Raw genomic sequence first — 67,226 nt, forward strand, 5'->3', positions numbered from 1 at the left:
GAAGCATTGATCGTGTACACGACTTGGCAAGTGGGAGATGGCGAAAACCTATCATATAGATCGATGCCCAATCTTTTAGATAAAGCTAAGTGATCATCTAGCAAAAGCTATGTGATCGTTTAGCTCGGTCTATCGCCTACAGACTCTACACGATCGTTTACTTTGGACAAGCGATCTTCTAGTAAAACTATGCGATCGTTTACCTCACCCAGGCGTTGTTTAGTAAATCTGTATTTACTTGACGACTCCGTGAGTTTCTTTTACACGAGAGAGAAAACTAAAAATACGAAAAACTTTTCACCAGTTTGTAAATCATTTTTTTTAAAATAGGAAAACCACTTTCCTTTTAAACTTATGGTTACCATGAATCCAATAACCACCCACTCATTTGGTTATTAAAGAAAAAGAATTAATTATCCAATAATTAATATTATTATAAATATAAATGATAACCAACTTATCATACTATATTTATAACCTATAGTTTAATATTTCATATCATGAAACATATAAACCATAGTTCTTTTTCTATTCCATTGTGCTTAATGTAAATCTCATTTACATCAATCCTCCACTAGATGTATCTCATACATCATACCAATTATATCATATATAACCAAAATACCTCTTGTCAATTTGAACATTTCAAATCAACACCAAGAACTGATCCTCAACTGAATCCATTCAGCTACCAAGGGGACCTTATGGACCTATAGCTCGAAGCTCCAACGATACGTGAATAACTGACTAAAACTCTCTAGTCACGGGATCCACCATCTGTTAACTGCCAGGCACTCTACTAAAGACCGACAGCTGAACTCTCCTACAGATATATTATGTGTCCATCTTAACCAATCAGTAGTGCAATAACCCTTCACAGATCGCTCGTAAGTACAGCTAAACTAATAACCGTTATGCCCTTGTAGTTACATCTGTCTTCTTAAGTACCACTGATAACTCTAATGAACATAAGTCATAGTCCTACTTTGACTGAGTCTTCTCTTCCAAAGAGAAGTTGTGGCCACTATGTTCAAGCCCCGAAATCAGCCCTTAAGGGAGCAATCTCTCTACTTTTCCCTACTTCGGAAAAGAAGTGAATTCCATCTTGTAAATTGAGTTCCCAGCTCCCAGATCAGACAAGTCCCCAAAAAGGTAGGCATGTTGATTGGCAATCTGACCACTCTCACCCATATAATCAAAGGACCGCCCTCAAAGGCAGGAGTTCCCAAAACACTCAAGATTGAGGTCATGTCACCTATGGTCGTTTAGGTGAGATGTAAGTCTCTAGTATCAATGGCGTGATATAGAAAGTCTAGTCATCTCGTGGTCCAGGTCTTTGTATAGGACACTTCCGCTCGCACGCCTCCACATGAGTGGTCAGGATTTACTATCTGTAGGAGTTTACAACACTTGTAAATCTCTACAAAGCGGACCATATCCATAGTGTCACCAGGATCAGGTATCCCACCTTAATCCTTATACTACAGACCTATTTAGGTTATCACTTAAGTCTTGATCCACTTGTATATCACATATACATACTTAATTTCACATAAGATAACCAAGGAGTTTTGTTTATTGGATATAAGTAAATGCCATAATTAAATAACACTTATTTTATTCATTAAACAATGTGTATCTTTACAGAACAACGAGACTCCAGGAGAATTAGGACACTAATCCCAACATAAATAACATGTTGGAAAATAAACTCAAGCAACTTGCATAGTGTTACACATTAACCATAGCGTTATAACAATCATGCTACCAAACCTTAGTTGAGAACGAGCATTCATAGCTCAAGCTTCCAAAGTCCATTCATGGCCATGAGACCCATACTTCGGTCCCATAAAGAACTACCTACGTGTACGTGGAGTATACTAAGTACCGTCGACACCTTAAGTACTTCCTCAGATACCTTCTATACCTTCGATACCCGGTATATTAGAAACATACATTCATGAAAGATTCGAGCATCATAAGTTTTAGGCTTAGCACTTACTTAGCTTTCACCCTAAGAACATCATTACCATTCAACATGTATACTTCACAATCAATAGCATGTAGTTGCATTGCTTTTTCATACATTCTTAATATACGCTAGGATTAGTAAAACTCATTTAAAACATAAATATAAACTTTAGTTGCTTGGAAAACCCATGACATTAGTATGAAATTCATTTGGAACGCGTCCCTTTTGTGAACATATGTGAAAAAATTTAGTCACTCACGGATCCTTGGGCTTGGTTCTTTCTAAGCTTTGTAGGCCTCCTCAATGGATGTAGCTAATACACATAAATTAATAAGAGTTTAGTTGCTACTTGGTCTCCCTTTTGAGACTACATTTTTAACTAAGCTCATACTTAGCAAGGGGTTGTCTAATCGTCCAACATTTTCCAGATTCAAATTCTAACGTAAATAACTTGAAAGCTAGAGCCATTTTAAGAGAGTTCCTTCTCCAAACATGATCAAAATTTCATTATCAATGTTACCTCAAAGTTTCAGCATTAAACTTCTTGTGGTTTAACCTGGGTCTTCAAATCTTTCCGGACAGCCCTAACTGCAACGCTCTGCTTGAATAAAGATTCGAGGTTTAAATTCCCAAAATATGTAACATGAACCCTATACCTTTTCTTACCAAGGTTCCTTCTACAAACTTACTTGAAATGGTGTTTACCAGAATACCTTAAAGTCTCAGCTTGAAAATCCAAGTGGTTCAGTCTAGATCTACGTTTCTTCATCGAGTGCTCGAAAATGCTCAAAAATGAACCTTTGACACTTCCTTCCTTCTCCAGCCCTCTTTTCGATAAGAACTCCCTTCCAAATGCTTGATTTCATAAACTAGACTCGAAGAGCTTTCCAGTGGTACCCAGTTCATCTAGTTTGCTCGAGCAAATCATCCAAAACGAGCCCTTGAAGTTCTCTTCCTTTTTATACTACTGTCCAGCCCTTTACATGAAATCTCCTTAAGCCACCTCACCCACTAGTTAAGATGAAGGGTCGAGATTAAGCCTTTGTCCAAGTAACTAAAAGAGAAGTTTAAAACTGAGCACTTCGAGCAACTCGATACTCGCTAGGAAAACTCGATGGAGAGATGTCCTTACTCGACGGAAATTTTTTAGACTCTCTGTTAAATACTCAATGGAAGGACTCGCTACTCGATGGTGAAACTCGGCGCTAGGAGCTCTCTCGACGCATGCTCCTCACTTGGGATCGTATTCGACATGTGACCCTTCCTCGTTTACCCTCGACACTCGACTTTTTCCTCGATCACTTATACTCGACACTCGGCAGCCTTTACTCCATGCTCGACCCTTCCTCGATTACTTATGCTCGACGCTCGACAACAATTACTCGATGCTTGCCTGGCGTTCATTCTATGCTTAAGCACCCTTCAGCACGATCAACACTTAGCCAGAATTTCTCTTATAAAGCCAGATTAGCAAATGCTGAGAGTTAAGCTTCCTTACTTAACCATTTTCCTTCTTCAAACTCATCCTTTACCTCGAAATGCACAAATCCAACCGAACTTAGGTATTTAATAGAACATTTTGCTTAACTTAACCAATAAACATAATTAAAAAGGAGAAAGTAAGGTGCGAGTTTTACAGTCAATGTTTGCTTCAACCGAAATGGGATTTGGACCATCTGCTTCCGCTCATAGGTTCTCTGTAAAAAGAGTTCCTTCAGTTACAATTCCCTCCCAAAAACATTTTTAAACAATAAATTAAAATAATTTATTTTAATAAACCATTTAATATATATTTATATGATAACCACCTTATCATATAATATATATTAAACTATATGTTATATCAAATATAACATTTAACCTATAGCTTAATATTGTATCAAATACAATATAAGCTATAGTTTTAATTCTTTCATTAATGGTATTTAATATAAATCCTATTTATATTAAATTCAATTATATGAATCCAACTCACATAATTAATATTTGAATCATATTCAAATATTTATTTCCCCTCAAATAAACTTTATATTATAATGTATCAAATATATTATATTAATTATATCATATATAGTTAAATAAATTAAATATATCACATATAATTAATTCCCTCATTTAATGAACAATTCAAATTATTCAAAAATTGATTCTGATTAGACCCTACTGAGCTACAGAGGGGACCTTATGGACTTGTAAATTGAAGCTCCAATGGTACTTGAGTAATTAATCAAACTTCTTTAATTAAATTATTCAACATCCATGAACTGTCGTGCACTCCAATAAAGACCAACAATTGCATTCTTCGTACTATAGATATATTTCTGTGTCCATTGGATATAACCAGTCAATAATGCGACAACCCTTCACAAATTGCTCGTAAGTACAGCTAGGCCAAAATTACTGCTTTGCCCCTATAATTACATCTAACTCCTTAAGTACCACTGATTCTTCTAATGAACAATAAGTCATAGTCCAACTATGATCAAACCTCTCTCGTGCCAGGAGATGGTGTGGCACCACATTGTTTAAACCCTAGAATTAGCCTTTAAGAGAGAAATTTATCTACTTTTCCCGACCTCGGGGAAGAAGTAAATTTTGTCTTGTGTAGTTGTGTTACCAACTCCACAATCAGACGAATCCTCAAAATGGTAGGCTTATTGAGTCGACAATTTGGCCACTCTCACCCATATAAATCAAAGGATCGCCTTTATAGGCAGACATTCACAACTCACACAAGATTCAGGTCATGTCACCTATAGTCATCTTTGTGAAATGTAAGTCTCAATTATGAACGGCGTTATATAATGAGACTATTCATTTCGCGGTTCGATGTTATACAAACTCTTTTGTATAGAACACCTCCACTCATATGTCTCCACATGAATGATCAGGATCATATCATTTGTAGCACTTTATAACAATTGTAACATCTACAAAGCGGGTCATACTAATAGTGTCACTAGGATAAGGTATCCAGCCTTATCCATCTAGTACAGACCATTAGATTATCACTTAAACATGATACACCTGTATGTCTCTACATACATGTTTAAATTACATATGATAACATTTTATGTTAGTTTATTGGTTTGTGGGTTTAATGCTACTAAATGTCAAATAAAACATCTCATATTTTATTAAATAAATAAAATGTTTGTATAATACAATTACAAATTACAGGACTCTACGAGATTTAGGGCATCAACCCCAACACAAATAAAATTTTAAAAACCAAAATAAAATCAACTTAAAGTTTAAGAACATTTGTTTCATAAATATTCATGATTTTTATAAAATGGACATTTAGATTACTACATTTGTTTCAAGATAATATAAAATGTACAGGCATTGGAGATGCTATTACGTGGGGACATCTCAATAGTTTTAGATGCCTATATTGGGGTCTATATAAATAAAATGTTAGTTGTCTTTAATAAATAATTTTTATTTATTGAATCGTATAACTCAAATCCAAGTATGTGACTTTAACAGTATGTGACTGACATACAAGTGAATCATGTTCAAGCAATAACCTAAAAGGTTTATAGTATATGGATAAGATTTGGTGCCTTATCCTGGTAATACTATGGATACGACCATTTTGTAATTATTACAAAGAATTTGATTCAAGTCGTTGATGTGGAGACATGTGAATGGAGGTATCCTATGCAATGAGATTGTATAAGACCGGACCTCGAAATATATAGTCTCTTGTTATAACACCGTTATCTAAAGAGATTAATATTTCAAATGATTACCGTGGAACTCATCTGAATCCTGAGTAAGTTATGAACTTCTGCTCATGAGAGTCATCCTTTGAATTGTATGGTGAGAGTGACCCTAGTTGCCAACTCGATAAACCTACCATCTTGGGGATGATACCAAGTAGGTAGCTGGGAACATAGTGTCACAAGATGGAGTTCACTCATTTCCTCCTTTAGGGTAAGTAGATCAGTTGTTAACTTAAGTGCTGACTCCATAACTTAAACAATGAGGCCTCATACTCTCACTGGCCCAAGAGAGATTTTATTTATGGTTGAACCATAAATAGATTATTCATTAAAGGATCAATGGTACTTAAAGAGCAAGAAGTAACTACAAAGATAAAATGGTAATTTGACCTAGTTGTAGTTACAAACATGTGGGGGATTGATTTACAGGAAATAATTAAAAATCGACGGACACATAAATATTCTATCGTTCTTAAGAGTGCAAGCATGGTTTATTGTGGAGTACCACATAGTTAATGAATGTTGATTAATTTGATTAAAGAGTTTGATTAATTAATCTCATATCATTGGAGCTTATAATTGTAGGTCCATAAGGTCCCTCTACTAGCTCATAACAGAATTAAACAAGGATTTAGGTGTTATAAATTTGAAGTGTTCAAATTTTTGTTTAAGAGAATTTTTTGTATATGATACAATTTGATATACACATTATAATATATAGTTTATTTAAATAAGATTCGAATTTAAAACTATATAATATGAGAGAATAATATTTGAATTGGTTCATATTAAATAATATAGTAAATTGATTCATATTAAATTTAATGTGAATTGATTCAAATAATAAATAATATAGTAAATTTAATGTGAATGAGATTCATATTAAACAATAGGTTATGAGAGAATATATGATTCAAATATTAAATTAAATAAACATTTGATATTTAATTAAAGATTAGATAAATTTTTGCTTCAAAAAATCAAATAAATTTTAATTAGTTATTTAATTTATTTAAATGAAATAAGATTTAATTTAAATCCAAATTAAATTAATCAGTCAACTCCCCTGTAATGTAGGGGAATGGTTAATAGGGCGATGGGATTTAACTTCCCTCAAGGGTATAAAGCATGTTTAGCCTAATTTTTTATGTTTTTATTATGTAATTTTTCTGTAACAAAATTGGACAAAGCAATAAATCGCTTCCGCATTAGAATTCAATCCCTTCATCCTAAACATTCGTTTTCAAGATTTCCATATGGAGGCATTCTCTTTTTACTTATTTTATCCTTTTTTCCTTATGTGTATTAGAAAGGTATTCAAATTCAAATTAATATCTATTTTATAAAAAAATCTTAAATTTATATAGATTATTTTATTGAAAAATAACATATAAAAATAATATAATCTATATTAACTTAAAAAGAAACTCAAGTTAATAAAAACAAATATATTATATAAATTCCAATTATGTTAAATTAATTGTAAAATAATGAATTATTTTAAAAGATAAATTAATTAATGAATACCTTTAATGATATTCTTGGAACAATACATATATTTAAAAAACTTTTAACTAGAAATCTTATGAAATAAACATAGTTATCCAAGTACTTTCAGTTTTTTGAAAAAATATTCTTGCAACTGTGATTTCGAGCATATATCATTACAAACGTCTAAAAACTTCAGTTATCTAACATTTTCAAAAACAAATGCTCCCTTATAAGAGTGGATGTTAAAACCTGGAAAATTGCAATGAGTGACAAAGTAGATAAGGGAAATTGGAAGTGTCTTTGAGGTTTTTCATTTTATAGATATAACAAAGTATTCAATTCCTAATTTTCGTTTTTTCTATATTCTAATTCTGCATTCTAACAATTGTGGAGTGGCACCTTTCTTTCTGATTTTGCTCCTGTATTTTCTCCTTCGAATCACTACGATTGTGAGCTTCTTCGATGAGATTACTTCCCATGCCACCTCACAAATTCAAATTTGCATTCTTTTCTTTCTCACCCCTTTTACACTTTTCTTTTTTTAAAAAAAAAAAAATAGTTTTGGTCGAGAATTAAGTTGAGATAATAACAAATAAAATAAATGAACAAAACTAAAAGAGAGAATAAAACATGTGGGTGGGAGAGGAAATTGTTTTTTTTTTAATCTAAACTTCATATATATTTTATATATATCAATGTATCATTATAAAAGTATATCGAAATATAAACCAATGTATCATTATCAAGTATGTTGTTGTGGTGGTGGTCTTCTTCTTCTTCTTCTTCTTCTTCATCATCATCATCATCTTCATCATCATCATCATCATCATTCAATTCCATTCATTGCCAATTTCAATTCATTTTCTTCTCCAATTTCACTTCAATTAATCATTTCATTGTCACCACACAGCTCAGTTTTCTTCTCCAATTTCAGTTCAATTGATCGTTTCATTGTCACCACACAACTCAGAGGTTTTATTCTTCTTTGTCAATTCGATTGATTACATAGGTACATCTTCTTCTCCTTCTTCCATTGCCTTGTAATGTCTCACATTTTTTTCAAGTGAAGAACAGTTCTTCTTCTTCGAATTTCATAGTATTCTCTTCACTCTAATGCTTTATTCTGAAAAAAAAAATAAAAAATAAAATAAAATAAAATAACTCAGAGGACAACAACTGTTCTTGAACAAATTCATAACCAAGGTATTGAACTTTTACTCCACAATTCCAACAAGTTGTTGCATACAATATTGCGAAGCTATTTTGGAAGCCAGTTAGTCGAAATTCCAAATTAGTACAAGATCAGATCGAAAGGGGTCGATATAGACAGAGATAATGCTCTAGCTCTATCTATTCAGATAGACAGGTATAGACACTTGTCTTTGTCTATCAGGGATAGACAAAGATAGAAATCTTTGTCTATCACAGATATATAGAGATAGACATCTATTTTTGTCTATCAGGGATAGACAAAGATAGAACTCTATCTTTGATGGATCTTTCACTTCATTTGTAATAGCTTATATGATTGAAACATTGAATTCTTAAAATTTTGGACACGACCAACATCTTATTATCGAAAGTGCATAAATGATTGATGATGTATTGTATTATTATTTGTCTATCTTAGATAGATAGAGATAGTTAGATATAGACACATATCTTTATCTATTAGGGATAGACAAAGATAGAACTCTTTCTTTGTCTATCACAGATAGACAGGGATAGACGTTTATCTTTGTCTATCAGATAGACAAAGATAGAACTCTATCTTTGATTGATCTTCACTCTATTTATAATAGCTTATATGGTTGGAACATCGAATTCTTGATCAACATCTTATTCAACTGAAAGTGCATAAATGATTGATGATTATTGTATTATTATTTGTCTATCTCAGATGAATAAAGATAGTGTTCTATCTTTGTCTATCTCAGATAAATAGAGATAAAACTTTATCTCTATCTATCTCATATAGACAGTGATAGACGCCTATCTTTTTCTAGGGATAAACAAAGATAGAACTCTATCTTTGATTGATCTTTACTCGATTTATAATAGCTTATATGATTGGATCATCAGATTCTTAAAATTTCGAACGTGATCAACATCTTATTCAACTGAAAGTGCATAACTGATTTATGATGTATTATATTATTACTTGTCTCTCTCAGATGGATAGAGATAGTGCTATACCTCTGTCTATCTCAGATAGATAGATATAGATGTCTATCTTTGTCTATCTGTGATAAACATGAAGGAACTCATTTTAAAGAGATCCTTGAGCGGAAGCAGATCGTCCATATTCCATTTTGATTGAAAAACAAATTTACACTGAATATACAAGATATGCATTCTTAAATAAATTACAGCATACTTAAACTCTACACGATCGCGTAGCAAAAGTTATACGATCATTTAGTAGATGTTACACGATCATGTAGAAAATTCTACACGAACGCATAATAAAATCTAAACGATTGTTTAGCTCTAGCTACATGATGCGGCCACCATTTCCTCTTCTCCATCGAAACGCACTGCAACCTTTCTTCTAAAGCTTCACAAACGACTCAAAACTTAAACAAATATATACTTGATTGCAAGTTTAATGCCCAAAAACGTAGGGCCCTTACAAAATAACTTTGTAATTTAAACAGAAAGCCATAAACATAGACATTTATCCCGTAGGCATCCATCAACAACCATCCACAAACATTTAACATTTAAACACAATGCAGAACTTAAAACCCACCTCTACTGTAAATGATTTCAATACAGAAATGGAAATGGAGAAATAAATGTACTCCAAAAATCTTCAGCAAATCCAAAGAAGGTTTTCCTATACGTTCATCACAAAATATTTCTAGATCCCAATACACCCAATGCCAGATAACTGTTAAGAAGCACAATCCAGAAAACACAATATGTGCTCCGGCCACACCTTCGTAACTCCAAATACCCAGATTCGTTATAGTCCCTTCTGTGATACTCCAACCCCCCTATGAATTGGTTATTCCTAAACGATTCATGAAGGGTATAACAAACATACCTTGTCTCCACATTGGATCAAGAACAGAATCAGAGGGATCAAAAACTGCTAATTCGTATAGGGCCATTGAACCAGCCAACACAGTAACTAGTTTTATATGCATTATATGAATAGAAAGCAAACGATCAGGATCATTCAATACAACGGTGTGAACACGATACTAAGGCAAACCCATGAAAATACCCCTTTATCAACGAAAAATAAACACTATGTAACTTTATTGTACTGAAAAAGAAACTATGCTATGGACCTCCCACTTTGAGGGATTATCTTGGCGAAAAGATTAATATTCGGTCTATTCTTTTAGTAATAATGGAACAATTCTATCCTATTTGTAGGAACAACAGAACGATAACCTGGGTTTGATACTAATTGAAGGAACCCGTTTTAAAGGAGTGGAAGCGGATCGTCCAAAGTTCATTTTGATTGATAAACAAATTTACAGTGAACATACAAGATATGAATTCTTAAATAAATTACAACATACTTTTGTAAAGAAAAATAGTTCAAGAGATTATACCTTTGAAGAACGTTTTTTCGTGTAAATCCTTCGAACTGTCACAAATCAAAAACAGCAACTAGCTTTAAGACCTTCTTTAAGAAATCTCGAGCCAAAATAGAAGATACAACTACCAGAAACCTTCGGTATACTCTAGGTGAGAGTCCAGAAGTTATGGGCTCTAGCTATTTTGATAAGGAAGGCGTTTTAACTTTTTGAGAAGGAAGCAGATTGAAGAAGACAGAACTCTTCTACTGTATAGAAAACTTCAATTGTGTAGTTCTCAAATGTCTGTTTGTCACGAAGAAAAGAAAATAATTCTTTTATTCCATTTGCCATAAAGCTACTTAACCACTCACTAAGGTGGTTGGAGAGAAATTAGGAATTAATTATCCAAAATAATAAATTTAATATAAATAAATATAATAACCAACTTATCATATATTATTTATATTAAACTATGTGTTATATCGAATATAACACATAATCTATTGTTTTAATATTGTATCATATACAATATAAACTATAGTTCCCTTCCTCTATTTTATGGCATTAATATAAATCATATTTATATTAAATTTAACAACTATGAATCACATTCATAGAATATATTTGAATCTTATTGAAATATTTACTTCCTCCAAATAAACTATAATGTATCAAACACATTATAACAATTATATCATATATAATTAAATTCCCTCTTATTAGTTTGAACAATTCAAATTAACCCAAAAACTGATTCTCAACTAAATCCTTTTGAGCTACCAAGGAGACCTTATGTACCTGTAGCTTGAAGCTCCAACAATACGTGAATAATTAATTAAACATTTTACTTACATTATCCACCATTCGTTAATTGTCGGGCACTCCACTAAAGATCGACAGTTGCACTCTTGGCACTACAAATATATTTCTATGTCTATTAGATATAACCAATCAACACTATGATGACCCTTTACAAATTACTCGTAAGTACAGCTGGGCTAGTTACCGTTTTTCCCCTGTAGTTACCTCTAACTTCTTAAGTACCACTGATCCCTCTAATGAACAATAGATCATAGTCTTACTATGACTAAACCCCTCTCGGGCCAGAAGAGGGTTTGGTGTCACATTGTTCAAGATCCAAAATCAACCCTTAAGGGAGTAATTTATTTACTTATCCCTTCTTCGGGAAAGGAATGAATTCCTTCTTGTGTAGCTGTGTTCCCAGCTCCCCAATCAGACGAATCCCCAAAATGGTAGACTTGTTGAGTTGGTGATCTGGCCACTCGTACCCATGCAAATCAAAGGACCGCTCTCATAAGCGGGAGTTCATAACTCACTTAGGATTAAGGTCATGTTACCTATAGTCATTCTGGTGAAATAAAAGTCTTTATTATAAACGGTGTTATATAATGAGACTAAACATTTCGTGCTTTGGTCTTATACAAAGTCCTTTGTATAGAATATTCCTACTCGCATATCTATACATGAATGATCAAGATCAGATCATTTGTAGCACTCTACAACATTTATAACACCTACAAAGCGAGTCATACTTGTAGTGTCACCAGGATAAGGTACCCAGTCTTATCCATCTACTATAGACCATTTAGGTTATTTTTTAAACATGATCCACCTATATGTCTCCATATACATGTTTACGTTACAAAGATAATCTTGGATATTAGTTTATTGGTTTGTGGTTAATGAAACTAAAATATCAAATATTTTATAGACAAAGTGAATAAAATGTCATATATTATTAATTCAGATAAGAGTTTGTTCATACAAGGTTTACAAACTAAAGAACCCTACGAGATTTAGAGCATCAATCCAAACAAGACAAAGATAGAACTCTATCTTTTTCTATTACAAGTAAACAGAGATAGACACCTATCTTTGTGTATCAGGGATAGACAAAGATGAAACTCTACCTTTGATTGATCTTCACTCCATTTATAATAGCTTATATGGTTGAACATCGGATAGACAGAGATAAACATAGATAGTGTCTATCAAACACTGATAGAGTTCTATCTTTGTCAATCACTTATAGACAAAGATATAACTCTATTTCTATCTATCATTATTGGATATTTTAATTATGAGTTTCTTACAAAATTTTAGTGATAGAGTTTCATTATGAGTTGGTCATATAATCTTAATTTTTCATTTTGTGGAATACTATGACTATTCCTATAGTTGTTTTTATGGAGGATAGTGGAATGATTATCACTGCTATGAGAATTATGATGTTCGTGGAATTTCGGTAGATGACTATATAGACTTTAATGGTTTAGTTCATTTAATATATGAAAAGATTCAATTGAATGGGTTGGTAGATTTGTCAATTTTATTGGATTTTGGAAAAATAGTATTGAAATCGTGGTTCTAATAAAAAAAAGGACAAAGATTTTTTTGGTATCTAACTTTGGCTAAAGATGCAATCAGTAGACATCCATTAGTTGATCATGTAAGTGTTTGTTCTTTGGAAGGTTCTTCTACTGCTATTAGTAGTGTAGGTGACGACGGTGATAGAATGTTATATTTAGGTTTCTTTTGTTCTTCAAATGATGAAGTTATAAGAGATATTTTTTTATGGTGATTTGAAAGTAAAGGAGTACTTTCAAAGTGTTTTTACATAAATGCAATGAAGAATAATTTTCAATTTAGGACTACAAGGTCAAATTCAAAGTCTGTTGAATTTAAATGTTTGTAAGAAGGTTGTAATTGGTATGTTAGGGCATCTTGGTATAAGAATGGAGATTAATCTGGTCTAATAAATTTAGCCAATTAATTTCGGATCATTGGAATACATGATTTGTAGGTCCATGAGATCCCCTACTAGCTCGTAACGAATTAGCTCTAGAATAGCATGATGAGTTAATTTGAAACGTTCAAATTAGAATTAAGAAAATTAGTAATTATATGAGATATAATTACATATTTAATTTGAGAATTAAATGAAACAGGAGAATTTATATATATATATATTTAAATATGATTTAAATAAATAAAGATTGATATGTGTTAAAATTAATTTAATATGTCATATTAAATTAATTAAGTTTTATTTAATAACTAATTTTTTAAATTAATTAAAATTTTCATTTTCAAAATCAAAATAGATTTTATAAAATCAAATTCTAATTTTTGAAATAAAATTAGAAAATTAGAAAACAAAACATTTAAATGGAAAATGAAGATTTTCCATCATCCATCTTTGAAGTAGCTCACACATAATGCATCTTCTTGGCCTTGTCTTCTCCAAGCATGAGCTGCAACTCTGCAAGTCTCTCCTTTGCATGTTGACCTACAAAAAAATGAAGAGATTGGAGTGAAAATCGATGATGCAATCTACAGAGATTTTTAGAGAAAATTCGGGTTGAAGAAAGAGTTCTTCAACAAGATTACTATAGTGAGCATTTCTCCTTCATCCTTTGATTTAAGCTTGTTTTGAGTCCCACAACTCAATCTAGAGCACCAAGAGAATAGTGGAGAAGATCTTGAGGTGGTCTACAACAAGATTTGGAGAAGATAGCAGCTGGAGAAGGGGCTTTGAAGAAGTTCTACAAGAGGTATGTCTTGAAACTCACTTGTTTTTCCGCAAGAGCATGCTTAATATTTTGCTAAAATTAATGAATTTGAATGCTTAGATGATCCTAGTGCTTCTACTGTTGCTGATACAATCCTACAATTTGTATCAGAGCTCGAATAAGCATTCAATTCAGTTTAATTTTGGTTTGGTGGATGTTTTATATGAGAAATATGAAACTGATGCATTGATATGGTTTTTTGAGATTTGGCATTTTAATTCTCTTTAATTTCTCATTTAAATTTGTAATTGGTTCTTGTTTGATGAGCTTTTATGTGTTAGCAAAAGTCTGTAATTTATTTAGAGTCATTAGAGTCGAAATTAAGATGTAATTGAAGAAATAAGTGAAGAAGGCCGAGTTGCTGTTCTAGTTTTTTAGCTTCTGCTCAAATTTGTTGTTAAGGTTCCAGTTGCTCAGCGATCGTCTAGTTCCAGACGCTACACGATGTGAAGAAAAGCTAGATGATCGTATAGCAATGGGTGTTGGTCGTTGTGATGTTGAACGCTAAACGATCGTGTACCTGCGGGAGCTAAACGATGCGTTCAATTTGTTATACGATAGCATTAAGCGATTGTTTAGTTTTGGCGTGGGAACTAAATGATACGTTGAATTTACTATACGAAGGTACTACGCGATCATTTAGCAACGACGTGTGCTAAGCGATGCGATAAAGTGCTACGCGATAATACTGAGTGATCATTTAGATGCGAAGCTAAGCGATCGTGTAGACGAAGTGCTAAGCGATGTGTTGAAGTTTCTATGATCGCTTACCTATGATGCTAAATAGCGTGATGATGTTCTATACGATGGAACTAAGCGATCGTTTAGCTACGGCGGATATTAAAATATAACATGAAGCGCTAGACGATGGTGTTAAGCGATCGTTTAATTCTATACGATAAAACTAAGCGATAGTTATGCGATAGCTAAAAGATGGAGTTGAACGACCATGTAGTTCTATACAATAGAGCTAAGCGATCATTTAGCTTTGGCTGACACTAAGCAATCGTCTAGTTTTATGCGATAAAGCTAAACGATCATTTAGTTGAGGCAAACACTAAGCGATCGTGTAGTTCTTTCACAACACAAGGCGATGGAGCTAGACGATAGCTTTCAAAGTTACATGATCAACCTTTGCAAGATTTTGAGGTTGGACCAAGAGCAGCCAGTTCGACCGGTTTTCTCAAGGTCCAATCCGGTTCAGCCTTAAAGTGTTTTTGGCTGGTCCGGTTCAGACTCATCTAGTCTGGTGCAAGATGTTTGGGTTCGGTTTGGAGTGGTTCGAGCGGTTCAAAAACGGTTTTTAAGTTGATTTGTAATAATTAGGCTTCTGTTTGCTTGTTTTCGTCAAAACTAAAACCATAGAAGTCTATGTTTAATTATTTATGTATTTGACATATGTTATAATTAAATAAATCTTGTATGTGCATATAGTATGCCATTTAGATTTAAAATTCCACCATAGGAAACATGCTACATGCATTAAAAGTATGTTATAATTGTTATAATATATAGTATGCATGTTAGGGTTTCTTGTATTTAATATAAATGTTATATAAAAGTGTTGAATACCTCATGTATGTTATGGATGTTTAGCATGTCTAAAGTTTTATAAGTTGTTATAAAATTGGGTTAAACATTTAAAATCCATAAACAACAATTGCATGCTCACGTAGGTTGACCACCTATTTTAATTGTTAAAACTTATAAAACATGGTTACAAACTCAACTAGTATATAATCCTATCTAAGGCTAGGGGTACTTAAGTTGACGGTTTATGGAACACCTCCTACCTGGGGATTATGGCCGAATTATTAAGCGTTGGTAACCGATTTTATGAGAATACGTGAGTGATGTGAGGTAATAAAATGGTTTATCACCTAGACATCGTAGATAAAAACCAATTATAAGAGTTATACTTGGATAAACTACATAGACTTAGGGTTGTTTTATTAGCTGAAAAGAAACTAAGTATAAATCTACCCAATAGAACACTTCAGTGGCCGTTTAATAATTTCTATATGATAGAGTTATTAGAAAACTTCAGTGGAGATTTATAACATATACGATACGTTACTTTTAGCTCTCACATCTCTAAGAGTTCATAATCTAGATTTAAGCGGTACTTCGTGTCACCCTAGGAGTGACCTCTATTCGAAAAGTATTTTTTAGCTTAAATCTAGATTTCGGTGAATAAGAGGAAGTTGTTCAAATATAAGTCTTTTATACGATATATAGATTTCAACTGCCATGTCTCCACATAATTTACACCGTGAGATTCATACGATACTTTGTGTCAACCTGGGAGTGACCTTCATTCGAAAAGTGTTTTGTATGAGTCAATATCAAGGTAAACGGAGGAAGTAGTTCATAGTAAGTGGGTGAAGGATATGTGTCAATATATCCTACGGTCTCCTCCATTAGTATGAACCTTGAGATTCCTATGTTGCACCTGCTGGTTAGCTTTAAGCAGCCCTTTGCTAGTTGTTTAATGACGGTTATCCCTAAGGAGGGTTGTAACATAGGATTCATGCTGAAGAAAGGGTTCTTCAACCAGATTGCTGCTGTGAGCAATTCTCCTTCATCCCTTGATTCAAACTTGTTTTGAGTCCCACAACTCAACCTATAGCACCAAGAGAATAGTGGGGAAGATCTTGAGATGGTATGCAACAAGAGTTGGAAAAGATTACAGCTGGAGATCGAGCTTTGAAGAGGTTCTACACAGGTATTTCATGAAACTCACTTGTTTTTTGCAAGAGCATGCTTTATATTTTGCCAAAATTAATGAATTAGAGTGCTTAAATGATCCTTGTTGCTTCCGTTGTTGCTGATACATTCCTACATGTCTATCTCAGATAGTGCTCTATCTCTGTCTATTTCAATTTAAAGTTATCAATAATAGATCTACTCAGATAAACAAGTATGTATTGATGTTAAATTATCATTGTTTATCATAAACAAGTATGTATGATAAATAAGTGTCTACCAAAAAAAAAAAGGATATGATAGACAAAGATAGTCCTTTATCATTGTCTATCTGAGATAAACAGTGATAACCATCTATCACTATCTATCTGAGATAGACAGAGATAGTGCTCTATCTCTCTAAGATCCACTCAACTAAACAAATATAGAGTGCAAACAATATAAAAACTATAGAAACAAATATTAGTGTTTAGGGATAGTCCTCTATCATTATCTATCTGAGATAGACAGAGATAGCCCCCTATCATTGTCTATCTAAGATAGACAAAGATAGTCCTCTATCAATGCCTATATGAGATTGACAGTGATAACCATCTATCAATGCCTATCTAACAATATAAAAACTATAGAAACAAATATTACCATTCAAGTCTATCAATTCTATCTGAGATAGACAGAGATAGTCCTCTATCATTGTCTATCTGAGATAGGCAGTGATAACTATGTATCACTGTCTATATGAGATAGACCGAGATAGTGCTCTATCTCTATCTATCTTAATTCAAATTTATCAATAATAGCCCTCTATCACTGTCTATCTAAGATAAAGATAGCCTTTTATCACTATCTATTTAAGATAGCTATCTTAGATAGACAAAGATAATGCTCTATCTCAATTCAAAGTTATCAATAATAGATTCACTCAACTAAACAAATATAGAAATATAGAGTGCAAACAATATAGGAACTATAGAAACAGATATTGGTGTTTACCTATCATTGGCTATCTGAGATAGACAAAGATAATAATCTATCTCTATCTATCTTAATGAAAATGTATCAATAATAGATGTATTGATGTTAAAGTTTTTGATAAAGTTAATGTATGCCCCAATTAATAAATCAAGTTATTGAACTTTTCCTCCACAATCCCAACAAGTTGTTTTATACAACACTGCGAAGCTATTTTGGAAGCCAGTTAGTCAAAAATTCAAAATTAGTATGTATTGTTGATCTTTGGGAGGATTAGATAAAAAAGGGTCGATATAGATAGAGATAGTGGTTTATCTCTATCTATCTCAGCTAGACAAAGATAGATGCCTAAGATAGATGCCTAATCTTTGTCTATCAAGGATGGAAAAAGATAGAACTCTATCTTTGATTGATCTTCACTCGATTTATGATAGCTTATATGGTTGGAACATCGAATTCTTAACATTTTTAATGCGATCAATATCCTATTCAACTGAAAGTGCATAAATGATTGATGATGTATAGTATTATTACTTGTCTATCTCAGATGGACAAAGATAGTACTCTATCTTTGTCTATCTCAGATGGACAAATATAGATGCATATCTTTGTCTATTTGTGATAGACAAAGAAAAAACTCTATGTGATAGACAGAGATAAACATCTATCTTTGTCTATTAAGGACAGACAAAGATAGAACTCTATCTTTGATTGATCTTCACTTGAGAGTTCCAAAAAGGCAAGTATGTCGAAAAGTAGTCTTTTATTTTTTATTTTTTTATGTTGAAAAGTAGTTGCTTGTCTTAAAAAGTTGAGTTCGTAAGTAAGTCTTTTGTCTCATGAAGTAACTTCACGAGACAAGCTTATAACATTAAGAGACAAACAACAACTTGTCATTGTCTTGTAAACTTATAAGTTTGTCTTGCGAAGTTACTTCACAAGACAAAAGATAGAAATGAACTCAACTTTATGAGACAAAAGACTGACTCTTGTCTCTCGTAAAGTTGAGTTCATTTCTATATTTTATCTCGTGAAGTAACTTCACAAGACAATCTATTCATCTTTACGAGACATATTTATTTTTTTATAATGTTGTAAGTTTGTCTCATGAAGTTACTTCACAAGACGTCTCGTGAAATTGTGAAGATGAATAGATTGTCCCGTGAAGTTACTTCACAAGACGTCTCGTGAAGTAACTTCATGGGGAAAAAGAAAGAAATGAAAGAAAAATTGTAAAAACCACCCATGAACTATGGAATTGGTTACAATCACACCCCCTGAACTTTTAATTTGATTAATTACCTCTTGTAGTTTCAAAATGGTTGCAATTAGGTCCTTTTATTAAATTCAATAAAATGACCTAATTGCAACCATTTTGTCTTCAATTCAAAGTAATCAATAATAAATTCATTCAACTAAACAAATATGGAAATATAGAGTAGATATTAGTGTTTACCATTGAAGTCTACCACTGTCTATGTAGACAGAGATAGAATACTATTTCTGTCTATTTGAGATAAACAATGATAGCCATCTATCATTGTCTATCTGAGATAACTACCTTATCATATAATATATATATTAATCTATATATTATATCAAATATAACATATAACTTATAGTTTTAATATTATATCATATACAATATAACCTATAATTTCCTTTCTCTCACAAATGTTTTTTTTAATATACATCACATTTATATTAAATTTAACCATATGAATCCAATTCATACAATTAATATTTGAATCATATTCAAATATTTATTTACTTTCAAATAGACTTTATATTATAATGTATCAAATACATTATAGTAACTATATTAATTAGAATTAATTCCCGTTGAGCTACCAAGGGGACCTCAAGAAATTGTAGCTTGAAACTTCAACGGTACATGAATAATTACTTAAACTATTTAATACAATCATTCACCATCCGTTAACTAATGGGCACTCTACTAAAGACCGCCAGCTACACTCTTCGCACTACATATATATTTCTGTGTCCATTGGATATAACCAATCAACAGTACAATAAACCTTCACAAATTGCTCGTAAATACAACTGGGCCAAAATTACCATTTTTCCTTGTAGTTACCGTTGTAATTGGTGTTCTAATTCTCTTAGAGTCTCGTTGTTTGTAATTATACACATTGTTTTATGAATAAAATAACTGTTATTTCATTCTAGAATTTACTCATATCCAATAAACAAAGCTCCATGGTTATCTTATGTAACCTTAAGCATGTATATGTGATATACAAGTGGATCATGCCTTAAGTGATAACCTAAATAGGTCTGTAGTATAAGGATTAAGGTGGGATACCTGATCCTAGTGACACTATGGATACAGCCCGCTTTGTAGAGGTTTGCAAGTGTTGTAAACTACTACAAATGGTAGATCCTGACCACTCATGTGGAGATATGCAAGCGGAGGTATCCTATACAAAGAGTTTGTATAAGACCAGACCACGAGATGACTAGACTTTGTACGTCATTGATATTGGAGACTTGCATCTCACCTAAACGACCATAGGTGACACAACCTCAATCCTGAGTGTTTTGGAAACTCCTGCCTTTGAGGGCAGTCTTTTGACTTAGTATAGGTGAGAGTGGCCAGATTGCCAACTCAACATGCCTACCTTTTTGGGGACTTGCCTGATCTGGGAGCTGGGAACTTACTTGCACAAGATGGAATTCACTCCTTCCCGAAGTAGGGGTAAGTAGAGAGATTGTTCCCTTAAGGGCTGATTCCAAGGCTTAAACATAGTGGCCACGACTTCTCTTTAGAAGAGAGACTTCATCATAGTAGGACTATGACTTATGTTCATTAGAGAATTTAGTGGTACTTAAGGAGTTAGATGTAACTATAGAGGCATAACGGTTATTGGCCGAGTTGTACTACAAGCGATCTATGAAGGATTATCGCATTGTTGATTGGTTAAGATGGACACATAATATATTTGTGGTAAGAAGAGTTCAGCTGTCGGCTTTTAGTAAAGTTTCTGGTAGTTAACGGATGGTGGATCCTATAACTAAAGAGTTTAGTAAGTTATCACGTACTGTTGGAGATTCGAGCTATAGGTCCATAAGGTTCCCTTGGTAGCTCAATGATTCAAGTCGAGGATCAGTTCTTGGTGTTGATTTGAAATGTAAAAATTGACAAGAGGTAATACGATTATATATGATATGATCGGTATGACGTATGAGATACATCAAGTGGATATTAAAATAAATGAGATTTACATTAAGTGCCATGGAATAGAAAGAGTTATGGTTTATATGTTTCATGAGATGAAATATTAAAACTATAGATTATAAATATTATTATTGGTAAGTTAGTTATCATTTATATTTATAATAATATTAATTATTTGGATAATTATTTCTTTTTCTCTAATAACCAATTGAGTGGGAGGTTATTGGTGGTTTAATGGTAACCATAAGATAAAAGGAAAAATATTTTCCTAATTTTAATAAGGAAAAGAAAAGGAAGAAAATTGTGTTTTGAGATTTTTCCAATCTCGGAAAATACTCACGGATAGTTATCAAGTAAATAAGATTTACTAAGTGATAGCTTGGAGTTAGCTAAACGATCATGGAGTGTTCTTAGGTGATAGACACTCAGCTAAGCGATGAGCTAAACGATTGCATAGCGTTTGCTAGATGATCGCCTAGCTTTTCCTAAACGGTTTGGCATCAACCTATACGATAGATTGTTCCATCTCCCACTTGCTCAATCGTTTACACGATTGTGTTTCCTCTAGTTTTTTGTCTCAATCCAAGTCCACACAGAGCCCACCCTCTAGATTCTCATACCAAAAATACCAAGGTAACCTTCTTGTTGGTGTCATACTCAACTCGACACTGTCGAGGTTCTGTGGAGGTCGTTCGTGGTGTTTAGGGTGTTTGTGACCTTGGCAATCACTTAGTTTAAGTGCCTGATGATCGTGCAGTGTAGCGGTCGTGTTGGACGAGCGTTCATGTGTTGTTATGTTGCTGTGATCAAGCGTTCGTGATCAAGGAACTTGAAGATGAATCTACAAAAGTGTGTTGATTCTTGTCCTTAATCTTTTGTATAGCATGCTGTAATTTCTGTATTTTAGCATAACCATATGTTTCCGTTTGTGATTGTAATTGAAAAGTTCATATACGATTGTAATTTAGAATGGTCCTTCCATTGCTCATAGAAATCCTCATATTCGATTTCCTTTAGTTACATCAAACTTCTTAAGTACTACTGATCTCTCTAATGAACAATAAATCATAGTCCAACTATGACCAAACCCCTCTTAGACTAAGAAATGGTGTGGCACCACATTGTTCAAGCCCCAAATTAGTCCTTAAGGGAGCAATTTATCTACTTGTCTCGATATTGGGGATGGAGTGAATTTCCTCTTGTGTAGCTGTGTTCCCAGATCCTCAATCAGACGAATCCCCAAAATGGTAGGCTTGTTGAGTTGAAAATCTGGTCACATTCACCCATACAAATCAAAGGACCGCCTTCATAGGCAGGAATTCACAACTCACTCAGGATTCAGGTCATGTTACTTATGGTCATCCTGATGAAATGTAAGTCTCTATTATAAACGGCGTTATATAATGAGACTAAACATTTTATGGTTCGATCTTATACAAATTTCTTTGTATAGAATATCCTCGATCACATGTCTCCACATGAATGATCAGGATCAAATCATTTGTAGCACTTTACAATAATTGTAATATCTACAAACGGGTCATACTCGTAGTGTTATTGGGATAAGGTGTCCAGTCTTATTCATCTACTACAAACCATTTAGGTTATCACTTAAACATGATCCACTCATATGTCTCTACATACATGTTTAAGCTACAAAATAACCTTGGATGTTAGTTTATTGGTTTGTGGTTAATGCAACTAATTTTGAAATAAAACATCATATATTTTATTGCATAAATAAAATGTTTATACAATACAATTACAAACTATAGGACCCTACAAGATTTAGGGCATCAATCCCAACAAATAAGACCATCTCAATTCAAATTTATCAATAATTGATTCACTTAGATAAACAAGTATACATTGATGTTAAAGTTTTTCAATAGTTACTAAAGTTCCTAATATAGATACTGATAGCACAGCAAGACAATGAACAAAACATGTTAATTTTATAAATTCTAGAAGTAGTTGATTATCAATGAGTAGAAAGAAACTTACAAATTGTATAAAGTAAAAAACTAAGCACAAAGAAATGTTCAATTTGAATTTACAAACTGTATAAAGTAATTCAACAATCAAGATTGATATTGAGATTGAGATTGAGATTGAGATTGAGGTTGAGATTGAGGTTGAGAAATATTCAAGCTAAAGCTTGGAGCAGTTTCCATCGTCAATTTTGCATATTCTTGAGTTGAAGTTTGAGGTTGTACTTCATTCTTCTTCTTAGGTTTTTTCTTGATATTCTTTGCATATGTTTTTCTTTTTTGTTGGTTTTTGTTGTCTCTTTGGTTTATCTTTTTGAAAGTGTGTGTTTTCTAGCACTTTTGGTCTAAACTTTTTACTCTTGCCCCACTCTTGCTGCTTTCCCTTATGTTTTTTCTTTTTTCCTTTTGTTTGAATCTCTTCATCTGTATACTCTTCACTATCAGTTTCTTCTTTTATTTCATCTTTCTCATTAACAATTTTCTTTCACTTCTGGTTTCTCTTTGGTCTCTCGTTCTGAAAGCTAATCTATTCACTCTCTTCCTTATCAGTTTCTTCCTTGTGCTCTTCTTCAACTTTTTCCTCCTCATTTTGCTCATCTTCTACTTGATTTACATTTACTTTCTCTTGGTTTTCTTCTAGTTTCTCTTTATCTACTTTCTTTTACTCTTCATCTTCTTTCTCTTTCTCAACTTGCTCTTATTCATTGATTTGCTGCAAGAAGATATGGAGTTAATAAGAGGAACACTGAATAATGGACTTCCATCATTCAGTGTTCCTCTTATTAACTCCATATCTTCTTGCAGCAAATCAATGAATAAGAGCAAGTTGAGAAAGAGAAAAAAGATGAAGAGTAAAAGAAAGTAGATAAAGAGCAACTAGAAGATAGTCTAATATCATTGTTCATCATCACGTATATAAACAACCATATTTACCTTTTTCTCATTTCTATGTTTAGATCTTATTTCTCTTTTTTTTTATCTTCTTTTGGTTTAACTTCTTCTATTTCAGTTTCTTGTTTTTCTTTATTTGTTTTAGCATCTTCTTCAACCTCATCTTTTTCCTTTTATGTTTCACTTTCAGTTTCAATTTCATTGTCTTCTTTATCTTCATCTTCCTGTAAGCATATGATAGAAAGTAAGAATTACTGTGTATACTAGATAGACAGTGATAGAGGACTATCACTGTCTATCTTAGATAGATAGAGGTAGTATTCTATCTCGGTCTATCTCAAATAGACAATGATAAAATTCTATTCGTGTTTATCCTGGATAGACACTGATAGCGCTCTATCTCTGTCTATCTCAGATAGACACTAATAATGCTCTATCTCTGTTTATTTCAGATAGACACTGATAGAGGATTATCGCTGTCTATCTCAGATAGACACTAATAAAGAACTATCGTTGTCTATCTTAGATAGACAATGATAGACCTGTATCAGAGTCTATGTGAGATTATCTATCTAAAATACAAATTTATAGAGGACTATCACTGTCATATCTCTTGTGTTTGAACAAAAAGTAGATTAAGAAAAGAATCAAACCTCAGGCAACAGTTGTGTTTTGGGTGTTTCCAAATCCGTAGTTGGAATCAGATCTAAATCATCTTCTATTTCAAGTTGTTGTGTTTGCATCTCAGTTTCCTACAAGAAAAAAATTTGTTATCATTTTCTATCTAAGAATCTATTGTTTTCTATCTAAGAAAGTAAGAAACTTGAAAAATATAATATTAAGATAGACAATGATAAAGGACTATCACTGTTTATCATACATACCAACCTCTCTTTCCCTTTCCCTTTGACTCTCATTTTCAACTTGGATCTACAAGGAAAAGCAATTTTAGTCAATAAATATGCAAAAAAAAAAAAAAAAAAAAAAAAAAAAAAAGTATATGAAAAACCAAATACTTATCCCAGATAAATATGTTGTTGCATAGTCAAACATTGTATCAAGATCATGACTTTCTTCCAATATTCGAAGGCTAAGAGAAGGCTACAATTCAAGGTTTCCAATAATTGACCTTAACATTGTTTTCATTTCTTCTTGGCCTTGTTTCAAAAGTTTTTGTTCTTCTACTATTTTCTTTGGTCTTTTCTTAATTCACTAATTTTTGTCATTATTCTATTTGCTCCTTCTTCTTGAATTTGTTAATTCTTTTCTTCATTCATTTGTCTATCTTTCTCTTTTTCCCCTCCTCTGCCTCAACTTGTATGAAATATTTGAAAACTGATTGACATTCTTCTTCTGTTGGATGCAATGGTATCATGCAAAACTACAAGTGAACAAAAGTTAAATTATTAGAGAAAAAAACTAGCATCATCAGTTATAGACAATGATATTAGTTTATCAATGTCTATCAGTGATAGACAGAGATAGAATACTATCACTATCTATCTTTAAAGTGATAGACAATAAAAATGTTCTCATTTAAGAAATTATTTACATCCTCAGTTATGAAAATGATCTCATTTAGAGTCTTCCATTCGTCTGACTCCAAGGACTCACATGTGATGATTCTTGGATCTTTGATTCCAAGTTTCCTTCCAAATTCAACATCTAAATCAAAAAGTTGTAGGATTGTCTCAAAAGCCTATTAAACTAATGCTAATGGGAATCCTTGAAGGTAGACAATATCCTTCTCAATATATGATGCTCTATTAAAAAAACTAATATGTTAGGTTGTAAGACAATCTTCCCCAAGGATATTCTTTGAAGACTTGTTCATCATCCAAAACATCTAGATATTTGAAATTGACATGATTGTGTTGTTGCTTGGAGATTAAAAGAGCTTCTAGGATGTAGAGATTGGCTAATTTAACTTTCAACAATTCTTTCTCCTTATTGCACAATGCTTTGAAAGTTCTCGCTATATATCTCCTAGTTATATGATCATCATGAAGAAAAAAAAGTATTCCTAAGTTTAGACACTTTTCTTTGGCCTAAATCTAATCGAGGAAATTTGTGGCCTTTCAATCCAGCTACTAAACAAAATTTCTTCAACCCAAATTCTACTATATGGTCATTGAAGTTAAATGCAAGGACATTTGGCTTCTTTGTATAGCATTGTCTTCTTATTAAATAGTTGAGCAATTGGTTGGGTATTTTGGCTATTTTAATATTAAGAAAGTGTCCAAATGGCCATTTAAAACTTTTGAAAAAATTATTCCATCTAACTTTGTTCTTATCAAATTTAAGACCTCTACACTAAAGTAAACTATAATTCTTAAGTGTCTATTCTCATATTCCATGATTAATTCATATTCCACCTGTTGAAATGATATATTTAACAATATGTTAGAAAGTATAATTTGTATAACACCAACTATTAAGATAACTATCAATAATAACAATATCTATCACTGTCTATCTGGGATAGACAAAGATAATATTCCATCTCTTTCTATCTCAGATAGATAGAGATAGTACTCTGTATCTATCAAATCAATTCAAAGTTATCAATAATAACAATCAACTAAACAAATATAAAGTGCAAACTATATAGAAGCTATAGAAACAAATATTAATGTTTACCATTGAAGTCTATCATTGTCTATATCACTGTCTATCTGAGATAGATAGAGGTAATGCTCTATCTCTATCTATCTCAGATAGATGGAGATAATGTGCTATCACTATCTATCTCATCTCTAAACAAATATAGAATGCAAATCATATAGTAAACAGATATTAGTGTTTACCATTAAAGTCTATCACTGTCTATCTGAGATAAACGGAGATAGTGCACTATCTCTGTCTATCTCAGATAGACGGATCTATTTCTGTCTATCTTATCTCTAAACAAATATAGAGTGTGAACTATATAGCAAACAAATATTAGTATTTACCATTGAAGTCTATCACTGTTTATCTGAGATAGACAGAGATAAACCTCTATCACTATCTATCTAAGATAAATAGAAATAGTCCTCTATTATTGTCTATCTGAGATAGAGATAAAACTCTATAATTGTCTATCTAAGATAGACAAAGATAGTGTTCTATCGCTGTCTATCTCAACTCAAATGTATCAATAATAGATCCACATAACTAAACTATATAGATTACAAATCATTTAGAAACGATAGAAGCAGATATTAGTATTTATCATTTATGTTTATCATTGTCTATTTGAGATAGATAGGGATAGATCTCTGTCTCTATCTATCTGAGATAGACAATGATAAATCTATCACTTTCTGTCTGAGATAGATAGAGATAGTGCTTTATCACTATCTATCTCATCTCCGTCTATCTCAATTCAAAGTTATGAATAGACACACTAAAGTAAACTAATATAGAGTGCACACCATATAGAAACTATAGAAACATATATTAGTATTTAATGTCTATTATTGTCTATCTGAGATAGATAGAGATAGTTTCTATCTTTGTGTCTCTCTTAATTCAAATTTATCAATAATAGATGGATTGATCTTGAAGTTTTGCTACAATTCCTAAGATAGATAGTTGATATAATGCACAACAAGTATGTGTTGATATTAAAGTTCTATTGATAGTTTACCTTCTTCTTCTCTTCAAATTTGTTTGCTTTTGTTTTGATTATTAATGATTCAGCGTTCATTAATTTCTTTCCTTTGTCTTTGCTTCCATCAACTTTGACTCTTTTCTGCTTACCACCTAGTTAAACAAAATCAAGTTCAATAATGTTTAATAAGTATGATTAAATAGAATAATTAATGAAATAAAAAGAAAAGAGAATGATTATTACCTTGAAGAAATGATGATAGACTGTAACCTTGAAAAATTGAAAGCACAAACGGAGAAGAAGGTGAAGATGAAGCAAATTTTGGTTTGAGAAATTTTGGTATCAGAGTTGAAGAAATTCACAATTTAAAGCAGCAGCAGCAGGAGACGGAGACGGACGTGGAGGTAGAAGCCGGTGAAATAGAGGGCGATAGATAGAGATCTTGTTCCATTTGAAGAAGAAAACATGGAAGACAAATGCAGTATCGAGTGGATTTGGATAGTCCGATTTAATTGTTATCGGGTCACGTTTTTTTGTGTGGGTAGGGATAGTTTCGGTATTTTACTCTTTGGGCCAGGTTTTCTTCCACCGATTTTGAGTTCTTATTAAATTTTCCTATCCACGGTAAATAGTTTGGGCTTTTTTATTAGATTTAAAAAGCCCCCAATTTCTCCTGTTATTTCGATAGAAATTTTCTACAATGTCATTGTAATTTAAACATTGTTATAGACTTGCATTGATAAACTAAAAATGGTAATATTATTATAAATGTAAAATATATTATAATATATTATTTAGTATAAATATCCATAACCTACATAGATTATCAAATATCATAAGCCTCCTATTGAATTTCATGTTGTAACATGTACCCTCCACTAAATTCTATATTGTAATATACATTATTTCATATCCTATAATAGTGGTGTATGGTGTCTTTGTAAGATACATCTCAATTGAGCATAATACATATGTTTTCTACTTTCTTCTCTTTGTTTCTCTTTTATGTTCTTATGTGTATTCTTCTTTTCTCTCTATTTTATAACATGTTATCAACACAAATCTCTACCATTTGGGAGATTTTTTTGAGATTAAGTTGATTTATTGGAATACCAAGAACGATAAAGGCTTTACATATTATTGAGGTATTTAAATTAAAGTTCAAAGAAGGTTAGTACTTTATTTAAACCATATGTGTGATTTATGTGTTTATGAATTGATTGTTAAGATATATTTAATATTAGGTTTTACATTTGATTAGAACAAATTGTAAACTTGATATAAGTATTATGTAAGCATTGAAATTAAAATCCTTAGGATGAGTCCAACTTTTGTCTCAAAGTACTTGTGAGTTTTTCAGTTTTTTTTCCACGTTGAGATTATAATTAATCATTAGTTGCTTGTTATACAATTGAGTTAGGAAATTGAAGGAGATATGATTTTGTGGATAAGAGATTTAAACAAAACTTGTGAATTATTATGCAAACCCTTCTCTAGTCTCTATCACATGCACACATACATTCCGAAGTATATTGAATTCTATCTGCAATTCCATTTGTTATTTTGCGAACTATTTGTATACATATAATTGTAGACGTTTTCATCGTATTTTTAATGTCCGTATTTTGAAATTCAATTTGATTTTTAATAAATATTCCCAGAGGCATTTGTAGGACGGTATTTGATGTCATAGTTTTGTCGATGAAGTGCATATCAATATTTTATCAATAATTTTGTTGGGTAACATTCAACGTGTGTAATTTGTTATAGCTTTATTCCTTTGCTAAAAGGTAGATTTTTTTTTCTTATCTTGTTTATGGTATCATAAATGCTGCAACCGGTGTTTTAAATCATGCATACATCGATTTTTTTTTTTTTTTTTTTGTGTAATATATGTGAAGTCTATCATAGATTACAAATCATGCATCTTAATTTTCTTATATTTGAAAGATTTGTTTGGGATATTTTTCTAGTTAGTTTATATTTTCTATATCTTAGAATATAATTGTTATTTATGAAAAAATAAATTAAGATATTTGTTTTCTTAATTGGATTGCATATTTCTTAATAAGATTGAGTTTCTTTTAAATAAAGATAAAATTCTCTCATATTAATATTAACTTTTATATGTTAAAATTATTCTGATAATATTGTCTTTTATTTTTCAAATATGAATATAAATATGTCTGATTATCTTTAATTTTAATTTGAAAGATTTAAAGTGTAAGATATTAAAGATTATTTTTTAAAGTGAATTTGTTTTAACAAGATTAATAATTCACTTAGAAATTAACTTCTAATTAAAAAATTAATGAATTATAAATAAAAATTGACCAAGGGAACTCTATCTAAAGATTGTTTTGGTTAAGCCAAGGTATTTAACCTGATAGTAAAAGAACACCTCTACCTGGGAACTAACCTAGGAGTTGAATTAGTCAATTCTTATTTGCTATTCTAGAATTGAAATTTATTTGATTGTTGAATATTTAAATTATTCTCATATGGATAAATTTGTGAGCTTTTGAAATTTATATATAGTAATAATATATATATAATTGACTAAATTCCTTTATGAAAAATTTAAAAGTTATGCATAATAGCTAATTACTCTTCCTAAAACTAATTTTGATTTAATACACTTGAAGTTGTTTAAATCAATTAGTGCTAAGTGCTTTTGTCTTACACCTGCAGTTACACATGTTCTAAATTAATAAATGCTTATAAACTAATAAACATATATCAAACATGTCATGCTTAGCAGTTTGAGAAAGAAAGTTTGAAACATTGTAACGAATATTTATCTAATATCCTATGAGGTTGAAAAAACATACGAGCAGATGTTTCTATAAAAAATAATGAATTTCGACCAAAAAATTTAATATCATTCTTTGAAGTGAATGTTCCAATATTTAATTATTGAGGTCGAAATCATGTTCATAAAAGAAGAAGTAATTATTCTATTAAAACAACACATATATGATGTTTTGAAGGAAAATTTCATTTTTCAAAAAAATTCATTTCTCAAATGTGATGCAAAAGAAATGTGATGTAAAAGAGACAATAATCTTATACAATAAGAGTCTCTTTGAAAATTAAAATCCTTATAAATGAAAAAAACGATGTGTGGAAGCAAACTTTGAGAATTCATTTGAATCTCTGGAAGAGATTATGACTTATCTTTTTAAACCCTAAATATGATATTATTTGGATATTACAAATTTCTTAAAATCTCCTGAAGAGTTGATTATTGTTTTTGACCCACTTGTATATGAGGTATTTAGATTTCTTTTAAATCCATGAAGAGAATAAAAATAAATAATATTTGTGTTTTGCATATAGTACATCAATGCATATTATACTTAAAAGTAAACAATATGTTTTCCAAAATTCAAATGCTTGAAGCGAAAAATCAAATATAATATTAAGTCATGTAGACTTGACTAAAGATTTTGGAAAAGAAAATAATATTTTACAAGAAGAACAAAATTGACAATTAATGTTTTTTATTCTCTTATAAATGAAAGAGAAGTTTAGTAATTTTGGAAGGTATATGTTGTAATAGATATCATCTACAAAGATTGATAATAGAATAATATATGGTATTTATATACTATATCTATTGTCTTCTATGAGAAATGCATATAGAAAAGTTACATTTTTCCTTCTAAGTTGTATTCACACATATTTGTGTAGTTGAGAGATATGCAACAAAAAACCTAAAGTATTTTAAGACATATATATATTAAAAAATTATATACATACATACATACATACATATATATATATATATATCATACAGATTCTTATAAAACATTTCTAAGGAATATGACAATCATTTTATTAAATATCTTTTTATATGACGGTAATAACCTCTATTTGTTCATATGTTTTTATAAAGAAATCACAACTTGAGATTTACTATATATTCTTTATATATATGTTGATAATTTGAGCATAAACTCCCGAAGAGATTTCAAAAGGAAATAGAATTTCTTAAGAAATAAACTGAGATGATAAGTTTTGTATAAAGCATAAAATAAATGGAATTGCATCAATAAATACATATAAGATCTTATATGGACTAGTTCTACCGTCGAACATTCCTATGATGGCTCATTTACTTAGTGTGAAAAATTTATATCATTTGATGTTAGAAAAATAATGAAGAACTTTGGGTCCGCAACAACCATAATTTTTGGAAAATAAGTGTACTTATATCTTACTAGTTTATACGTTACCTATCGTAACATAAATATAATATTCCTCCAAATAAAGATATTGGAGTAGAGTTAAAAATATATTATATTTTAATTCAAGAATTAGTTTATATAGATTTATTTTATTCTTATAAATCTAACTATGGTCTAGTTGATTGTGGAGATCAAGTTACTTATCCAATTCATAAGAACTAGATCTTAAACAGGTTACTTAGTACATAAAGAAGAATTTTTATATTATGGTAGTTTATGAAGCAGATCATAACAACTTTAATCATGTTAAAATCTTAATGATGTACGAGGCTAGCCAATAGTTTAATTACATGAAGATATAAAGCATAAAGTAACAACATCACTATTCAACGAATTTCTTCAAAAGATGACTTGGGAGACTTATTGACGAAGGTGTTACCTGCAACAACATTTGAGAAGTTAACACACATCATTTGTATTTGACAACCAAGAGTATCAAGTGATGTTTTCATGAGGGGGAGTAAATGTGCTGCACTCTTTTCCCTTGACTATGGTTTTGTCCCACTAAGTTTTCCTGACAAGATTTTTAATGAGGTTGTCATTGAAGTATATAAAATAATGTACTCTTTCCACTGTACTAGGATTTTTTCCCCTGTGGTCTTTTCTTGGTAAGATTTTAACGAGACATTTATTTTATATAATATAAATATCTAAAGGGAGTATTATAAATGTACTATATATTATAATATATTATTTAGTATAGATATCATAACCTATATAGGGTTATCAAATATCATAAACCTCCATTGAATTTCATGTTGTAATATGTACCCTCCATTGAATTATGTATTGTGATATACCTCATTTCATATCGTATAAATAGTGATGTATGGTACCTTTGTAAGATACACCTCAATTGAACATAATACATTTGTTCTCTATTTTCTTCACTCGATTACTCTCTTTTGTGTTCTTATATTTGTTGTCTCCTCTCTCTATTTTATAACCAATTTAACCTTTTAAAATGCTACAATTTAGAGAAATCAGATCGGACTGTCTGATTTCAATCGTGTGGTTTATATTGGCGTAAGGCACATTGAAGTCCACAGACATTCAACGCACGTAGCATTTCGTAGCAACCCAGAGATTAGTACCCTCGTAAAACCCTCGTCTCCATCTTCCCCAATTTCCATCAAACCAACAACTGCACTGCTAAAATGGCTTGGCGCTCATCTGGATCTCTATCTCGCTCCCTCATTTCCTCTGTTAGGGCTTCTTCTCTCCGGTCCGCTCCTTCTCTTCCTCGCCTCCGCCCGCCACCTCTCGCCGCTCGACCTCGCCCTCAATCTCGTCGCCTTTCTTTTTCGACTTCGAGGTACTTCACAAGTTTCTAAATTACCTGCTTGGTTTCTGTGTGAAAGGAACTGACGAATGAATTTCTGAGGAAGAAATGTAGTTGAATTGCCATGTATTTGATGCTGGATGCTTGTTTTTTTTTGCCGTCTTGATCTCTGTTTACTATTGACTCCTACTTATGTAAAATTTATAATTATCAGGTTATTAAAATTCAATGTATTCTAGGTCGAATTTTAGCTATTTATGTTTTTTTCCCTTTAATTTCAGATTAATTTTTATGCGTTTATTTTATTTTATTTTATTTTAAGAAGTTTTTATTTGTGATTGCATTAAAAAGGAGTTACATAATTCTTGTACACATTATCCCTTACATTCCGACGCAACATTAGATCTAACCATTTTCTGCTTCAGGTTTTCGAAACATAAGGTCAGACTGTCAATTGATGGTGTTTATTTTAAATATCCATAAATAACTTGTCACGTTGCAGTGTTTAATTTTCACTAATGTCGGGGATGTCTGGTAAACTATAATTAATGGATAGAGACACTGATGAAGTTTTTAGATGTATATAATACGAACCAGCTAAAATGTAATTTAGACAAATATTGCGGATGGAAGACGACACTTTTTATTTTGTTTTGTTTTATTTTATTTTTATTATTATTTTTTTTATAAGAAACAAATTTCATTGAAGTATGAAACACTTCAAGAACTTACTGAAAGGAGGTTATTGTGGGAAGGAGTGTGGTTTAGAAAATTTGGAGGTAGAGCTCCAAACCAAATGTTCTCCCCAATCAACTAGATCTTTTTATACTCTCTTCGGAACATTTTACTATTTCTTTCCGATCATAAATAACCATAATTACTCTAGAAGCATTATCTCAAGTTGAAGCAAGAAGAAAAGTCTTTTGAGTTTTGATTTTTAGGTGACCACACTCCCAAAGAAGGGAGTGGCCACTCACTTTAGCTAGCTTCACTAACTGTATTGACCATTTCTTGCTTTTGGGCCATCCCTTACTCTACCATTATTATAGGGGTATGGTGTTCATGACAGAAATATATTGAGCATGAGAACCAGATGACATTGTAAAATTTATCCTCAACCTAGAGATTCAGCGCCCACTGGTTTGAAATATACCAAAGAAAGAAAAATCGAATAAGGCAACATATTTTCTTTGAGATGACCGATGAACTGGTGAAAAAAGGGTAGTTAGCCTTTACAACTTGCTTCTTACTTGAAGCATGTGAGAACCCAAGGAATTCGAGCCCTAGCTTTATTCTTTTCATGGCCTGACAACTTTATGCCATCAAGAACCATCCGCTGTGCATCTCCGAAGCTGGTTAGAAGAATATCATTTTTTGTAGCTATGTTACCATACAAATACGTGAACCTCCTGAAGAAGGAAAACAATCTTCCAGGTTATGAGATAGCATTCTCGATCTTAGTTTCCTTCCTGAAGAAGAAAACCTTTAAAGGGCTTTTATATATTTGTAGCTACATTCTCGGGATATTTGAAAACTAAGAAGGAACTACGTGAGATCTTCCTCCCTGCCTTCTTTGCAGGGACGGGAATAATATAGAAATCAAGGGATCTCAACCACACTAGTTGATTGAGGATGGTCTTCCCAGCCTAATCCCTTTCAGTCAATAGCTTTATTTATCTCCCCTTCCAGATTACTTACTAAGTGTTGGCTTTGAAGCAAACTCTTGAGTTTTTTCTGGTAGACCCTGCCAATTCTTACATCTGTTTCCCAACTATCGGGCGGAAATATTAATATTCGCACCAATTTATTTGCCTCTCTAGGTTGACACATTTCAACCAAGACTCCATGGTAGTTACCAATTTTCTGAGTATCATATTGCACCAGCTTGGTTTTCTGAGTTATAGATGAGACACCATTGCCTTCCATCAATACGGTGGACTGGAGCACCTCTGTCGTGCCTTCAGTGGCCCACCAAAGAAGATTTCATTGGCCACTTTATTCTTTACAAGAGCAAGATACAACCATCCTTTTAATTGAATGTTGAACCTTAACAACTTCAGAACTTTGGAAAATTACTTTTCAGGTATACTGTATACACTACCTCTCAAGTTTCTTATTACCTTAATCATGACCTTCTCCACTATGCTGAAATCAAAGTCTTATAATCACATGAAAGGGAACCCCATAAAAATTTCCAATATATTCTAGTCTCCTCTACTCCATCTCTTAATCGTAAAATTTCTCACATTAGTACTTATTATCTTGTCTCTCTCTTGATCAACTTTGGCTCTTTTTTGTGGTCCTATTGGGTGAGGGGGTTTCCTCTTCGCCGGCTCTCGGGTGTCCTCTTTTCTCTCTCTTGTTTATATAATACAGTTTCTCAGTTAAAAAATCTCTGTAATATTCGCTCTCTGGTGCTTGATTGCAATTTTCTGGATTTCTTTAATGAGTTGGAGGCATGATTTACCCCATTTTGTTTCAAAATGTCCTTTCCAGGAACTTGGGAGAACTGGGATGCACACAGTCTCTTCTGCCCATGCACAGCATCATGGGTGCTACCTGCTTGACATCCCACCTATGTGTTAGCGCACGAGCTTTTTGCGAGCTGTCTCATGGTACCTTCTGCCGTACTTGTCAGGATCGCTAGTATCCTCTTTGTGAGTCTTGTTTACAGGAAACATGAAAAACATAATAGTAAATGATTCTTCATGAGGTCATTATTGAGTGATCATCTTTTATAATCATGATATCATAACATCTCGGTGAATTTTTGTGTTTGGATGATATAATGTGGCATACATTAGGCAGTTATTTTTATACCGTTAAAATGTCATTAATAAGAAGAAATTGGGATTGGGATTGATAGGAAGGAATGGAAAAGATGGGTGATGCACGAGGACATTCTATCATTCAAAAGCGGGAGACTGTCGCAGCACTTGTAGGTCCCCCTTTTTCGGCTTTTTTTTATTCATTTCCATTTCATAGTACTATTTTTTGTGGAATTTTCTAAACTTCATTGGAAAAAGAAAAGAAAAAAAAATCTGAAGTGGTGCTGGCGAATATATGCTGTTGAGGTGGGTGAGAAGGAGGATCTATGGGAAGAGAGGAAGAGGATGTTCTATCCTGCTTAATGAATTAACTTCTTTTAGTTGTCAATGGAGAAGGTGAAGAATTATTGAGTGGTAATATTAGTGAGTTGAGATCACCCGCTCACTTAAATTCTGTCAGAAGAATGTATTCGAGGTTGATGTAGGCATACTTATCGAGGATGGTGTTAGAATCTCCTGCCGTGGTAGATGATACTTCATCTCAATCATGCATAAAGCTTTTGAGCTGACCTTTCTCGTTACTTCCGTAGAAAATCTGTGCTGTACTGTAAAGCTGGACACATATATACTAGAGGGTTGAGGTTGATAACTTGCTTGCACACACCTCTGTATAATACTGGATCCATATGTTGAACTGAAACTAATTCTCTTCATAGTGTAAATCTTACACAAATATTATCCATTTGTACTGCGTGATTATACCATGAAGTACCCTCTGTTTTATTATTAAATAAATACTTCCTTGGTATGTGCATAGGTATTCCCTTTCTTCCCCTATAGGTTTTCCTAGATTAGGGAACTTTGGTTTTAAGTTTTGTCGGATCTTGTAGCAGTCATTTTTAATTAATGGTGGTGGTAGGCTAAAATGAGCATCTATGAAGCATAGACACAGATACGGTTACACGATACGGATACAATCGGATACGGCGATTCGTCAATTTCTAAAAAACTAAGATACAGATACATCTAAGGATGCGTTACTTTTTTATATATATTTTTAATATATATATTTCTAAGAAACAAGTATACTGATACATTGAAAATACATTTTCTTTTTCTTTAAAAAAATCTAGAATATAAATAAATTTAACATACAAGTTAATAACAATAACACAAAATAGAATACAAATACTGAAATATAATACAAAAAAAAGCAACATCTAAGAGGTTGAATTACAGTAGTTAATAAAATGCAATAGAAAAGTGACTCATTGCAAAGAAGAAGAAGAAGAAGATTAGAGGGAGAAGTAGGAAGATATCCAAATGGTTTATATTTTGGTGGACTTTGTGGGGATTCAAATGTGAAGAAGGAGATTAAATGATTCTAGTCTAGGGTTTGGTCCGTCATTTTTTTCTTCTTTTAGTTTTGGACTCGAGTAGTGAGCTGGTTGAATAGGTTGCCTAATTTTAGATTGGGAAAGATTAGATGAGTTTCTTATCTTTTTTCTTTAAAAAAAAGTACGCATGGAAATAGATACTCAAATCGCATGTCAGATACATATCTGGAAAGTATCTGATAGTATAGATACGTCAAATCACGTGTCAGATACATATTTGGAAAGTATCTGGAAGTATCGGTATCCAATACGTGTCTGATACTGATTCTTTGCCTCACATAAAGTATCTATGCTTCATAGATGAGCATAGCTCAAATGGCATAGTGTTTACTATCAACCTCGAAATTAAAGGTTCGACTCCTCCACATTGTCAAAAAGATTAATGGCAATGGTAGTCTATGTGACAATACATGAAAGAAACAAAAGCATTCATTGGAAATGAACTGTAGAGCAGAACATTTTCTGCTGTTGATGTTTTTATGATGGACACTTTCAGAGTCATGAAACATTTCATCATTGAATAAGCGTACTTTAATTACAAAGAACTCAAATAAAAATTGTAAGATGTCCGTGTGTTTTCAAGTTCTTATGCTTTTCCCTTTTGCCTTACATTGCAGGTACTTGAGTGATCTCCAGTAGAAGCACACATGTGAGCAATTCTATGTGGGGGTGAAGTTGAGTAGAGAGAGAGAGAGAGTTTCTGGTAACTTTATTAGGTAGATAGATGCAATAAAACAATTTCTAGCTGTTCCAGGAATTAATCCTTCGGTTTGCGTGTGGATTCCCCAAAATTATCAATTATTATCTGACCTGGTTTGTTTCTTCTGGGCCTGAATTTTGTAACTATACTTTCATACCTGTTACTGGATTTACAATCACAATATGAAATTTTTCTTTCCATTAGCTTTCCAGTACCCTCAACTTGAGCATTATCGATCTGGAGTGAATGGGGAGAAATATTAATCCATGCCTAGAAGATTAAGTTTCCAACATGAAAGTATCACACTTCATCAATATATGCCTTCTACACTAGGCTGTGTGTATTTTTACTCGTATAAATGCTTTTAACATGTGGACAACTAGGATACACATGTATTTTCATTTTCCATATGTTCAATTGTGAATGAATTATATTTGTTCATAGGACACGAACTTTTGAAGCACCAATTAGAGTAAAGTATGTCAGGGTTTTGAATGGAACAGTTGTAATCACATATCCAATAATAGACACGAAGTAGAATCATGTAAGGTTTTAAATGCTTGTCTATATTCAGCTCTGAAGGGTTTAAAAAATGAGATTGGTGTTGAGTGGCTGTTGTAGCTCTGCTCATATTTGGAATCCATGTTGTAGGTGGGAGCTTCAATAGCAACAGCCACATGGGATTGCCAAAGCTGATTTGATTGACACTAACATATCATGTTTTGTAAAGCCAGGTTTATGGTTTCATTTGGTCCACATTGCCAATGCATTTCATGGATGGCTGCTTGCAGGAGTAGCATTTGGAGATCTCTGTTGATTTTAATGGCCCATAGCCTTAAGCCTAGCTGGTGTTATTGTTCCCTACAACTGGACTGGCCCTTATGCTTCCTCTCATAAAATACTCGTTGGAAAACCCAAAAATATTACCTGCAATTCAACAATGGGGACCTTCAAACCCCATCACATATTCTTTCCCCCCACCCCCACAAGGTACTTGATTGAAAATGATGAACAGGGTGAGGACAGAGATGGTCTCTCGAGTCTCGATCTCTGACCCCATCTAAGTTTTTAATGTTTGTTTGCAGCAACGAGTTAGGGTGAGGACGGAGATGGTCTCTCGAATCTTGATCTTTGACCCTATCTAAGTTTTTAATGTTCGTTTGCAGGTGAGGGTGGTGAGTTTGAAGATAATTCTTTGATAGTTTCTTTTAGAAGTAACTGAACTTTTAGCTACTACATAAAAAACTAAACTTTTTTGGGCAAAAAAGTAGGTAGATATTCTTAGTGAAAGGGAAGAGGGAGAGAGATATCAGTTTCAAATTGTTAAACTCTCTCTCTCTCTCTCTCTTGCACGATTGTATATCTAATATACAGAAAAAGGACTGTTGTGAACCCCAGTTAGAAAGTAAGTGCACTTGACAAAGTAGAGAGAATCCACTTGACTTCCTTTTACTTTGCATGATCATCATCTCTATCATTTATGAACCTTTATTCCATGCTTAGCTGCTACTATCGTCATCAAATAGTAACTCACATTTTCCATCATATTTTATTGTACTTTCAACTAACATGTAATTTAACATTGTCTCATGTTAAAATAAAACAATTGTGTTCTTTGATTAGATTGGTTATCAGGCTTTCTTTAAAACTTGAAAACACTGGTTTAACGTGGGCTGAAATAACCTAGGCACCTTTTGCCCATTACTAGATAAACTGAGGCAAACTAATAGTTGTATCCATTTGCAAATTAACTAACCTGAACAAATGGGGTATTTCTTCTATCAAGTTGAATGAGATTTCATTTGGGCCTCTCAAAATAGGCCATCTGTACGATTAGAATGTAGATTAACATAGTTACGGAAAAGAGTTAAATTATATGACACAACTCCAGACACAAAAATTCGAAGTTTCAATTGATATAGTTACTAATTCAGAGTTCTAATTAGTACACCTAAACTTTAGGGGTCTAAATTAGTATTTGCCCTAAAATGTATTTTTCGCTACAAATTCTTCACCAAAATTGGTCAAATTTCCCCTCTACTTATAAATTTCCTCAAAAGGTTTTTCTCCTAAAATATTAATGTACCTTAATTTCATTTTTTTTGTCCGATAATGTTTGCTTTCACAATTCCTTGAATCTAAGACCTTTGGGCAGTGCTTTTAAGGTTTCACTTGTGACGGTTTTCATAATCTATTCGCCCACTATTTACATTTGCTTAAACGTATACCATATTTCAGCTTTAATCTATGAAAACTATCATCCATAGAGAACAAGCACGAATTCTAGTCAATTCACTAAATAAAGCAAAGAACAAATCAAACGGAATTAAACATTAGTAAATTCATGAAAGGTAAAGATTCAAATGTCTCCTTCCTTTCTCTTCTCTCCAGGAGACAGGGAGAGAAAGATCGTCTTAGCCTAAAATTTTGCAGACAAGAGGACATGAATAAGTACTTCCAATTTCCTGTCCAAATTCAATAACTAACTTGTAATAAATATATTTAAAAAAAAAAAAAAACAAGCAACATCTACCTAGAAGCCAAACTAGCCTAGGGTTATCCAAATGGAATAAAAAAAGGGATAAAAAAAAAGGCGGAAAAAAGAAATAACTTATTAGCCAAAAATAATAATAATAAATAAATAAATAAAATAAACAAGTAGTAATAATAATAATAAATGTATAACAGTAAACCATCCAATCAGATATTATTTTGAAACATTGCCCTTCACTAGCCAAAAGAACCATCTTTTCTTTGTGGGGTTACCATCCCTTTTCATGAGATTATAATGAAAAGAAAGAACTTAATAGCAAATGCAAACAAGAGGTGGTTCTTGAGTGGATTTCGCCTGCAGAAGCCATGTGATTGGCCAAGGGAAAAAGGTTAGGCTGAATGCTAAATGAAAAGGAAAAACAGAAAGCATAAATAATCAGATATATAATAAAACTAACTCATAATTATCCCAATCATGTACAATTAGGTCAGGATGCAAAGTCATCTATCCTATAAAGATGTTTAAACCACTATTATTTGCTTTGTCTGATGCTTCTTCTCACAACCTTTTTTTTCCCCCTTTCTTTACTTATTCTCTTTTGCCAAACAGAATGAGGATCCAAAAGAAATCACTTGGTTTTAGATGTGTATTACAAACATCAGCCTTGGAAAGAATCCCACAAAAGTAGTTTGTAAAAGTGATTCGTTTTACTTGTGTTGGATAAGAAGCACTCCTTCGTTGCATTGGAGGGACAAGTCAAATAGATTGTTAGATTTTGACTGATATTGATTGTTGTGGTTTTGTACGACTTTCAATCATGTATTTTTATCAAAGTTTCCTAAAAGTAGTTTTTGTGTAAGGTTGGTATATTGCTCCTAAAGGTGTGGCTATGAAGGCAGCAATACAAAGACAAGAAAAAAATCAACAATATCTCAAGTTTGGATATTGACCAAACCATTTTCCACCCTTTTGTGGGGTTGAAGCAAATAATTGAAGTGATTTTGAATTCGATCTTTGACTGTCCTTTTTTCATAATCGCAAACGTCTAAAGTATACTATAGACTATGCATTTAATCTCACAAGACAACCATCTGACTTACAATATTTAGAATCAGAAAATTGATAGAATATTCGATATCCTAAATAAGTTAGCCACATGATGTGAACCTAACTTCAAAGATATCTAGATCAACAACCTATAATGATTCGATTGAGGTAAATAATTGAAGGGTGGGTTTGAATATCTGATTTTGTGAAAGCATCTCCAACGTAAAAAAAGTGGTATAATTAGAGAAATTGGGGAAGGGAAAGATTGATGGGAGTGGGGAATCCTTTAGTTTGAAAGGGAAACAGTAGAGATGACATAAGCATTGTCCACTGGACCACTAATGGTCGGGAGAGAATGAGAAGATAAGAAATGCAAAAACAACATATATACCAAAACTTGCACTTAGATCCTCACAGCCTTTCTCATGTTTGTTCATCGGAGAAAACCAAGAATCAAAATTTGTTACCCAAGCTTTCAATAGTAGTTTTAGGATTAGACAAAGAATCAGCAAGCAATCCTGTCCATTTTATAGTTCAATATCATCTCTACTACTAATTTGGGAATCTGGGTTTGCAATGATTTTTCAAGGCGAACAAATTGAATCATTGAAAGAGAACAAAGGACAAGATGAATCAAATGAAGAAGAAGAAGAAGCAACAGACCAACCTGACGGTGTTGGAGCTTTGGAGTGGCTGAACTTGAGCTTGGGGAGGAACAAACAGCTTTTAACTGAATCACAAAGATCTGCAGCTTCAGCCAAAACCTTTTCATGCAACTTCTGTAAGAGAGTATTCTACAGTTCACAAGCATTAGGAGGCCATCAAAATGCTCACAAGAGAGAGAGAAGTGCAGCTAGAAGACACCAAGCCCACAGAATGATGACTTTACTTGGTCTTCCAATTCATAATTCTATGGTTAGATCACTTGGTGTTCAACCACATTCACTTGTGCACAAACCAGGTAGGGAAGACACTGCAGTAGTAGCAAGATTTAATCATATCAAAACTAGTTCATGGGCACCTTTCATGCTGGGGGATGCCATGGACTTCATGTGGCCAGGAAGTTTCCGCTTTGCTCAACATCAAATTCTCCCAGAGCCACCACCACCACGAGAACCACCAATGGAACCGTTCAAGCTCGATCTGAATCTCCGACTTTAATTCTGTCTGTTGTAATAATATGGACTTGTCTACTTCATTCCTATAGTGATCAATAGTTCATTCATATATATCAAGTACATGACTAACTTTAGGGGAAGAGTTAGAATCCTATGTGAAATCAGGAAAATGCACCATTAATGTTAAATCTCTTCTGCTTGTTGAAACACAAGAGGCCTGATTTGTTTCAACATTAAGATTTAGAGTATATAAATTACATCAAACTAAGTAGGCCGTAAGGGGGAAGGAAAAAAGATCAATAATAATTTGAAAGTTAAAGATTCTTGCTTTTGTCATCTCTTCCTGTGGTTTCCTATTAGGGAGAAATGTCCCATATACATTTCAATGCTCAATCACAGGTCAACTAGAGCTCCAGCTTCCAGTGATCTAGAAGATGATAACATTCAGAAAGCTTGGAAGTAAGCTCCATCAACATAAAGGAGGATTTAATAACAATTTTAGTTGCTGACAGCATTTCAACTTATTCAATTTGATAAATGTAGGATCCAACTGCAGGAGATCTGATTGCTTTCAATGTGTACAGAGAACTACATTCAACATTAATGTCATCGTTTCTATTTTGCAGAACCTAAAGTTCACATCTCATAACCAGATTAATTGCAAAATATTTCACTAAGGATGATGACATTAAACTATGGATCAAAGCGCCAAAAGCAATGTCAAAATTAGACTTGAGAGCAATGCTGCTGCATAAGTGATCTATCTGCAGCAAAGTTTTTGAGGCTGAAGGGTAGTCGTAGCTCTCTAGTTCTATTTGCCTGGCTTCTTTTCCAGGGGTGTTCGAGTTGGCATAGCTTGCAAAAATCAAAGTTGGCCCTGCAGAGGATTCAAGAAATGGAGTACTACCAGCTGATATGAATTCATATGTGATCTCATACTGAACAAAGCCAGGTTGTTTAACAGAACGATCTCTCCAACTAAATGGATGGAGCTATTGATTGTTTTTAACACATATCAAGAGAAGGGTCTGATGAGAGCATTCACTTGAAAATGCAAATAAATATCTAACAACAAACTCTAGATTTATGTAAATAAGATTAAGCATTTATGTGTGAGGGATTAGATAAGAGGAATATCAATGCGACCACAAAGACCTACAAACAATTGGGATTGTTCTCGGAATTACCTCCCTTCAAACATTGCCCGCATCTGATCTAGTGCGATTCTTCAAAGAGAGTAGATAGTCAGAAGAATTTCCCATGAACGATCAAAACTTTAGACTCTAAATAGATCTCCTCCTCCTTGTCTTAAACCTATCTGCTGTTTGGATTTCATTAACTTTAGGTGACTTGGCAGGAGGCCTTTGTGATATCTCCTTGTCTTTTGCATGTGATGCCATGTGATCTGACGGTCTCTTCCGTTTTCTGGATTTTGTGGCAGAAGATTCTGCCCTTTTAGTTTTCCGAGTCACCAATTTCTTATCCCCTGTATCCCCGCTTTGACATGGGGTCGCAAAACTGTTTGCCGTTGGTAAGTCTTGATGTTGAGCACCATTACTATCGGTATCTCTGAAACATGCACCAGATTCTTGCTCATTCTTGGGTAGTTCTCCACTTGCCTTAGATGACAGATTGCTCATTCTTGAGGAACTCTTTGCTCTATTACCACCGCTTGAGGGATGGCGTGTGCTCCATCGTGTGTTCTCAAACCATCTGCTAACCTGCAAATGGAATAAATAATTGAGCCTTCCACTAGAATAAAGTTTTAGCTAAAACTTCAAAGGAACCCAATGCATAACCTGCTTCAGACTGAGCCCTAGTTCTTGTGCCAAACTCTCCTTTGTAGCTCGTTTAGGATACTCATTTTCTTGGAATGATGCAAAAAGTCTCTGGAACAATTGCAACAATATTAGGAAAAAGGCATGGCATTAAATTAAAAATTAGTGATCTTTTCTTCTAATTAAAATGTTGGACCTGCATAAAAAAACTTGATATATCGGAGTTAATAATACATTTTGTTTCTCATAACAGAGAAACAAAGATCTCATTGTCTCTTTTTCATCTTAGCTGTTTGGCCCTCTTACTCATAACTAACTAGTTCTGTATTTCTGTGGAAATCATACCGGCGTTTCAAAATCTAAGGCATTTATGTTTTAAAAACCAAGTGAACTATACAAGCACAAGGAAACTGATATTTCGCAATAAGTTGTCCAAAGACCATGAAGGGTGTTGATAGCTAATCTAACTAACGTCATGGAGGCTGATAATTGATAGACTTGACTGGATTCGGAGTTGAATGTTAGTGACACGTTCATTATATTTATTTTGAAACAACAAATATAATAGATCTAATGATCGTATGGCTGCAATATTCATCTCCTTCGATATAATCTTTTACGCATCAGCATGCATTCTTAAATCAAGTTGCAAGGGAACCCAACGGGAGAAATCTTTGGATAAAACCTTATTTCCCAACCCCACCCGAAAAATGGAAAACAAAACATACACGAGAAATAAGACAAAAGAAGGAAACAGGAAACCCCAGTTCAAAGAAAAAAAATTACAAAAGAAAAATAAAGACGAAGAAAAATTACCTCCAATGCAGGTTGACTGAGTCTTCTATTTGATGATGATGTGGTTTGCCTAGCAGAAGAACTAGATTTTGCAGTGTCTACAGGAGTTTCAGTCACAGAATTATTCACATTTATAGCAGCTGCCTTTTGACGAGTTCTCTTATGGCTGCGTTTAGTTTTTACATTAGTTAAATCATCATTAGTCCCATTGTTTGACAATGCAAGAACCAGATTTTCAGGACCTCTCTTCCTAGTACTACTATCCCAGCCTCTGTCATGACTTGAGTCCATAGAAGTACTCCCGTAAGTGTCGTCACTTGAGTCGGTAGGAACATTCCCGTATGTCTCCTTCAATAATGTAATAGGCAAATGAATAGGAATTTTTTACTCATTTAGTCTAAAACTAAGCAAGAACCCTGTTAAATATCTAGACTCTCTTATATAACATTTAATGCACAAGACACATAAACATGATGTACTAAAGCTACAATAAACACATCTTGATGGATAAGCTACAATTACATAAACACATCTTGATGGGGATAAGGCCACTTGATTTTATTATTTTTTTTTTCCCTACAAAGAACAAACAATAAAAGAAACAAAAATTATTTACAAGAGGATAAAAGAATGAGAAATCATTTACTACTGTTTCACATTCCACAACCTGGGAAAACTAATAGAACGTACTCCCGTACGTACTTAAAAGCATGGAAAACAAATCTCTCTATTTTTTGCTTGGAAGAATATAAGGTTTATTTTGATAAATAATAGTTTATGGAAAAAACCCCAGGGAATAATTACCCCAAAAAAAAAAAAAATCTTCGAAACCGAAGGCCAAAACGACACATGAAACCTCACTAAGGACCACACTTCACAAGGGTCTCTATCCCTACCTTTGAACACTTTTGTTCCTTTCCCCCCGATATCCCATAACACTGCACACACCCCCACAAACTCCAAAAAACGACCTCTCTCTAAAAGGTGAATGGAGGAGGAACTCCCTGATCATCACACGAATGTCCCCTTGGCCAGCAATCCTAACATCAAACTCTTGCAGAAAGTAGCTCCACGCAGTCCTTGCATACTGACAGTCTCAAAGAAGAAGATCCAGGTCTTCCTAGCAAAGCCTATCTAAGTGTTCACTCGACCGAGTAAAACTAGCCAAGTGAATAACCTGAATTTTTTAGGTATCTTAATCCTCCAAACCACATAAAAAACCGATTCCCTGATGGGGGAAGGATCCAACAACCACCTGAAGAAAGATTTACTAGAGAATCATTCACTAGGATTAGGACTCCAAACACGAATATCCCTCCTCCTAATCCTAAAAGTACACTCATCCAATAAAGAAAAAAGAGAGGCCACCTCCATTGTTTCCTTATTGGACAAATGACAACGGAACCCAAAAGAAAAAGACAGAGTTCCCCGACCAAACCAAGAAGATGAAGAAAGGTATAGCAAAGAAGACTATCCCCCCACCCATTGATCTTAAAACATATCCTTACCATCACCCACAATACGACAAACCATATGAGAAAAAGTAAGAAACTCAAATGAAATTTCTTTCCACGGATTTCGGTATGTCTTTCACCCCTTTGGCGACGTAATCAAAAGGATGGTTGCCATGCTTACTCGCAATAACCCGATGCCACAAGGACTCAGGGTCGAGGGCAAAATGCCAAAGCCACTTCGCCAATAAAGCTTTGTTACTAATGTAAGAAGAATAAGGGTTAATTGGGTAATTAGGCAATATTCTAGGTTAATTCCCTTTTTACCCTCACCCATCTGTTATGAAACACAGTATCATTCTAATAGAAGATTCATAATCTTGATTTTCGGGCGATTACTCCTTGAGGCTACTTAGACTACATTCATTTGGTATCAGATCAACTGCCTAGGCCAACGTTGACTACCATCGGTGGAGGACCAAAAAACTCTTGGTGACGCCGATCACAAAAGGGAGCTTCATGAGTTGTGCTCATTGCTGAACAACCCACATCTAATTAGGAGAAACCCTTGAAATTCCAAGAAAGAAGAAACCAGAAATTTTTCAAGATTTTGCAAGAATGGACTATTGTCGATTAATGATGTCTAAGAAAAAATACAGCAATTGGTGTGGGCAAGAAAATCAAATTTACTTCCAAAAACAATGTTGAAATTCTTACTCAAGTGATTCAAAAGAAGAATTCCTTCAGAACTCAAGGACACAATTGTACAACCTATAGAACAGATCCTATTCAAGTAAGGTCGTGATTCAAAGAAGAATTCCAACATACTAATTTTTCCCAAGCTCGATTTTCTCAAAGAACCTATCATTATCCACGTTGGAAATTTGATTCTAGTGATTCTAATGATTCCAATGATGTTTCTAGGATGGAATAAGAAGACAACAATATTGAAAAAGGGCCCAATAATCCAATCAAACCCATTTTTCAAGAAATCGACATAAAGATTGGAAGTTAGATGAATTAAAGAATCATCAAGAGTGGATGTTTACAACCTAAGAAAAACGTTCAAGACTCGAAATTACTCTTTTGATTATGAAACACGATCAAGAAAAATTAATTCCAGAAAAGCAATGGATGAGTCCTATACCCACTACGATTGAAACATATCCAAGAATCCAACAAAATGACTACTTTGGTCCCGTAGCATTTGAGGAAATAAAGAAAACAACAAAGGGAATCCAACGTTCATTGGAAAATGACTCATCATATTGATCAATTATCAATTCATTCAAGAACGGATTGATTTTATATATGGAAGAAAAAAACAAAAGAATCATGAATGGAAAATTTTCATATAGAAAATCTTGAAGATAAATTTGAGAGAAATTTTGTTGAGACCCATATAATCGATAGAGGCAACTGGGGCAAAAATCACGCTAACGAAGCAGAAGATAAAAAGAATTTGAAAATATTGATTTGGAAGTAGTCTCAAGTGAAGAAGAAAAATCCAACAAAGAAGATGGAAAAGAGGTATCAAACATCGAAACTCTAAACGTCGAGGCAAAAATAAAAAAATCGACCAAGAACGACACTCTGATTGCATTTGAGATCGTTTACCACAATGTCAAAGAACTTGAAGCAAAAGATGAAGAAAATGTGATCCTTGAAGGGGTCTCTTCGGAAGCTAATTCTTTTGTGATTGTTCCTATGATTACGATTTTGAATGAGCTCGAGGGAAATTTCTTTTTTGGGTTTATGGCCAATGGAAAATTTCATTATTTGGTGGTAATATTGGATTTTTTGTCTTGGATTTACTTCATTAATCGAAATAACTTTGATCGAAATGTTGGAAGTTGATTTGGCCTTGTGCCATTGAACGAGTTTATTACTTCTTGATTGTTTCATTTTTTTCTTTTTAAAACTCGAGGACAAATTCTCTTTTTGGAGGGGTAGAATGATGTAAGAAGAATAGGAGTTAATTGGGTAATTAGTCAATATTCTAGGTTAATTCCCTTTTTATCCCCGCTTGTAATAAAACTCTCTAAATAGGAACATTCCCCTCTTGTATAAAACACATTATCATTCTAATAAAAAATTCACAATCTTGATTCTTGGACAATTACTCCTTGAGGCTACTTAGGTTACATCAGTTACGCATCCTTAGATTGCCTATCTCCAATCACCTTTGGTTAACAGGCCGACCAACCATCTCCCAACTAACAAGATGAGAGCCTTCCCTTCATTCACCCCTTCCCGAAGGAAATCTCTCATCAACTTGTCTAGGCTCTTACAAACCAAACTAGGAGCCCGACACAGGGAGAGATAATAAATAGGAATGCCACTCAGAACCGATCTAATCAGGGTCAACCTCCCAACTTCCGAGAAACAGCCTTTCTTCCACGAAGCTAGTATCTTGCAGAACTTTTCAAAAATAGGATCCCAAAAAAACGTGGCTCTCAGATTACCTCCCAACAGGAGCCCAAGGTATGAAGAAGGGGAAGACTCAACCTCAAAACCAATCACATTCAATGGTGTTAGATGATATAATCAAATCTACCTTCACCCATCAACTTAAGCTTTTAGGTCAATTGGTGATTTAAAATGGTATCAAAGCAAGTTGATTCGGGATATCCAAGGTTCAAACGTCTACAACGTTGTTTCTTCCCCAATTAATATTCATTTCCACTTGTTGGGCCTTCTTCATATTTCAAGCCCACAAGTGAGGGGGGGAGTGTTAGATATATAATTAAATCTACCTTCACCCATCAGGGCTTTTGGGTCAATTGGTGATTTAAGAGATGGGTTGAGCTAAGTTAAAACTTAACCCAATGTTTGGTCCACCAACTTAATGACTCAACTCTACCAGCTTCTATAGTATTCACTATCGAAGTTCACACATTTATCGAGAAACTCTATCTTTACCTCCCCCCCTAAATCCATTTCCAATAACTCCATCCACCGGCCACTACCGATAACCAACTTTGGCGATGTGCTCTGACGGCCACCACAACTCCAGCAACTACCTCTGACCTCCAACTATGGCTATAACCACCATTGGCGACTATTGCCAAATCACTCCACTGACATGCTTTTCGACGACCACCTGTAGCAAAGACCACCTCTGACAATCATCTCCCTCAACCACCTCCAATATCCAACTCCTTGAACTACTACCTTTGGTGCCAACCACTTATGGATGCCACCATGACTGCATCTTCTAAGGCTTTCCACTTCTCTGTTCGACGTAAGGATCCTACCAACATGGCTAAGTCCAAATTTGGTGTTGCTCTGATATGACCTGTTAGGGCAACAAACCTCTATATATCTCTATAATTGTACGATATTGTCCACTTCGAGCATAAACCCTCGTTATTTTACTTTTCATTTCGCCCAAACAGCCTCGTAGTTGTCCTCCCCAGTATACTCATGATCATTCCCTTATCTAGCCAATGTGGAACTTTGACTGCATTCCCAACACCAACAACATGCATGCATAATACACCCTAACCTACAATTTGACATAAGATGCCATAAAAAGAACTGAACCTTGATGACCTTCTTTTTTTTTTTTTTTTTTTTTGTGCATCGACACTCATACATTCCATTAATGTGAAAGTATATTGTAATTTTGTTGTTTGTATGAGACAAGTATTTTGTCTCCCTCAAATACAATGGTTGCATGTAAAAAATTGTAAAATATATATGAAGGTTTTAAGTTGACATCTGAATTAAATGTTAAAAACTTGGGAAAATGTGCATGCAATTGAAAGGTTAAACAAAAAGTTAAAAGAAAAAATATGAAATGCATGATCCGAAAGTAAACTCTAAACCATATTTTTCGAAACTCCCAACAATATATGCATACTTCTAAAAAAGTCGATTCATAATTTTCTTTAAATATATGTATAGAATTATTGAATAAAAATATTTTCAAAAAAATTGTCACAAGAGATGTAGATTGTTTAGGTTAGAAAAAATTGCACCAAATACTCATGACTTCAGAACTCAACTCAGGACCCCAAATAGCCCCTAAATGATAATAAAAAGTAACTCTTAGTAACCAAAGAGAGAGAATATTGGTTGGTGTCCAATGTAAAGTCTAAAAACTTTTGCATTAAAAATTAGATTTTATTAAAGGTATATTACACTTTTCTAAGACTATTTGACCTCTTAAGTTTTCAAATCTTACTATCTAAATTATGAATCTTAAAAAATAGGTCTAAATGTTTTTTTTTTTGGAAAAAAGAAAGCTGGACACTTTTTAAAAATAATTATTTATTGATATTATTAGGGCAAAATAAAATACATTTTGGGTTCCTAAAGTTTGGGGTTAATGTCCATTTCCTAAACTCTTGTTCTCGTAAGTTAACTAATGGTAAAATGATTTGGCGGCGAGCCGATTATATTGGATGATTAGGCAATACTATATTAATTTAATAATACTTTTAATGATCAGGCGTGTTGACAATTTTCTCTCTCTTCCATTCCCCTTTTCTTTGCCTTTGCTAGCGACAATGGATGGTTGCTCTTCTCTCTCCTCCTACCTTGTCGAATGGCGCCCAAATCCTTGGAGAATAGAGAGGAGGTCTCCCTTCTTTCTAGATATGGTCCGAAACAAAAGGAAGCTTCCCCTTCATTGTTCATATTCATATTGGCACTTATCAACGATAACTCCCAACAGATGTGATGGCAGCACACATTCGAAGGACTAGAAAGAAAAGGGTGGAGACAAGAGAGCGTATGGCGGCAAACCTTGTCTCCAACAAAGTTGCCCGAAGAAAAATGGGGAATGGAAAGAAGATAAAGAAAATTACCAACTCAGATGTCCAGTCACCAAAGAGATACTTTTACATTAATGTAATATAACTGAATCACCTAATCAACAATTTAACTACCTAATCATCTTATTGTTAGTCAATAACAATCAAAAGATCTCAGGAACCATTTAGTACTAATTTCCAAATTGCAAGGACGGCTGCATTTTGAAACAGCAAGGACCAAATAGATAGCACACCAAACTACCGAGATCATAGGTATATTTGGCCTTATTAATTAGGGTTGTTAATCGGTTGGTTGACATTGGTTTTGGGGAAATTGACGTTGAAACAACTAGTCAGTTTTCAATAAATGGAAACCGACTAATTTTTTATGGTTTATTTTGTTGATTGACTAACTGTTGGGTGGGTCAGTCAGTCGGTTTTTTATTTTAAAAAAGTACACAATAGAAGAGAGAGGGAGAGAGAAAAGTTGCGATAGAGATATGAGAGGGTGACAACCTTTGAAAAGAGGATGGAAGAAGAAAGAAAGGAAGAAAAGGAGAAGGGAAGAAAAAGGAAAAATAAAGTGAAGGAGATGAGAGGGAGAAAAGAAAAAAAGAAAAAGAACAGGGGAAAAGAAAGAAAAGGAAAAAAAAAACAAAAGTTGAAAGCAAACCATTTCTGAAAATTTGACCTGTTTTGACCTATTTCTGAAAATTTATGGTTTAAATGGTAAATTTTGAAAGTAAATGAAAGTTAAAAGTTGAAGGACCAAAAATTTGGTTCCCTTTCTTTTTAATCAATTGTACTATAAATACTATTGTAAGAGAGAAGGAACATCTTTCTACCATAGTAAAGATCCAGAGTAGAACGTACTGAAATTTTTCAAAAGAAGAGGCCTGCTATTAACCTAAGCTTCAGTTAGCTGATTAAGACAGAAGTTACCTACGTATCAATTATTCCAATCGGGCAATCTGATATTCTTTAAAAGAAGAAACAAATGGTCGATGAACTATGTTTGCATAATGTTGAGAGAGAGTCTCCCATATACTTCAAAGAACAAATTGGCAGATAGCAATATAATTTCTAATTTTATAAGAATATAATGCATTATGATTATAATGAAATACTCACATCATGTAGCTTCTTGTAATCCAACCGTTCAACCTGTCTTCTTCCTGAAACAGGTTCAAGACCATCCTTTAGACTTGATAACTCATTATGTAGTGCACTCTTGCTAGGACCGCATCCAGAACTTTGCCCATTAGAGTTTTTCACAGACAAAGTATTATTTAAGGAAGACACAAAGTCATCATCTTTGGAAGGACGGTTATTGTCAAGTGCAGCTAGATCTTCAGAATCAGATGTAAAGTCAGAACTTGAACTTTCCCTTCTAACACCTTCATCAAGTTCTGGAACACTGGGATCATAGTCATCATCCTCCGAATCATCAGAAGGGAGACCTAAGTACTGGTCATCATTGGGTGGAACCTCTAATCCCTCAGAAGCAGAAGCATATCCAGATGTATCAGAGTTTGATTGATCAGAACTTGAACTTGATTCATCAGAACTCGATTCATTGTCCTGGTCAATAGTATCTGGAACATCAGGATCATAATCGCCATCTTCAGAATCATCTGAAGGAAGACCTAAGGTGTGATCAGAATTTTGTCCAGCAGCTGCTGCTGCAGCCTCAGGATAGACTTTCTGCACACAGTAGAGGAAACTAACAATATAACAAACAACGGAAAAAAAAGGGCACTATTTGAATATTTGTTGCAAAATTAAATTACCTCCCAAGTATCAGTTATAGAAAGATTTGATCCTTGAAATTCATTGAGCAGATCCAAGCAGTCATCTTTACAATCACATCCGGGGCATAGCCATCCCTCATCATCCGGTGGAACTGTGAGAGGGAAAGAGGGAGCATGAACAAAAAGTTACTTGAGAGACAAAATCGACTTTTTAGTATCTAGTTGACAGTGAGAATATTACTGTCTGTATTTAGCAAAGGTGGTTCTAAACAGAACTGATGGAACCCACGATCACAAATACCATCACATAATATGATGTCATTCTCAAGGGACAGTTCTTTGGATCCACATTTTGCACAAAATATCTGATACAAGGTCAGAAGTTCACAATGTAAGTCATTTATCACAAAAAGCAGATGCTTCAACAAAGCCAAATTTTATGCAGAATAAATCAAAAGATAACATCTGGTAAAAATTAAATTTAAAATGATATCCCCCTACATCCTCGCTGTCTATCTGTCCTTCAGAATCGAATAAAGATTCAGAAAGCCTCCCTTCAGCACAAAGTGCGTCAATACGTTGAAATAGATCTCTTATCTTCAATTTGCGTTGCATTATTTCATTTGATGCCCGCTGAAGTTCCTTTTCGGGCTTCAATTTATCTGAGCTGCATGGTTATAATAATGATCAGCAGATGCCACGCATTTCATTACATCCATTATGATAGATGAAATGAGAAGATAAATAATCATAGGATACATTGATGACTAAAACAAAATCAAATTATAACAAAAAGTTCAATACTGATCCAAAAATATAGTTGTAGTGCATAGAAATTTCTATCCGCTTCATGTGAGGATGAAATAACAATAAATTAACTTCTATGTTTATTATCAGCAGGAGCTCTAGAAGTCTGACTTGGACAAAATCATAATTCTTGAAAGCATTGAAGAAAACAGAGTGGCCAGTTGTAAATAATAGCTGCTAAATATGAAACAATCAACAAGTGTACTAAATCCAGTGCTGAGGAACTACATAAGGCTGTAAGGCTGCAAACCTGTCAGCTTTTAACCAGATCCACTCTCTACCATGGGGTAGAGACCTATAAAGAGCTTTTATGTGAGAGAGAGAAAGGGGGTGGGGAATATCTCAAAGAATACAAACACCACAGAAATAGAAATCAGTAGAGCTGTTTACACAATGAGCCAATGACCATCTGTCAAAATCAGCAAAGACAAAGTAATACAAGACAGTATCAGGACACAGTCGATCTAAAAACCCATAAAGGGGAAAATACATACCTGAACCCTTTCCAGCCTTCACTAGAGTAAGCTTCAATCAAGCTCTGTTCATATCCGATGCGGTTCAGTAAATATCTCAACTGTTTCCTGATTGATGAATACTCATCAACTCTTGCTTCCTTTCCTTGTATATTTCTCTTTTTCTTCTTCTTCTTCCTTTTTCCCTCTTCAGCAGTAAAATTATTCAAGTAATTACTTGGTTCAGGAGCTTTAGCTTTCTCTTGGGTCCTTGAACGCAAAACTCTGTCACTGCTTACAAGGGACCTTAACCTATAATTTGTCTTTTTTGATTTCAAAATTCCCTTATCCTTGCGACCCAATTGTTGCGAATTACTGGGAATTTTTTCTAAATTTTGGATAGAATTATTTTGAGTTAAATCTTCAATAGGAGGGTTCATCTGTTCAATATGATTTTTGTTGACATCTTCAACTGGAAGTTCCGAGCACTCATTAAGAAGAGTTGTTGTCTCAACTTCAATAGGTAATTTTAAATTTTCAGTATCTTTATCACTAGATAATAAATTGCCTGCTTCAACTTGATCATTGTCAGCATGGTTAGAGACAGTCTGATTATCTTTTTCTAACAACTCACTAAGCAAATATCCCGAACCAAGTTCCATATTCTGCTGGACCCCTGGTTTTTCTTCATCTGGACCGTCAGTTTTGCTGGAATACTCCGGAGTTGTTCCCAATTCCTGATAACCTGAATGCATTGGCTCATTTGAAAGACAAGTTAGCACTTCAACTTCAACACTGGCCTTGGCTTCTTGTACGGGTTCAGCACTATTATTAGGTCTTGATTCTGTATCAGTATTTTCATCTCTTTCTTCCATATTGTCACTAGCCTTGGCTTCTTGTACGGCTACAGCACTAATATTACATCTTGATTCTGTATCAGTATTTTCATCTGTTCCTTCCATATTGTCACTGGCCTTGGCTTCTTGTACGGCTTCAGCACTATTATTAGGTCTTGATTCTGTATCAGTATTTTCATCTCTTCCTTCCATATTGTCACTGGCCTTGGCTTCTTGTACAGCTTCAGCACTATTATTAGGTCTTGATTCTGTATCAGTATTTTCATCTCTTCCTTCCATATTGTCGCTGGCCTTGGCTTCTTGTACGGCTTCAGCACTATGATTAGGTCTTGATTCTGTATCACTATTTTCATCTCTTCCTTCCATGTTGTCACTGGCCTTGGCTTCTTGTACGGCTTCAGCATTATCATTAGGTCTGAATTCTGTATCAGTATTTTCATCTCTTTCTTCCATATTGTCCCCTAAGAATATCAGCTAGACTCCAGTTTGACTACTCCTGCTCCTGATTACATCAACTAGGGGTTGCTCAGACTTAAGGCCAAAGAATCAACCACTAAAATAATGTAGATTCTTGCTCATCACTTTTGGAGATTAAAAGGTTAGTTCCTACTAAATCATTTTGGAGTTAATTTTTTCAATTTCTACAATTTCCAAGGAGCAGCAATTTTCCTTTTCTATGTACTGAATATTTATTCTACATACGTTATGGACCACCTCAAGCACTCCCCTCACCGAAATTCTCCACGGATATTCATCAGTGTTGACTATCAGGCACTGGAGAGACACCAAGATGACCAACATCAGCCATCTTGAAGGATATAAGGCTAGTAGTGATAAATAATAAAATTCAAGAGGTATTTTTGGGTTCTACAATCCTCTTTGATTTCAGAATTCCAGAAAGTGTCAGCAAATATTAACTATAGGAAATTTTCAATCAAGATTGAATAAAAAACTATGTTACTAGAAAATAATCTTAAAATATTCTCTTTATAAGATAAATTCAAGAGGCAAAATTACCAAAATATATATGAACTCAGCTTCTACTGTGACGAATTTGTCCTTATAACATTAATTTATGAACTGAACAGATATCCAATTTTGAGATAGATTAAAAGGTATACTCAGAAAAAGTCATTTATTTTATTTTAATTTATTTTTTGTGAGAGAGTACAAACAAATTCATCTGACCGCCAGTAATTCTTGAAATTCTTTATAATATAACTGCCTAAAATTTAGTTTCATTAAGATATAAAAAACCAGAAAAAATGAAGTTCGAATAACAAAGTTATAGAAAACAAATAAAATAATTTAAACATTATTCATTATATTGTTAAATTGTGCATGAAATTTTCATTCCATAATATATAGGTAAATGGAAGAATGAATTAAGGAATGGAAATCTGGAAACAACTTACAAAAACTCAAAACCATGTCAAATCCCCTTTGATACAGAAAACAGCATGCATTATTATCATCATTATTGTCACCATAATTATTTTGATAGATTTGATTGATAGATGGCATTACTAAAAGAATGATAAGGTAACTCACAAGAAAAAACAGATACAGGTTCACTTAGCACCATAGTCACTCACTCATAACATGCAACAATGAATGAATTATCAAAAGTAGGGAAACAACAAGAAAAACTGATAGTCACTCACTCATAACATGCAACAATGAATGAATTATCAAAAGTAGGGAAACAACAAGAAAAACTGTGGACTTAACTAGTTAAGCTATCAAAGCATCTTCATGGTGAATAGTCAACTTGCCGTTAATAGTTAAGCTTCCTGATAATAGGATGTACATCTTCTAACACATCGAATAAAAGATGAAATTTTTAAATAAAGACACTACGTCAATTCAAACCTGAACAGACCATCTAAAAGAATGAATGTCTAAGGCACTAATCATCAAATCCATAAAATACTAGTGTAACAACACATGATAATATCCGATTTGTTCCCTTTTCAGTATTCATAATTTCAATTCTCAATATACATAATGGTGAGCAAGACAGCCATTCAATACTATCCATTTCTAGAAATTGGAATTCATAATTTCAGAATATTATATTGCAAAAAGGAAAGAAAAAAAAACGGAGGGCGAAGCTCGATGGGAGTTACAAATGGCCAACCATAAGCTCAGCTCAGGTTGGCTCGTACTCCAACTCCTACCTCAGAAATCTGCACGTCCAAACTCACAAATAACTCCAATAACGTGAAACAGAGCTTCCAAGGGGGAAAAAACTTAAGCTCAACTTTATAAAATCGATTTTAGCAATGAAATTCTTCAAGAATAAAATATTAGTCCCCGGTATAATATTTCAACAAGGAGAGACAGCAAGTCGGAAAAAAAAAAAAAAGAAAGAAAAGAAAACAGAACTCCCGAATCATTACGCCTCTATCTCCGAAAGTCAAGCAAACAAAACGGAAAAGTAGGAAAAAGGAAAGAGAAGAAACAAATGCAATTAACGAGATAAGCATTCGAAGAGAAGAAGAACAAGGCAATGTATTAACTTCAGAAACTCCATTTCCTTTTCGGGGCGAATTGACAAGAAACAAAGAGAATCTAGCAGATATCCAAGAACGTAATAGAAAAGACAAGAAAAAAACCTATGGAGAGAAGATACCTGGTGCTGGTGAAGAGCATAGTATTGTCCGTGAAAGAGGGATCTTGTAAGGCGGTGGAGATGTTTGTTAATGGAGTTTTTGGAAGAAAAGAGTAAGAAATTTAGCGATGGTGGTGGTGGTGGTGGTTGTTCTTGGTTCTTCGTTGTGTTCTCAGCAGCTGGAGGAGAGAATAAAGCGGCTTTGTCTCAGAGTCCTCCAAATCTGGGCCACCGTTGTTACTCGGTGCATTTTGCCCAGCCTTCACGCGCACCGTCTGCATCTGCCTTCCGCTACTGCCGCTCATAATCATATTGTATTGCGTCTCATTCTGGGCTCCATCTCCATCTCTTTTGGCCCATTTTTTACTTTCTCCTTTTTCGGCCCAATCTTTCTCTTTATGGGCCTAGGCCCATTCCATTGTAGGAGCTTCTGAACTTCTTGCTGCCCATATTCTTCTTTTGCAACTCTTAGATCTAGCTAGAAAATTCCTGAAATGAATCCAAAATTATTTTAAATTTGTTGGCACAGGCCTTCAGTGCTCCTTCGGCCCACTTCTTTAGTCTAGAAGTGTTACAGGAGCTGTCCTACATGTAACGTTAGTGGTGTCAGGATGGATAACCTCCAAAGTTGTAAAGTATCAATGGCGAGCTCGATTCATTGATCAAGAATTCGAAGGTTTGACTTTTCCTTTTTAAAAATGCGAATTCGATGCAGCCCTTGGTTTTTCCTTAGGCTTGGGCCTGCTAGTGCATTGTCAAGGGAAACTCTCAACAAAATTCTTTGTTTTATTTGGAAATAAAACAATTTGAAACATTTTAGTTGGAAAAGAAAATGATATGTTTATTAATATAGACTCTTAATTTTTTATTTATTGATACAAATTTTAAATATGGCTAGATTAAATAAGTAACTTAGAATAAAATTATTGGATGGCTTTAGTCATAAAATTCTTTTTTTCTACTTAAAAACATAATTTTAAATGTTAAATTTTGTGAGCATCGAGTTTTATATTCATTTGATAATTTTAAATGTTAAATTTCAAAGTTCTATTATTGAGCATCGAATTTTATATTCATTTGATCATCTTTGAATTTTCAACATTATCTAATTGGATCCTTGAATTTTCAAAATGTTTAATAGACATTTTTTAAAAATTAATTAATGTATTATATATATATATATTTGAATTTTATATCTAACAAAATTATGAACATTAAATTTTATGTCTATCAATACTTTTCTAAAAGTATCGAATAGATCATAAATCTATTCAACACAAAATTGAAAACTCAAGGATCTAGGACACAAAATTGAAGGGTTAAGAATACCTATTGAAAACCTTTTTGAAGTTTATGTATCTATTTGACAGAAAAACGAATGTTTAAAGACTTATTAACGCTTTTGAAAGTTTATAGATCAAAATAGACACAAACTTCGAAGTTCATTAAATAAATTTATAATTTACCCTAATTTGAAATCGGTTCAAATTCCAAAGCATTCTCGCCTATATGATAACAAATGACATAATTCACTATGTGTCTTTTTATAGTAAGAAAAAACAAACAAGAAAGAAAAGAAATTCCTTCCTTTAGGTGGTTTCTTAGAAGTGAGACACAATTTTGAGAGATTATGCATGTTGTGGCTAGATATGATTCTTAGAAGACGACGAGACATAGATAAATAAAAAGAACGACCAAGTTACATGTATAACTTTTGGAACTTTTCTTTTATTTGATGTGTATATAACTTTATTGTTGGTGTGGAGAGGAAGGATTTTAGGATCTAAAAATGAACCTTGGAATCTCCAACCAAAACAAGGGGCATGGATATATAAAGATTATACTTTATTGGTTACCCTTGTTTAATCAAATAACAATACAAAATTATATAAAGTAAAATGTTTGGCATTGAAAAGGACTTGTATCTAACTGTTGCAGACAATGAAGGCTTTTGAAATAGCTTTATGAAGTCTAATGATGCCAAACCAACAAGCAAAGATTTCTACTTCCCTTTACCTAAAATCATTCAATTTTGGAAATAACTTTTCAACTTAATAGTTTTCCAAATGGCATCTCATGTATCCAACCTTGGCCATCTTTTTTTTAGGTTTAGTCTTCCATCACTTTAATTCCAAAAGGAAAATTGTTATATTTTTTGTCAATACCATTGTTACTTTATTTCATTCAAATATTTACTTTTTATAAGTGTAATGCCTTACACGAAACAGGCATAAAATCAAAGATTAAAATACTCGTTTAACATTGATATTAAGAATTAATCAATATCTTCAGTATCTTTTATATATATTAATAATAAGATATATGGTTCTCTCACTTTTTAGAATATCTCCCAGTCTATGAAGTACATATACGAATACAGATACGAGATACGGATACGACAGGTGTAAGAGTATATCAACATGCAGTGGAAGTAACAAAGATCAATAAGCACTCTAATTCATTAATTTTTGCATAAACTAAAGCATGTTCATCTAATATAAGAGGGTTTGAAGTCATATCTTTGTAGAACTCTTCAAGATCTTGATTCTCAGCTATTATCTTCTCCAAAACTTGTTGTGAACCACCTAAACATCTTCCCCACTATCCTCTTGGAGCTTTAGAATGAGTTGTGGGACTCAAGAACAGCTTGAACGGAAGGAAACTAGGAGAGTAGTTCATTGCTATAACCCACTTTGAAGAACAATTCTTCAGCTCGAATTTTTTTAAAAAAACTCTTTGAATGCATGCTCCAATTCCACTTCAACCTTCTTTATTTATTGTAGGTTAACATGCAAAGAAGATGACTCCATGAAATGCAACTCATGTTTGAAGTTAATGAAGCAAAAGTAAGTGGGTTTTGTGTGAGCTAGTTGAAGATGATAATGGAAAAATCCAACTTTTCCATTTTTTTGTAAATTTTGTAATTTTTCAATTTCCATAAAACCAAATGATTTCAAAAAATCAATTTAATTTTAAAATTGAAAAGATTTATTAATTTTGTAAAATTAATTTCATAAATTATTTTTCTAATTAATAAATGATTATTTAAATAATTCAATTAATTTAATATCAATTATTAAATTAATTTTTACACAAATCCACCTTCATATATTTAAAATGTATTTAAATATAAATTCTCCTATTACGTTTAATTCTAATTTGAACCTTTCAAATTAAGTTACTCTAAAGTTAATCCATTTACGAGCTAGTAGGGGACCTCGCGGACCAATAGATCATGGGCTCCAACGATCCGACATTAATTGGTTAAACTCATTTTACGGAATTAACCTCATTCGTTAACTAATGGGTCACTCCACTAAAGCCTATAGTTGAACTCCCCTCACTTGATATAACCATAATCAGTAAGTCGATCATTCACAGGTTGTTCGTAATCACAGCTGGGTCAAGTTCACCGTTTTACCGCTGTGAATACATCTTGTTCCTTAAGTTCCTACTAACCCTCTAATGAACAAATTTGATTCATAATACCTATGAATCAAGTCCTTTTTCTATCAAGAGAAGGCGAGGTCCGATTGTTCAAGACCTACCTAAGAGAACAATCTATCTGCTAACCCTAAATCGAATAGGAGGGAATTTTGCAGGGTTATGTCTTCAGCTATTCTAGTAACGTCTTTGTTTTGTACCTTGCATGTGGGCACTATTGCTCCTTCACTAGTGCTTTAAAGTCTTGCAAAAAATCAAAATAAGTAGAACTAGATAATACTCTAAGATTAACTTCATCTTGGTGATAACAAGCTCTCTTGTGTATAGACTCAAAGATAAGTGATTTTGAGGAGATAATTTCATCATTGTGTACTCTCAAAATCGGACTCACTCCCTTGATCTCTCCTTCATTTTCAATACTTTGAACACTACTATCAGATTTTTCTTGCACATTCTCTTCTACTAGTGTCTCTGCCTCCTTAGTCTCTTTCTCTAATTTTGATTGAGAATTGTTTATCTTTTTACTCTTAATGACTCTTCTTCTTCCTCGCCAGAAATCTCTCTATCTAATTCTTCTTCTTGTGCTCTCGAAAAAATTGCATCTTCTTCTTCTTTGAGTGGTTGATTATGTTCTAGTTTGCATGTCTGTTTCCTTGAGACTTGACACATCAAACTCCATTCTAATTGGATTACTTCCGTAACATATTTTCTTATAGAATTGCGTAGTTTTGCGAAACCTTCTGGTATAGCCTCTCTAAGTTTTGCATCTCTACCTCGAGTTTCAACACGCCTTCTTCTTTGATAGAGCATGGTTGCACAATAAAACAAGCAAACGAAAAGTGTACTTCACAATTCACTCCCTCACATGCTTCACTCGATAGGACGAAGTTCACTCATATTTTCACTCTTTAACATAGGCACTCTCTCTCGAAGATGAATTCTCTCAATAGGATTGTGAACCAAGATTTTGCAATCAAGATCAGCAAGTCAGAAACAAACTAAGCAAAAATGATTGTAAAGTGTCAAACTCAAGGTAAAAAACCAGTAAAATTCCACAAAAATGAAAAACTAAAAATTAAGAACCTAATATTCAAGATTCAACAAACTAGACAATGAAGCAACGAAAACAAGATATTAAGAATCAAGAATTTAAAAATTCAAGATTCAAAGAGTTATCCAAGATGAACAAAAAAAAAAAAAAAATTACAAACAACTAGACAAATCAATGATTAAAAAAGAGAGAGATTAGGAATAAAAACTAAAGACCTAATTTTACCAAAACTCCAATTTAATAATTAAATGCATTCGGCAGCTTAAAACTTATGAAAATTGAGCTGCTTAGTTGACGTGTTGGCTTCACGTACTTGCTTCTTTCTTTCCCTTTATTTGTTTCTTCCATTTTTGCATTCAGCATGGATTTAAACGTCTTGACGTACTTGCTTCTTTTTTCCCTTTATTTGTTTCTTCCATTTTTGCATTCAGCAGGATTTAAACGTTTTCACGTTTTGAAGACGGCTCCAATTCATATTTTTCTTCAATTTCAGATACACAGCATCCAGAAAGCCCCATCCTTCGGTATCGTAATTAAAGTGTGAAGCAGGGATTTGAATCTCAAATCTCGAGTCCATAGTATTGCTATGGTCTTGTTGGCAAATTTTTTTTTACAGAAGTATTGTAATTAAAGTGTGAAGTGAGAGAATCGAACTTCAAACCACGAGATTGATAATATAAACACTATGTCAATTGAGCTAGACTGAGGTCGAAAGTACAAACACTATGTCAGTTGAGCTATGCTCTTGTTGTTTTTTCTTTTTTAATTTTTTCAACTCAAATTTCAGCAATCAATTAAAACTATAATTTTGAGAATTCTTTTTTTAAATCCAAATTTTTTTTGTAAGCAACTTCTTTTAAAGGTTTGAACATTCCACAGACAAGATGATCATACTACAAGATCATCAGACTTACCTAAATACTCAAGCATACAATCCTAGATCAAGAATTACAAAATTGGTGATGAATCTTCATTACCAACACAGTAAAATTATCATTTCAAATTCTAGATCCAAAAGTTGTTTTGTACAACCTAATGGTCATGCCTTATATAGCCTTCCAAAACCTAATGTGTGCCATTAATAAAACGAAAAAATTACCCTTATTTAACATGTTTAAAAATGATAAAATTGGAAACAATAAAACAGATTTAATTTAATAAAGAAAATATTGATAATAACTTGGAGCTAGGCGGTTCATATCATGACTATTCCCAAATTGATAAATCTAAGTTTAGAACATTGGAAAACAATTTTAAAAGAGGTTGAGATATGTTTGAATGGGCTACAAAAATTTGATAGTATTCCTAAAGTGTGAATACAACCTATATGTCCTACTGAATAATAATAAGTCTTAACATATATGACAAAGACATAATTCAATCACACAACAACTTTCTAGTAGAATTATCATAACTGATTTTGTAAAGTCAAAAGATAATATAATGGATCTAGTTATGAAAGGTCTAACAAGACATTTGGTTCAAAGTTCACCAAAGGATAATGGGATGATAGCCTATATTTTAAAAAGTTAATCGCAATCCAACCTAGTTGATTGGAGATCCCAAGATCTAGGTTCAACAGGCAAACCAATCTTTGGATAACTTAATAAGCACTACTTTGAAATTTTCTCTTATCCATTCTAACGATGATGAGACAGTATAAAGTGTGGTTTTAGGGTAAGCACTATGCTTTTAATGGTTTCTATAAGTATTTCAATAATTATTTATAAGAGCATATATGATGTTTTTTATAGGAATCACCTATGTGAGTGTAAATGACTGCTTCTATGAGAAATTTTAAGGCGAATTCTCTAAAATATTCATGAGATCAAGTGATGTTCAAGGTCAAAATGAATACAATTATAAGAAATTAACTTTGTTAGAATGAGAAACTATGTGGCTTCTATTAGCTTAGTTTACTCTAAAACGTTAATAATTCAAGGTATCGAGTCCTCTAATTAACCATGTAAACTCGATTGATTTTCACTAGGAAAAGTTCATGGTTTTATTGCTTACCTATTATAGGTTCTTCATTAGGAAAATATCGAATGCCGTTTTTTTCTTCTTTTATCCCTAAATTGTCGACTTACCGTTTATGGAAGGATTGTTGGAATAAATAGTATGTGACTCTTCGTTGAGGGTCAAATCCTTTCAATTCCATGAGTTGCATTCTTTCATGGACGGATGCATATCTTCGTAAATAACTAACTCGAAGAATGAACACAACTATTCAAATAGTAACGAATTAATCAATAAATATGTGTTTTCTTCAAATTGGATTTTTCACTTTTTCTTCAAATTGTTTTTTCTTTTTCATTTTTTTCTATCAACATTTTTCTCTTATAACATTTTCCATTTCAAAATTCGTTGAAGTTTGTTATACTCCACAAAGTAGAATTCGTTAATCTTGTAGACGTGGTGCTACTTTTATATAACAAATGTAATTTGTTATGTCTTCGAAAACAATTAGTCATAAAACTCAGATACTAAAATAAGTAAAATTGTCTTAAGAAGGTAACTTGAAGTCATTTAGCTCCGAGTTTTTCATATATAAGATTATTAATTTACGGATATTTTAAGTAATATTATTCATATACCGTAGTAACAGATGCATCCACTACCATTACAAAAACAAAACAAAATCTTCTTAGTCCATTTTCTATGAAACAAAGCAAAGCCTTTTCCGCTCACCTTCCATCCCGTGTTTCTAATCTTCGAATAAAATGAGATAAAAACATAAATCGTGTTTTATCGAAGTATTATAATCGAGACAAAATGATTGGCCTGTTCGGGAAAAAAAATTGAAGTTACGTGAAAGTAAAAGTTTCATAATTTTGTCTTGGAACATATATTAAATGATTCTAAAGTCAAAGGTAATTATGGATTAAAGTTGTGAATTAAGAAAATCTTTTTATTGTGGACTTCAAAGTAAGAGGACATCAAGTCTTTTAATTTGGAACCTTGCTAAACAAATTTAATTTTGTATCATAAAATCCGTATCCATGCATATATTTGGCTGATGCCAATGGTTTCTCAAGTACCATTTTTTTTTATGAATATTTCATAATGAACCATAATTTGATGTAGCTACAGAATATAAGTCATAGATATCAATCATCGATCACTTTTTTGAAAAAGATAAAAATATGATTTCAAATAAACTCATTTCTACATCGTTCTTACAAGTGACACAATATTTATGGTTTACTTTGGATATAAACTTCATGATTTTACCCTTTTTTTTTTTTTTTTTTTTTTTTCTGAAATGCAAACAAAGATGTCAGTGAATGTTGGCGATTGTTCACATTCCTAGCAATACCAATTTTCACATAATGTCACATTTAATTTTTATTTGTCTAATTGGATAACGAAGTTTATGTGAGTTAAAGTAAATCATGTTTATGAAAGAAACTTCAACTAAAATAAAAAGGAAAAAAAAAAAACAAAATATCATCCAAAAATCATGTTTCAACTAAATTAAATAAGTCAATATATACCCTCCAAATTTTAATTACTGAAGATTGTGATCAAATAGAGTAAGATCGCAAATAAAATAGATAGAGAATAATAATGAGTTATAAAATTTCTTTCTTATAGAAAAATAACAAGTTCTTTAATAAGAAGAAACTCTCTCAATTTTCTTGCACTTTGCTCACTTGTTGAAGATTTTAGATGGTTTAGTAAATATGGGTTCCCACCCATTTATAATCCAAAGAAACTCAGCAAATCTAATGACTCTAAATTTACCTTGATCAATGTGAAGGATCTAAGGGTCACAAATTGACCTTCGACAATGTGGAAGATTTAATGGCCACAAATTGATCTTGATCAAAGTATAAGATCCAATCATCCAAAATTATCTTCCAAGAAACTTCTTGAATAATAAGAAATCTTATGAAGATTCTTTAAGATTTTAACTTAGAAATATTTTAATTCAATTAACGAATAAACTAGAACTTTTGACTTCTTCCCTATTTAATTTTTTTTTTTTTTTACTAATTTAGGCATCATAACCATTTTTCTTTGTAGTACTGATCATTTCTTCTCCGAATTACAAATTTACTGTTGTTGTCACATGAAGAGTCATGTGCATTTCCTTTTGGCCAAAATTTGGCATCAACATATATTGTCTTGAAATTTCGAGAGTATAATTATTGTTGTAAATCTAGTCATATTGTGCACTTGAATAGTGATTTTTCAAACAAAAAAATATAAATTAGAAATTATGGAGTAAGAAAAGGAAAATTATTTCAAATGGTAAAATTGTTGGAAATATTTACAATATATAGTAAAATTTTAGAACAATCAATGATAGACGTTGATAGATACTGATAGACTTCCACCGGTGTCTATTAGTAACATTGATAGTTTTAAAATTTTATTATATATTATAAATATTTTAGTTTTTTTTATATATGTAAAAACCACCTAAAAAAAAGGGTGAGTTTAGAAAAGCCCACGTGAAAATGGCAAAGACAAAGACCACGTGAAAATGGCAAAAATTAAAGAAGCTAAAAGGAAGCATCTTTTGTTTTTTCCTCTTTTTTTCTTTTTCCTTTTTTTTTTTTTTTTTTTTTTTTTTTTTATACTACTTCCATTGTTATATATTGAGATTTGATGGCGGAGAAGGAAAAAGGAGAATTCTTTCACGTGCAATTTTTCATTTTTTTTCCTGTCCTTTTTTCTTTTAAAAATGTAAATTGTATTTTTTTTTCCTTTGATTTTCACCTTCC

General features: G+C 33.0%; 3 protein-coding genes across 11 annotated transcripts; 2 read left to right on the forward strand and 1 right to left on the reverse strand.

Annotated features, from left to right (window-relative positions):
* Positions 1 to 32,961: 32,961 nt before the first annotated feature.
* LOC120074027 lies at positions 32,962 to 38,277 on the forward strand. Of its 4 annotated transcripts, none has more exons than XR_005480892.1 (4): positions 32,962 to 33,242; positions 35,706 to 35,866; positions 36,076 to 36,147; positions 37,992 to 38,277. XR_005480892.1 is itself a non-coding variant. In XM_039027151.1 (4 exons), the coding sequence occupies exons 1-3, from the start codon at positions 33,085 to 33,087 to the stop codon at positions 36,096 to 36,098; spliced, it is 300 nt and encodes a 99-aa protein (XP_038883079.1). In that variant the 5' UTR covers positions 32,965 to 33,084; the 3' UTR covers positions 36,099 to 36,147; positions 37,992 to 38,277. The 4 variants fall into 4 exon arrangements, 3 of the variants coding, with proteins under 3 accessions (XP_038882967.1, XP_038883079.1, XP_038883151.1); XM_039027151.1 differs by having other exon boundaries at positions 32,965 to 33,242; positions 35,706 to 35,824; XM_039027039.1 differs by lacking the exon at positions 36,076 to 36,147.
* Positions 38,278 to 40,791: 2,514 nt separating this feature from the next.
* Positions 40,792 to 58,339, reverse strand: LOC120068397 (homeobox protein HAT3.1). Of its 6 annotated transcripts, none has more exons than XR_005479200.1 (10): positions 58,020 to 58,320; positions 54,570 to 56,158; positions 53,770 to 53,935; positions 53,510 to 53,633; positions 53,308 to 53,420; positions 52,649 to 53,221; positions 45,328 to 45,654; positions 44,533 to 44,622; positions 43,921 to 44,454; positions 40,792 to 40,922 (listed from the first exon to the last, which is right to left on the reverse strand). XR_005479200.1 is itself a non-coding variant. In XM_039020162.1 (9 exons), the coding sequence occupies exons 2-9, from the start codon at positions 55,835 to 55,837 to the stop codon at positions 44,017 to 44,019; spliced, it is 3,099 nt and encodes a 1,032-aa protein (XP_038876090.1). In that variant the 5' UTR covers positions 55,838 to 55,899; positions 58,020 to 58,319; the 3' UTR covers positions 43,248 to 44,016. The 6 variants fall into 6 exon arrangements, 4 of the variants coding, with proteins under 4 accessions (XP_038876090.1, XP_038876083.1, XP_038876099.1 ...); XR_005479198.1 differs by lacking the exon at positions 40,792 to 40,922 and adding an exon at positions 43,248 to 43,610 and having other exon boundaries at positions 58,020 to 58,319; XM_039020162.1 differs by lacking the exon at positions 40,792 to 40,922 and having other exon boundaries at positions 43,248 to 44,454; positions 54,570 to 55,899; positions 58,020 to 58,319.
* Positions 41,791 to 43,056, forward strand: LOC120068428 (zinc finger protein 7-like). Its single transcript, XM_039020198.1, has one exon. It carries the CDS (start codon positions 42,192 to 42,194, stop codon positions 42,774 to 42,776), a length of 585 nt encoding a protein of 194 aa, XP_038876126.1. The 5' UTR covers positions 41,791 to 42,191; the 3' UTR covers positions 42,777 to 43,056.
* Positions 58,340 to 67,226: the final 8,887 nt, after the last annotated feature.

The sequence above is a fragment of the Benincasa hispida genome, chromosome 1 (genome assembly GCF_009727055.1).
Source record: "Benincasa hispida cultivar B227 chromosome 1, ASM972705v1, whole genome shotgun sequence".
NCBI classification, from domain to species: Eukaryota; Viridiplantae; Streptophyta; class Magnoliopsida; order Cucurbitales; family Cucurbitaceae; genus Benincasa; species Benincasa hispida.

Excerpts from the sequence above, each read along its gene's own strand:
- LOC120074027 (XM_039027039.1), top strand. The coding sequence starts at position 33,085 with ATGGCTTGGCGCTCATCTGGATCTCTATCTCGCTCCCTCATTTCCTCT. Across the intron at positions 33,243-35,705 it reads CTTTCTTTTTCGACTTCGAG|GAACTTGGGAGAACTGGGAT; the intron begins GTACTTCACAAG and ends TGTCCTTTCCAG.
- LOC120068428 (XM_039020198.1), top strand. The coding sequence starts at position 42,192 with ATGATTTTTCAAGGCGAACAAATTGAATCATTGAAAGAGAACAAAGGA.
- LOC120068397 (XM_039020162.1), bottom strand. The coding sequence starts at position 55,837 with ATGGAAGAAAGAGATGAAAATACTGATACAGAATTCAGACCTAATGAT. Across the intron at positions 53,936-54,569 it reads GAAGGCTGGAAAGGGTTCAG|CTCAGATAAATTGAAGCCCG; the intron begins GTATGTATTTTC and ends ATAACCATGCAG. Across the intron at positions 53,634-53,769 it reads GACAGATAGACAGCGAGGAT|ATATTTTGTGCAAAATGTGG; the intron begins GTAGGGGGATAT and ends ACCTTGTATCAG.